At 49.4% G+C, this 70,649-nt stretch overlaps 3 protein-coding genes and 1 long non-coding RNA gene across 4 annotated transcripts in view; 2 read left to right on the top strand and 2 right to left on the bottom strand.

The window, feature by feature from the left end:
* The window catches only part of ARL13A (ADP ribosylation factor like GTPase 13A), an 18,288-nt gene extending 3,988 nt beyond the window's left edge, over positions 1-14,300 (bottom strand). The window contains exons 1-6 of the mRNA XM_054039723.1: positions 14,138-14,300; positions 9,127-9,376; positions 7,336-7,441; positions 4,275-4,480; positions 3,109-3,202; positions 2,784-2,994 (exon numbers count right to left, since the gene is read on the bottom strand). Coding sequence (XP_053895698.1) covers positions 2,784-2,994; positions 3,109-3,202; positions 4,275-4,480; positions 7,336-7,441; positions 9,127-9,376; positions 14,138-14,300 — 1,030 coding nt within the window. The remainder of the gene's footprint in view (positions 1-2,783; positions 2,995-3,108; positions 3,203-4,274; positions 4,481-7,335; positions 7,442-9,126; positions 9,377-14,137) is intronic.
* A 1,024-nt stretch (positions 14,301-15,324) lies between these two features.
* Positions 15,325-17,299, top strand: LOC128843532 (uncharacterized). The gene is made up of 2 exons (XM_054040422.1): positions 15,325-15,823; positions 16,814-17,299. The coding sequence occupies exons 1-2, from the start codon at positions 15,421-15,423 to the stop codon at positions 17,287-17,289; spliced, it is 879 nt and encodes a 292-aa protein (XP_053896397.1). The 5' UTR covers positions 15,325-15,420; the 3' UTR covers positions 17,290-17,299.
* A 29,370-nt stretch (positions 17,300-46,669) lies between these two features.
* XKRX (XK related X-linked) lies at positions 46,670-70,265 on the top strand. The gene is made up of 4 exons (XM_054040047.1): positions 46,670-46,822; positions 59,305-60,412; positions 63,670-63,929; positions 68,631-70,265. The coding sequence occupies exons 2-4, from the start codon at positions 60,078-60,080 to the stop codon at positions 69,374-69,376; spliced, it is 1,341 nt and encodes a 446-aa protein (XP_053896022.1). The 5' UTR covers positions 46,670-46,822; positions 59,305-60,077; the 3' UTR covers positions 69,377-70,265.
* LOC128843300 (uncharacterized) lies at positions 49,247-66,737 on the bottom strand. Its single transcript, XR_008446218.1, has 3 exons — positions 66,674-66,737; positions 54,705-54,775; positions 49,247-49,382 (listed from the first exon to the last, which is right to left on the bottom strand). It is a non-coding gene; the product is annotated as an uncharacterized LOC128843300 (long non-coding RNA).
* Positions 70,266-70,649: the final 384 nt, after the last annotated feature.

The following is a 70,649-nucleotide window of genomic DNA, read 5'->3' as shown; positions in this document are numbered from 1 at the left end:
ATTTTTAAAAACAGATCAAGTTTTCTATGACCTTCCAGAGAAGTGGCACTCACATGACCCTGTAGCAGCATGTCTAACCATGCTGTGAAATGTCCTGTGGCGCAGGAAATCTGCTAACCCCTGATCATGCTTGGACTTGGACTTTCAGAAAGCCTTTGATAAGGTCCCTCACCAATGGCAAAGCTAGGGTTACCATACGTCTGGTTTTTCCCGGACATGTCCGGCTTTTTGACAATCAAACCCCCGTCTGGGGGGAATTGCCAAAAAGCCGAACATGTCCGGGAAAAATAGCGGCCGGGCACTTCCCCTCCCGCGGCTGCTCTGCTCCTCCCCTGACTCAGACTTCGGATCTGTTTAAGAGCCAAGCTGTCCGAGCCAGCGCTACTGGCTATGGGCAGCCCCCTTGCCTCTGGACCCTGCGCCGCCGGAGCAGAGCAGCTGGAGCCCGGGAGAGGAAGTGCCCGGCTGGGGGCGCAGGGTCCGGAGGCAAGGGGGCTGCCCGAAGCCCGAGCGCTACCGGCTTCATGGTTTGCCGGGCAGCCTCCAGACCCTGCGCCCCCGGCTGGGCGCTTCTCCTCCCGGGATCCAGCTGCACTGGGGAAGTGCCGGCTGGGGGCACAGGGTCTGGAGGCTGCCCGGCAAACCGTGAAGCCGGTAGCGCTCGGGCAGCCCTTTTCGCGTGGCTGCGAGGGAGGAGGGGGAGTTAAGGCGGGGACTGGGCTGAGTTGGGGCGGGGCGGGGGTGGGAAAGAGGCGGGGCCAGGGCCCGTGGAGTGTCCTCTTTTTTTATTTTTTAAATATGGTAACCCTAGCAAAGCAAAGGAGCAAAGTAAGCAGTCATGGGATAAGTGGAAACGCCCTCTCATAGCTCAGTAACTGGTTAAAAATAGGAAACAAAGGGTAGGAATAAGCCATCGGTTTTCACAGTGGAGAGGTAAATAGCAGGATCACCTAGGGATCTGTATGAGAACCAGTGCTGTACAACGTATTCATAAATGACCTGGAAAAAGGGATAAATAGTGACGTGGAAAAGTTTGCAGATGATACAAAATTACTATAGATAGTTAAGTCCAAAGGAGACTGCAAAGAATTACAAAAAGGGATCTTACAAAACTGTGTGACTTCAAAAGAAAATGGCAGATGACACTCAATGTTGATAAATGCAAAGTAATGCACCTTGAAAAATGTAATACCGATGATACATACAAAATGATGGGGTCTAAATTAGCTGTTACCATTCAAGAAAGAGATCATGGAGTCATCGTGGATAGTTCTCTGAAACAATCTGCTCAAATGTGAAGAGGCAGTCAAAAAAGGTAACAATGTTAGGAGCCATTAGGAAAGGGATAGATACTAAGATAGAAAATATCATAATGTCACTATATAACTCCATGGTACGCCCACACCTTGAATATTGCATGTAGTTCTGGTTGTCCCATCTCAAAAAAGATATATTAGAATTGGAAAAGGTACAGAGAAGGGCCACAAAAATGATTAGGGATATGGAACAGCTTCCATATGAGGAGCAGTTTAAAAAAATTGGGACTGTTAAGCTTGGAAAAGAGACAACTAAGGGGGGGATGTTATAGAGGTCTATAAAATCATGACGGGTGGAGAAAGTGCATAAGGAAGTGTTATTTACCCTTTCACATAACACAAGCACTAGGAGTCACCCAATGAAATTAACAGGCAACAGGTTTAAAACAAACAAAAGGAAGTCTTTCTTCACATAATGCACAGTCAACCTGTGGCTCTCATTGCTAGGGGATGCCGTGAAGGCCAAAAGTATAACTGGATTCAAAAAATGAATTAGATAAGTTCATGGAGGATAGGTCCATCAATGGCTATTAATCAAGATGGTCAGGGACACAACCCCATGCTCTGGGTGTCCCTAAACCCCAAACTGCTAGAAATGGACTGGATGGCAGTGGATGGATCACTCAATAAATTGCCCTGTTATGTTTACTCCCTCTAAAGTATCTGGCATTGGCTGCAGTTAGATGACAGGATACTGGGATAGATGGACCATTGATCTGACCCAGTATGGCCGTTCCTATGTTTTTATGCTTAGCATGTGGCATTCAGGGGGTAACTACATACTCACTAGAGAAGAATAAGTTCTGCAGATATTTATGTCACATGGACCAGACAGTGATAGGTTCATTGGCAGGTGGCCTACACCACGGCACCCAAAGCAGGTTGAATCAGAGGTTCAAATTCCACAAAAATCCACAAAAAAAGTTCCTTAGCTATGGCAGTAAAGCCTTATAGGGATCTGCTACCACCTGTTTAGTATATTAGTGACTGCAGCACAAGGATTTCCAATTCCATGGTGTGGGAATGGGGAACAGGTACATGTACTTCTTGATACCACTGCAGGATTTGGGGGACAGGCTTAGTAGAGAAGGTCACAAACCCCAGGAGAGGGCAGGAATCAGGCCACCATCAAAACCCACCATCTAAAAATAACATGCTAGGTGAAATTCAGAGGACCCATATGATGGGAACACCCTGGATGGACCTGCTCTGATTGTTTGCAGGTTTGGTTATAAACTGGACCCACCCTGACTTGAGGTGGGTGCTGGGTTCCAGCTAAACTTTTCACACAGCCTTAGTGTTTACATGTGTGAGATGTGCTGTTCGGATTCCCCTGGCTTGAAGTGGTTTCCATCATATACAGGGTTTACAGTTTGGTTCAATGGCTCTCAGCACTCCCACTATACAAATTGTTCCAGCACCCCTGCTAGAACCTTCTTTCAGTCTGACGCCTACTAATACTGTTACCTGCTGGGAGAGGAGTTGTCCCCTGGGGGAGTGGTTTCTCCTGGCCAACTCTGTTGCTGTGGAGGAGCCCAACTGCAGCACTTGCTCTGTTCTCTCCTCCCCAAGCTTTCCCTTCCTCTTCATCAGCCATGCTCCCACACTGCACCAACCCTTTCTTCTTCACCTTCCCTTTCTTTCTCCTTCTCTTGGGTACCTTTGGGCCTTCCTCCTTCTGTGCGGAGAAGAGGTGGGGGAAGTCCATTACCAGAGGTCAGTCACTGTTTGGCAGAATAGTAACAGGAACAGCTATATTAAGGGGTGAGGAATGAGCGGAGGGGCTGGTTACCTGTGAGAGTGTGTTCTGGATGGGCTGTAATGGTTTGTACTCCCCTATCTTGGCGCTTCCTTCTTGGGAACTCTCCCTTCTGGCCAGCAACGGCCTAGGGACAGGAAAGCACAGACAAATTAATAAATTGACACACCCCTCCCCCCCGCTGCAATATTTTTCCTCCCACAGCCCTTAGCTGCAGTGTCCCCTGCTGCCTGGCTGTGGCAAGGAAGGGCACACCACCAGACAGCAGAAATTCAGAGACCAGAGCGTGGATGCCTATGAACTACAGGCCCAAATGAAATCCTGTCCCCACGCTCTTGCCCCGTTGAGGAGCTCAGAGGCGCAGGTCCTCGGATGCTGACGGAGGCCCTTAACATTCTGTAGCATCTCTCCAGCCAGCCATTCCATGGAGCCAGTCCCAGGCCTCTGCTGAGCATGTGACCAAGAGCCCCCTGTATGCCTGAAGGTGCTTCTGTTGGCTCCCAGCAGGCATCCATTACTTTCCCGCTCACAAACCTACAGCAGCCACACCTCATGCACCAGCTCTTGTTCCCTGAGGGCTTTACCAGAGGCCCCATGTACATGCCCTGCCCAAAGTTCTCTCTCCCAGTCTAGTCCGAGGGAAGCGCCTCCCCACACCCCATTGTCACCATGCCAGCTAAAATGGCCACCTCTTTCATGCTCCCAGTTTTGAATATAGCCACCCCTCCCCCCACTGGTTTGCACACACGGGCTCAGCTCTCGAGGCACCAGGGGAGATGCTGGCACAGCCCCTGCTGGGAGATGAAAGTGTGTGAGGAAGTTCGCAGCTACTCCAATATCACTAGGAATGGATTAGTTACTGCGTATCGTGAAGACCCTCTTGAGTCCTATAATTACAGAGCTCTGCGCATCACTTTTCGTTGTGGTGCAGTGTCATTCTGGAGCCGGATTCTGCTCCCATTTTCACTGGGGTAACTTCTTGGGCTTCACTGGAGTTATTCCTGACTTACACCGGTGTAAGGTAGAGGAGAAGAGTAAGAAATGTGCTAGCTCTGGGGAGGGAGGGAAGCCTTTGGCTTTGAAGAATGAATCCCCCTCTTCTAGGCTTGCTGTCTGCACCCAGATCCACAGTTGAAATACACTGATGTCAGACCAAGGGCAGGGCATGGCCCAGAATATTAACTCTCCATAGAGCAAACCTCTCCCCCCGTGTCTGGCTGTGGGCCCGCGCTGCTCTCCTGGGAGCCTCTTGCTCTCGGGGGGCTGGCTGGTCAGGGCTGTCTTGTTGTACCCGGGCACTCAGGACACTGTAGTTGATGGCAATGGTGTGCAGGAGCCAGCGGAGTCCCTGCAGGATGGTCCGGGACTGGCTTTTATGCAGACTTTTGGTTGCTGAAGATGGCTCCTGTGGGCAGAGAAAGCCCGAGTCAGCATCTGCAGCAGCATGACAGCAAAGCAGCGAGGAGGAAAGGTACCTGAACAACTGCTGAGAGCAGCTCACCACAAGGAGAAGGCCAGCTGCCTGGTTTCTACTACTGCAACCAGGGGGAAGTCCCTGTATGGCTCACTGGCACAGCGACTGCTACAGATCACAAGAGTCCCAGATCAAGGTTAGCAATAACATGCAGGACACACATCTGATTGCCCAATTAGGCTAAGGATTAAGTCAGCTCTAGTATCTGGCCATCAGGTTGCAGACCTGGGGCCGTGCCATAGATTTCTGTATCTGAGACAGAATCACCTGATCAGCAAGTTGGAGGAAACCCGCTGAGTCCTTTGACATGAGATGGCCTGGATAGGAGAGGGCTAACAGGAAATGGCTCCCTGGTTGCAAAGCATATGGAGAAGTTTCCTCTCTCCCACATAAGATCTAGAAGTGCAGAGAGACTGACAGCATTCCAGCATGCTAAACCACTCCCAGGCTGCATGGGGAATCCTGCTCCAAAACCCCCACAGGCCGCCACCAAGGACAATCTCAGCTGAAGCAGTGTTTATATCCTCTGAAGACCTCCACATAACATGGTCACACACTTGAACAGGTTCAATAGAGGGCACTGGTGACAAACACCTGCCTGTATATGATATTCCCCTTCCACCCAGTGGAATCCTAATCTCAACCTCACACTTAGCGGTCTGCTAGCTGCAAGACAGCCTGAGTGGTGTGGATTACGGTTTGGGCCTTATTTTTATTAGGCTATCATGGGTCCAATGGCCCTTCAGGAGAATTAGGGCCTACTTGGCTCACAACGACCCTGTGGGCTACACCTGAGAGCAGGCAGTGCTGCCGCTTTAGCTAATAGCAATGGAACAGCTGAGCTAGAATAGTGTAAAGCAATGGTTCTCAAAGCCGGTCCGCCGCTTGTTCAGGGAAAGCCCCTGGCGGGCTGGCTGGTTTGTTTACCTGCTGCATCTGCAGGTTCGGCCGATCACAGCAGGGCCGCCCAGAGGATTCAGGGGGCCTGGGGCAAAGCAATTTCAGGGGCCCCTTCCATTAAAAAAAGTTACAATATTATAGAATACTATATTCTCGTGGGGGCCCCTGTGGGGCCTGGGGCAAATTGCCCCACTTGTCGTCCCCCCTCCCCCCCAGCGGCCCTGTATCACGGCTCCCACTGGCTGAGGTTCACTGCTCCAGGCCAATGGGGGCTACGGGAAGGCTGGCCAGCATATCCCTCGGCCCCACGCCACTTCCCGCAGCCCCCATTGGCCTGGAGCGGTGAACCGTGGCCAGTGGGAGCCGCGATTGGCCGAACCTGTGGACGCGGCAGGTAAACAAACCGGCCCGACCCGCTAGGGGCTTTCCCTAAACAAGCGGCGGACCAGCTTTGAGAACCACTGGTGTAAAGGAAAAGTTCCTTAAACGGAAAGGTGAGAGAAGGAAGCACTTGCAAGCAAGGTGCTGCAGCTGCTGCAGGCTGGGAGGAGCCCACAGGAGGTAGAGCAGCCCTGGGTGGGGACAAGCCCTGAACAAGGGCTCAGTGTTGACAGTGACAGCCACAAGAGAACCATCAGGACCCCTGGAGAAGGGAGAAAGTGGTGGCGCTCCTGTCATTAGGCTCTGAGAAGAGAGCTGGCCTAGGCCTCCCAACCAGAGAGTCTACATGTAAACACTGGCTCCTGGGAAGGGAATAAGGAGAGAGAAGAAACCCCCAGGGAGCAGAGTAGACTCTCTTGGGCAAAGTCCCAAGTTAGGACTTAGAATGGATAGAAGAAACCCTTGGGAAGCAGGTTGGTTTGGCCCCTGTGAGAGGAGTCCTGGGACAGGGCTTGTAACTGGGAGACACCAGAGGTAACCTGCCAGAATCCCTGGGGGAGGGAGGCCACGTGGGGAATCCTGCTGGAGAAGAGGTAGATGTTAGTTTGGCCTGAGAGGGGCTGAAGAATTATGACTTTGGATTTGTTTGGACTTTTTTGTTGCCCCTGGAGGGTTTGGATTTTGACTTGGCTGGAGGGCTGAGTCACGCAAGACCTGGCGAGAGGCAGGCATCCAGTAGGAGGCACCGGGGATGAGGACCCCTTACAGCATTGTGCCTTGACACAAGGGGATGCTACAGATGGTGAGTACACCCCCCTTCATAGGCCAAATGCTTCTCAGCTGCTCCCTGTTAAATACTGGTGATGGGACACTAGATACCGAATAAATAATGTCCTTTAATGTTCTCACCAATGCTGAGGTGGTGGCATAAAATGAGGAGAAATGTTTATAATTCCCAGGGAACCTTTGCTTGTGTATCTGCCAGATTCACATCCCAGTGCCTTACTGCAGGGGTTAATGCAGAGATGCTCATGGGGCCATGCATCTTCCTCCCCTGGCACTCCCAGATGTCCTGGGAGCTGGTCCCATCACTCCCCCTACTCAACATGAGGCTCTGTATGAAGGGTCTCTCCAAAAATACTATGGCCAAATTTTTCAAAAATGGTCACTGATTTTGTGTGCCAGGAGCCCAGCTTAAGCCCCCTTAGTATGGGGGTGCAAGACTGTGGGAGCTGCAGGTGCTCAGGCCCAAGGTATCTCAAATTGGGCTCCAAGAAAATGAGCCACTCCAAAAAATCACTGGGCACTTTTGACAGTGCTGGTCTGCATGTTCCACATGCTCATGTTACCTCCCCTCTACATAATTCCCTTTGATGCTGATGGCAAAAGGCCCACAGAATAACGCGTTCTCTGGAGCCACAATTCCTGTATAAGTATGAAGATGAATGAGATCGGTGGGAATGGTGCCAACTACATCAAGCTGGTCAAGCCCTTCTCACACTTACGATGCGGCACAGTGACTTGTTTTCATTCACAAGCTTCTCCAGGGACAGGCATTCGATCAGCTCACATGGGAGGAGGGCATCAACCTTGTCCTGTTTATTGGCCAGCCTGGGAGCAATGAGAAGGGAGGAAGGAGAGAGAAGGATAAGATCTCACTGGCCAGCAGAGCCCCTACAGTAGCTCAACGTTGTCTTTCTTCAGCCTCACTCCTGATGGGGGTAGAGCCAGGTTAGTGTTGTGGGGAGCTTGTCCAGGGTGGTTGGCATGATTTGGTAACCCTGCAGTTTGAGGTTTATTCAAAGGCAACATGGCAAATTCCAAAGACAGCCAGTGAGGTTCATGTATGAGCTTGTGGGAGCTTGCAAGGGCCTGGTTCAGCCCAGACCACCACTCTGTGACCATCTGTCCCAAGCTCTGGAATGGGATCAAATAAACCCACCAAACTCAGCTGCAGAAACTCAGACAAATCTGAGGCAGCAAGAAGCTTCACTTTGGGTTTGGCAGAGTCTGGCAAAAGCCCCCAAAAGTTTCCCTAGACGCCTGGCAGGGACAGGTTTTAGTTACACAAGCTTCTTATCTCTAGAGTGGAGGGGACCATGAAAGTTTGGGATTGCTGAAGCAGAGGGATGGAATCCACAGTCTCTGTCACATGGACAGGAGAACCCCCAACTGGCTCATGGTTCCAAATGCACAATCGTGAGATTTGGGGTAGGCTTTGTTCATCCCTAACATTCACTTCACCCCAGGCCTGCTCCTGTTTGAGTCAATGGCAAAAATTACATTCACCTCAGTGGGATCAGGACTGGCCCCTCCACCTAGCCCTGAGCCTGGACCCCCACCCTTTCCTTATAACCCACTGTCATGCTCTGCCGCAGCCCCCCGCTTCACAGACTAACTGCTTTGTCCCATCCATCCCGGCAGTGCAGACACCATGCCAGTGGAACGCAAGGGACTGGTGGAGACACTATGAGATAGGACTGAGGGGCTCAGTGACAAGGGCCTATTTATTCACATGTTGCCACCAACATTTCCAGAGCAGTTCAGGATGTGCTAAGCTGAGGGAACACAAAGCCATGGTTCCAAACTGATGTGAACAGAACCGTGTGGCTGGGCTTTTCTTTCTGCATTGTGTCAGCCAGGCCCAGTTAACACTAAGCACAGAGTCCTATGGGGAGCGTACCATCACCCCAATGCTTGGCAGAGTCTCCCAGATAAGCTGCACCTGTCTCATTCCCTAAAATAACCCACCATACTACAGTAACTGCTGAATCATGTTAAAACTCAGACACCTTAAGGAGACCCAATGGCAACCAACAAGACTAAGCAGATGTACTATCTGCTCTGTGTGGGAACCCATGAACCCCTCTACTCTACTGTCTCTTCACCCAGTTTAGACTGACAGCTCCATGGAGCAGGGACCTTTTTTATGCACCTGCAACATGCCAGGCACATCTCTGTGCAATATAACTAATGATCATCACAGAGGCACCTGCGGCTCTACTCTGCAGAGAACACAAGAGAAGTGGGGTCTGCAGAACTATCCTACTTTCACTCCGTGCTGGTCTCACCTGCACTGTGCTTCTTTCTAATCACCCCACCAGCCCTAATCCAAAGGGACAATCCTCTCTTAATTCAGCTTCCTCATTCGTTCCGATCCTGGGTGCCCCTCACACATGCTGTTTCAGCACTGGTATCCCTGAATATTGCCTTTGAGGTTCCTGCCTGGATGTGCAGCAACCCCGTTTACTGGAATGGCCAAGGAGCATTTCAATGCAAGGGAGAGGTAGCCTTACAGTAACAGGGGCTTCCCTGAAATCCTAGGGTGAGCCAGAAGACGGCCCAAGGTTCTCTTGGCCTCTTCCATCCGCAGCACATCGCTGGAGTCCAGAACAAAGATAATCCCGTGAGTGTCACCGTAGTGATTACGCCATGTGCCCCGCAACCTCTGCCCCCCAGATAGGTCGATAAGGGAGACTTCAAACCGGTCCACTCTGAGTTCTGTCTGGTTAGGCTTTGTTGTGGGGAGCACCTCACACGAGAGCACTGCAGAGAGAACAGCACACACAGTAACACACATGCAGCCCCCAGACAAACACTGAACATTATTATCCCTTATAAACCCAGATATGGTTTATAGCAAGGATCCCCTGTATTAGCATTAACCCCCTTCAGCTACATTCCTGTTCTCATTTAAAGGGGATACATTGGCAATTCTGGGAAACGCCAGGACTACCTTCTCTATGGACACTCCAGGGAGTTATCTCAGGCCCTTAGCCCCTGGATTTGAAGTAGGGTGGTCCAGTGGTTAGGGCACTAGCCTGGGCCTTAGGAGACCCAGGTTCAGTTCCTTACTCTGCCACAGATGGCTAGTGTGACTCAGGTGAGTCATTTAGTTCCTCTCTGCCTCCATTCCCCATCAGTAAAATGGGGATAATGGGATGGCCCTGAAAGGATAACTGCATTACAGATTGGAAGGTAGTACAGATAGCCCAGTGATAGGGGCCAGAAAAATACTGTAGGTAGGTTAATCCTAGGACTGTGTTTGCTGTAGGCTATGGCTGTTTCAGATCCATTTCCTGTCTTAAAGTAGGTGATTCAAGCAGGGATTAAGTCAGTCTTGGTCAGCATCATGACTTTAGGTCACTGCAGCACAAACTCCTTGCTCTGTAAAAACCAACAAGGAGTCCTTGTGGCACCTTAGAGATTAACAAATTTATTTGGGCATAAGCTTTCATGGGCTAGAGCCCACTTCATCAGATGCATGAAGTGAAAAATACAGGAACAGCTATAAATACTTTGTCCTCACCCACAACTATTTCAGATTTGGGGACAATTTATACCTTCAAGTCAGCCTGACTACTATGGGTACCCGCATGGCCCCTCAGTATGCCAACATTTTTATGGACGACTTAGAACAAGCTTCCTCGGATCTCGTCCCCTTACACCCCTACTATACTTGTGCTACATTGATGACATCTTCATCATCTGGACCCATGGGAAGGAGGCCCTTGAGGAATTCCACCAAGATTTCAACAATTTCCACCCCACCATCAACCTCAGCCTGGACCAGTCCATACAAGAGGTCCACTTCCTAGACACTATAGTGCTAATAAGCGATGGGCACATAAACACCGCCCTATACCGGAAACCTACTAACCGCTATACTTACCTACATGCTTCCAGCTTTCATCCAGACCATACCACGTGATCCATTGTCTACAGCCAAGCGCTAAGATACAACTGCATTTACTCCGATCCCTCAGACAGAGACAAACACCTACAGAATCTTTATCAAGCGTTCTTAAAACTGCAATACCCACCTGGTGAAGTGAAGAAACAGATTGACAGAGCCAGAAGGGTACTGAGAAGTCACCTACTACAAGACAGGCCCAACAAAGAAAGTAACAGAACGCCACTAGCCGTCACCTATAGCCCCCAACTAAAACCTCTCCAGCGCATCATCAAGGATCTACAACCTAGCCTGAAGGACGATCCCTCACTCTCACAGACCTTTGGAGACAGGCCAGTCCTCGCCTACAGACAGCCCCCCCAACCCAAAACAAATTCTCACCAGCAACTGCACACCACACAACAAAAACACCAACCCAGGAACCAAACCCTGCTACACACCCCGGTGCCAACTCTGTCCACATATCTATTCAAGGGACACCATCATAGGACCTAACCACATCAGCCACACCATCAGGGGCTCATTCACCTCCACATCTACCAATGTGATATATGCCATCATGTGCCAGCAACGTCCCTCTGCCATGTAGCAACATCCCTCTGCCATGTACATTGGCCAAACCGGACAGTCTCTATGCAAAAGAATAAATGGACACAAATCTGACATCAGGAATCATAACATTCAAAAACCAGTAGGAGAACACTTCAATCTCACTGGTCACTCAATAACAGATCTAAAAGTGGCAATTCTTCAACAAAAAAACTTCAAAAACAGACTCCAACATGAAACTGCAGAACTGGAATTAATTTGCAAACTGGAAACCATCAGATTAGGCCTGAATAAAGACTGGGAGTAGTTGGGTCATTACAAAACCTAAACTTAAACTTAATTTCCCCATTACTAATTTCTCCCTACTGTTACTCACCCCTTCTTCAAAAAGAACAGGAGTACTTGTGGCACCTTAGAGACTAACAAATTTATTTGAGCATAAGCTTTCATGGGCTACATCCCACTTCTTCGGATGCATAAAATGGAACATATATTGAGGAGATATATATACACACATACAGAGAGCATGAACAGGTGGGAGTTGTCTTACCAACTCTGAGAGGCCAATTAAGTAAGAGAAAAAAAAACTTTTGAAGTGATAATCAAGATAGCCCAGTACAGACAGGTTGATAAGAGGTGTGAGAGTACTTACATGGGGAGATAGATTCAATGTTTGTAATGGCTCAGCCATTTATTCAAACCTAAATTGATTGTGTCTAATTTGCATATCAATTCGAGTTCAGCAGTTTCTCATTGGAGTCTGTTTTTGAAGCTTTTCTGTTGTAAAATAGCCACCCGCAGGTCTGTCATTGAATGACCAGACAGGTTAAAGTGTTCTCCCACTGGTTTTTGAGTATTATGATTCCTGATGTCAGATTTGTGTCCATTAATTCTTTTGCGTAGAGACTGTCCGGTTTGGCCAATGTACATGGCAGAGGGGCATTACTGGCACATTTGGGGGAGGGATAGCTCAGTGGTTTGAGCATTGGCCTGCTAAACCCAGGGTTGTGAGTTCAATCCTTGAGGGGGCCACTTAGGGAACTGGGGTAAAAATCTGTCTGGGGATTGGTCCTGCTTTGAGCAGGGGGTTGGACTAGATGACCTCCTGAGGTCCCTTCCAACCCTGATATTCTTCTATTCTGATGGCATATATCACATTGGTAGATGTGCAGGTGAACAAGCCCCTGATGTTATGTCTGATGTGATTAGGTCCTATGATAATAGATATGTGGACAGAGACAAGCACCTACAAGATCTCTATCAAGCATTCTTAAAACTACAATACCCACCTGCTGAAGTGAAAAAACAGATTGACAGAGCCAGATGAGTACCCAGAAGTCACCTCCTACAAGACAGGCCCAACAAAGAAAATAACAGAATACCACTAGCTGTCACCTTCAGCCCCCAACTAAAACCTCTCCAGCGCATCATCAAAGATCTACAACCTATCCTGACAGATGATCCCTCACTCTCACAGATCTTGGGAGACAGACCTGTCCTCGCTTACAGACAACCCCCCAACCTAAAGCAAATACTCACTAGCAACCACACATCACTGAACAAAAACACTAACCCAGGAACCTATCCTTGCAACAAAGCCCGATGCCAACTCTGTCCACATATCTATTCAAGTGGGATGTAGCCCAGGAAAGCTTATGCTCAAATAAATTTGTTAGTCTCTAAGGTGCCACAAGTACTCCTATTCTTTTTGCAGATACACACTAACACGGTTGCTACTCTGAAACCTGTCACACCTGCTTGTCAACTGTCTATAATGGGCCACTCTCTTACCACTTCAAAAGTTATTTTCCTCCCTTGGTATCTTGCTGTTAATTGATTTATCTCATTAGACTGACCTCACACTTGGTAAAGCAACCCCCATCCTTTCATGTATTTATACCTGCTCCTGTATTTTTCACTTCATGCATCTGATGAAGTGGGCTCTAACCCACGAAAGCTTATGCCCAAATAAATTTGTTAGTCTCTAAGGTGCCACAAGGACTCCTCGTTGCTTTTGCTGATACAGACTAACATGGCTACCACTCTGAAACCTGTCTCCTTGCTCTGTGACACCCCTGTTCAGAGACCTATCCTAAATCCTGGCAGATTTGGCCTCGGCACATGGCCTGGGGGAAGGGGGGAATAGCCCCATCCTGTCACCCTCTTTCCTACTGTGCAATGGCAGGTTAGGTTAATCCTAGCAGTATATCATGACTCTGTTGATTGTTTTAGAGTGGCCAAGTGGCTTGGCAGGAATCCCAGGGACTGAGGCCTGTCGATCTTATCCCCTAGGTTTAACCTGAGTGGATACCCCAGTACTACATTTCTGTTGCATCTGGCTGTCTAAATCCCAGTTCTGCGGAAGGGGCTGTTGTATTCCAGACACTCTGCAAGTCTAGATGCATCACGCTGTACGCCTGCATCCTGTGTAACAGCCTGATGCAGTGAATTCAGATCTCTGATGCTCAGCAGTGGCTTGGTCCTCAAGCCCCACAGAGAGTGAGTGATACAGACTGTCTGAGTCCACATTCCCTAGGCTGGACTTGGACAAACAATGTCAGCTACATAAAGTTACGTAATAGACATGAGAAAGTCAAACTCTGCTACCAGAGCATAAAGATACAATTAGGATCCAATTTTGACCTCACAGGATTATTACAATGCTGCCTCCTGCAGAGGATGGAGGGGAATAATTGGAAGCACAGAAAGATTTAGCCCCTCAGTGATGGGGAGATTTGAAGTTATTTGCAAAGAACAATAAACTCTTTGCCTCTGGCGTCATGTCAGCTCATCTGAGACTCAGGGTATGTCTACACTGCAATCAGAGGTGTGACTGAAGCACAGGTAGACACAGCAACAAAGCTGAGGTACTGCAGGTAGCAGCCTGGGCTGTGCAGCCCTGCCCAAGACCCTGCTGCTGGTGGTGGCTTCAGTCCTGCTGTTATTGGAGCTAGCTGGATCAAACCTAGCTCGGATATGTCAACACATGCTGCGCTCTCACCTCTGACAGCAGCATAGACATATCCCCAGATTCCAGCAGTAACCGGAGACAGTTAGCTCCTCACCTCTCTGTATCTCCATTATGAGGGAGGTTTTCCCTGTATTGTCCAGGCCCACGACAAGGAGGGTCACTTTCCTGATGAGGAAGAAAAACAAAGTTAGCCTGCACTGAGGAGATATTCTCCCCTCCAAGCTATGGGACTGTGGTCTCCAACTTGAAATGGTCATCACAGCTAACAGGGATTTCCCTAACCACCCCCCATGGGGGTGTTTACCCCCCACCCCCAATTTCCCCAACACCTTCCCCCCCCCCAGTTTTGTGAACTAGTTACATGCAATGTTGCCAGTTTAGTGATTGTTTGGAAATTTGAATTGAAATTAAAACATTAATACACACTTTAAAAGCATATAAAGTGTATCATAAAATTAGTGTATCTGAAAAAGTATAATAGATTTGAAAAGTATGAACATAGACTAGTTTCCTTATACAGCTGTTGTTTTTTATGACAATGTCAGTGCATTCATTTTGGTGATGTTGGCCAACCTAATAATTTCAGATTATGATTTGCAAGCAAAGTCTAAATGAGCTCTCCCTGACAGCTAGTGGTGAGCTGGGGCTGTGGGGGAAGGCTTAGGACCAGACTGTATTTACATTCACACCTAAATCTATCTAGGTATCCAGCAAACAGAGCCACGTTGCCCAAGTGATAGATTTTGGCTGGGGTTGGGTTACAAATCACTTGAAGGCAGGGTGAGGGGTAATGAAATGTTATTCTTAGGCCTGGTCTACACTAGGCGTTTATGTCGAAGTTAGCGCCGTTACATCGAATTAACCCTGCACCCGTCCACACCGCGAAGGTATTTAGTTCGACATAGAGGTCTCTTTAATTCGACTTCTGTACTCCTCCCCGACGAGGGGAGTAGCGCTAAATTCGACATGGCCATGTCGAATTAGGCTAGGTGTGGATGGAAATCGACGCTAATAGCTCCGGGAGCTATCCCACAGTGCACCACTCTGTTGACGCTCTGGACAGCAGTACGAGCTCGGATGCTCTGAACTGCCACACAGGAAAAGCCCCGGGAAAATTTGAATTTGAATTCCTTTTCCTGTCTGGCCAGTTTGAATCTCATTTCCTGTCTGGACATCGTGGCGAGCTCAGCAGCACTGGCAACAATGCAGAGCTCTCCAGCAGTGATGGCCGTGCAATCTCAGAATAGAAAGAGGGCCCCAGCATGGACTGATCGGGAAGTCTTGGATCTCATCGCTGTGTGGGGCGATGAGTCCGTGCTTTCCGAGCTGCGATCCAAAAGACGGAATGCAAAGATCTACGAGAAGATCTCTAAAGACATGGCAGAGAGAGGATACAGCCGGGATGTAACGCAGTGCCGCGTGAAAATCAAGGAGCTGAGACAAGGCTACCAGAAGACCAAAGAGGCAAACGGACGCTCCGGATCCCATCCCCAGACATCCCGTTTCTACGAGGCACTGCATTCCATCCTCGGTGCGGCCGCCACCACTACCCCACCAGTGACCGTGGACTCTGAGGATGGGATAGTGTCCACGGCTGGATCCTCGGACATGTTAGCGGACGGGGAAGATGAGGAAGGAGATGAGGAGGACGAGGCAGTCGACAGCGCTCACAACGCTGATTTCCCCGACAGCCAGGATCTCTTCATCACCCTTACAGAGATCCCCTACCAACCCTCCCCAGCCGTTACCCCGGACACAGAATCTGGGGAAGGATCAGCCAGTAAGTGTTGTAAAAATCTAAACATTTATTTGTAACAGAACAGGAATATTAACAATTTAAAAAATGGGTTTCTCATGATTAGTTTGATTAGCTTAACGGTTCAGTCATGGGCAGTGCAACTATTGAAAAAAAATCTAGCAATGTCCGGTTTTGCATGATTGTCCTGCCCAAGCTGCTCTACTGGTTAGTCACTGCTACAGCAGCTACAGTAAAATGCGGTCTATATGTCCGGGGATGGAGCAGAAATCCTCCTGTGACATCTCGAGGAAGCTCTCCTGGAGGTAATTGGAAATCCGCTGCATTAGGTTCTTGGGGAGAGCGGCCTTATTGGGTCCTCCGTAGTAGGACACGTTGCCACGCCACGAGACTATCAAGTACTCTGGAATCATTGCTCTGCACAGCATGGCGGCATACGGCCCTGGTCTTTGCAGGCTTTCCCGGAGCATTCTCTCTTTCTCGCTGTCAGAGATCCTCATGAGGGTGATGTCGCTCATGATGACCTGCTTTGAATGAGGTAGGGGAATGTTAGTGTTGGGACTGCTTTGCCGTTCCTTTACAGAACTGTAACCGCTGGTTTGCAGCCACGCGGTGGAGGCGGGAGAGGGGCAGCCGAAAGGGATCGTTCCCGGGGACAGCCGCGAGGGTGTGGGACAGGAGCAGACTTCCTGCTTGCCGAATTGCTGGCAGCAGGGACCGACATTGATTTCAATGTGAAATGAGGCCATTGCTAATATTAAAGTTTTAAGCTGCCACAAGTCTACGGCTTACCATGTCTGCCTGCAACAGAAATTCCGTTCTCCTGAGAGGCTTCTCAAATGTGCTGTAGAAGACCCCAGGCACTGAATGCGAAGGCCGAGAATTCGACCTTGTGCTGAGTGCGCATGTGATAGGTGCTGTGCATGGTCTTGTTCACAGAGAAAGACTATGTTCTTTGTTCACAACTACATTTATCTTTCTGAGGAATTCACTCCCTTTTTCCCAGTCCCACAGCCCCATCTGCGACTGTCTCACAACCTAGCCTGTCATCACACTCCCAGAGGCTAGCGCGGATTAGGCATAAGAAGAAGAGGACACGGGAGGACATGTTCTCGGAGCTTATAGCCTGCTCCAGAGCCCAGGCAGCACAGCAGACCCAGTGGCGGGAGAACTTGACCCGAATGCACCAAGCCAACATGGATCGGGAGGAGAGGTGGCATCAGGAAGACCAGCAGGCGACTCAAACCCTGCTTGGACTAATGAGGGAGCAAACGGACACGCTCCGGCGCCTTGTGGATGTTCTGCAGGAACGGAGGCAGGAGGACAGAGCCCCGCTGCAGTCCATCTCTAACCGCCCTCCCCCGCCACCAAGTCCCATACTCCCCTCACCCAAAGTGCACAGAAGGAGAGGCGGCAGAGTCCCTGCTAACTCTCACTCCACCCCTGCAGAGAGCTCGAGCAGCAGAAGGCTCTCATTCCCCAAAATTTGACAAGTTCTTTCCTTCCCGCCTGACACAAGCCCCCGTCCAAGTTTCACTTTCCCAGTTCCATGTTTGGTTGATAATAAAAAATACGTTTCTGTTAACTACTGTTTCCATCATGTTCTTTTGGAGGAGGGGGGGATAGGGGGTTGGTAATTCGACAGGACAGTCACCTTTGGCAGGGTATATAGTCGGGGGCAGGCACAGCAGCAGGGCACATACATAGTGCAGTGATGCAGTGACTAGTTACCCTGGTTAGTCTGGGAGGTTGTTTTCATGTTATGTGGTGGGGGGTGGGTTGCTCTGTGACTTTGTGGCAGGGGAGGGCAGTTACAGATCTTAAGCGGCGGTCCTTAGGCAGGATCACAGAGCCACACAGCAGGGGATCTGTAACCGTCCTCCCCCTGCCACAAAGTCACATAGACCCCCCCATACACACAGTCCCTATCAGGAGGGGTGACAGGCTCCGTTGAAACAACCATCCCACCGCAGCGGAGCCTGTCAATCCTTGAGTTTAGAAGCTGCATTCGCGCCACTACAGTACACCCGCTCCGCACCACAGTCTGCGTCCCAGTTTTAAAAAATTCCCGCGAATACAGTATTAAAGAAAACGGTGTGCTTTAACAAAGTAGAACTATTTTTATTTTGAAACGTGTGTTGGAAGTGGGGTGAAGGGGGTATGTAACTGGATAGGATAGTCAACATTAACTGGGCAAAGAAACGGGGGCAGGTTTAGCTTCTCAATACACAAACTTTAAAGTCACAGGTTACCCTGCTCACTCAGGAACTTTGCTTTCAAAGCCTTCCGGATGCACAGCGCTTCCCGCTGGTCTCTTCTAATCGCACGGCTGTCTGGCTGTGAGTAATCAGCAGCCAGGCTATTTTCCTCAACCTCCCACCCCGCCATAAAGGTCTCCCCCTTGCTCTCACAGAGATTGTGGAGCACACAGCAAGCTGCAATAACAATGGGGATATTGGTTTCGCTGAGATCACAGCGAGTCAGTAAGCTTCTCCATCTCCCCTTGAGACGGCCAAAAGCACACTCCACCACCATTCTGCACTTGCTCAGCCGGTAGTTGAAGAGTTCTTTTTCAGTGTCCAGGGCGCCAGTATAGGGCTTCATGAGCCAGGGCATTAGCGGGTAGGCTGGGTCCCCGAGGATGACTATAGGCATCTCCACATCCCCAAGAGTTATTTTGTGGTCCGGGAAGTAAATACCTTGCTGCAGCCGTCTAAACAGACCAGAGTTCCTGAAAACACGAGCGTCATGAACCTTGCCCGGCCATCCCACGTAGATGTTGGTAAAACGTCCCCTGTGGTCCACCAGTGCTTGCAGCACCATGGAAAAGTAGCCCTTTCTGTTAATGTACTGGCTGGCCTGGTGTTCCGGTGCCAGGATAGGGATGTGAGTTCCATCTATGGCCCCACCGCAGTTTGGGAATCCCATCGCTGCGAAGCCATCTATGATCGCCTCCACGTTTCCCAGGGTGACTACCTTTGGCAGCAGTACATCAACGATTGCCTTGGCTACTTGCATCACAACAACCCCCACGGTAGATTTGCCCACCCCAAACTGGTTCGCGACTGACCGGTAGCTGTCTGGCGTTGCAAGCTTCCACAGGGCTATGGCCACTCGCTTCTGGACAGTCAGGGCTGCTCGCATCCGGGTGTCATTGTGCTTCAGGGCAGGGGACAGCAACTCAAAGTTCCAGGAAAGTTCCCTTCCGCATGCGAAAGTTTCGCAGCCACTGGGATTCATCCCAGACCTGCAGCACTATGCGGTCCCACCACTCAGTGCTTGTTTCCCGTGCCCAGAATCTCCTTTCGACGGCATCAACATGACCCATTGCCACCGTGATGTTCTCGGCGCTGGGTCCCCTGCTTTCTGAGAGGTCTGTGCTACTCTCAGACTTCGGGCCATCACCGCGTTGACGTAGCCTCCTCGCCTGACTTTTCTGCATCTGCCTCAGGGAAAGGTGTATGATAAGTTGCGAGGCGTTGAGAGCGGCCACAACTGCAGTGATGGTTGCAGCAGGCTCCATGCTCGCAGTGCTGTGGCGTCCGCGCTGTCACTGACTAGAAAAGTGCGCGAACTGATTTCCCGCCGGCGCTTTCAGGGAGGGAGGGCGGGAGTGATGGACGGATGACGACAGTTACCCAAAAGCACCCTGGACACATTTTTTTTACCCAGAAGGCATTTGCGGCTCCACCCAGAATTCCAATGGGCAGCGGGGACTCCGGGAACTGTGGGATAGCTGACCACAGTGCACCACTTCCAATGTCGACGCTTTCCCCGTTAGTGTGGACTCACAAAGTCGAATTACTGTCCTTAGTGTGGACACACACGTTCGACTTTGCAATATCGATTCCAAAAATTCGATTTAAGTAAAATCGAACTACTCTCGTAGTGTAGACAAGGCCTTATTGTATAAGTAAAGGGCAGTAGAACTATACTTACCCTGCGCTGATTGAGGGCATCAAGAGAGAGGGTGGGGACAGGTGTTTTGCTTGATGGTCTGCCTGAGTCACAAGTACTATTTGACCTGCCCCTCTCCACTGTTTAAAGACAGAGCTGATTAGGCTCCATAGATAGTCTTTTGTTTTGTTAAGTGACCACTACAGCTGAAATTAGGTCTAAGTGCTTAGACCTGCTGTGGGACAGTGTTTCTGTGGAAGAGACGGCCCAGCCTGTACTAGCAGCGAGGTTCCCCCCACTGAGAGCTCAGCTGAAATCACTGAGAGCTGGGTGGAACCTCAAGAGACCAGCTCACAGAGGTCACAGTGGCAGGTGGCAGCAGAAGATGATGGCTCAGGGCCATTGGAATCAGATTGATGGAGTGAATGGTAGCACAATGATCCACAGTGGCCAGAACGAACAGTGAGCAGTTGGAGGAACGAACAAGGTACCTTCTTGTCCCCCACCTGGGAGGTGAACTCATGTGAAAGCACCTCTGAACTCTGAATCTCCACTGACCAAGGACAACACTGAGGAGTCTTAATGAGGCTGTTAAGAATGCTGGAGACACAACACAGTTCATGCGAACAAACATGGCTGTGGCATCATACTTTCTATTTAACCGAGATACCACACACTACAAACTGGAGGCCAATGTTAAGTGCATTGTCACTTGTTCATCCTGAAGTTGAACACTGGTTCCGAACAAGATCAGCAAATGCACACTATCTTTCTGCAAGAAACTCAACTGACAGGCTAAAAGCAACAGAGGGTCCTGTGGCACCTTTGAGACTAACAGAAGTATTGGGAGCATAAGCTTTCATGGGTAAGAACCTCACTTCTTCAGATGCAAGTAATGGAAATCTCCAGAGGCAGGTATAAATCAGTATGGAGATAACGAGGTTAGTTCAATCAGGGAGGGTAAGGTGCTCTGCTAGCAGTTGAGGTGTGAACACCAAGGGAAGAGAAACTGCTTCTGTAGTTGGATAGCCATTCACTGTCTTTGTTTAATCCTGACAGGCTAGACGCATGTGGTGCAACAGGGAAAGACTCAACAGTTGAAAAAGTGAAGAACTCTCTCACCACATTCAAAAAATGTACATACATGGCTGATGAATGCACCACTGCAAATGGGCATCAAGTATTAAGTTATTGTGTACTTTATCTTGATGTCAGTGGTAGGCCAGTAGATGCATTTCTAGATGTTCAAGTTATAGAAGACAGATTGGCTGCATCTGTGACAAGGCACATCTTAGAAGAGTTAAATGCTTGTCAATTGGACCCCAAGCAGATGGCTGCTTGTGCATTTGGTGGAGCTGCAAATGTCTCTGGAAGACATGGTGGAGCACAAGCTTTGCTCAGAGAAAAGTGTAACCCTAATCTCTCCTATACACACTGCAGAGGTCATCTACTCCAACTAGCGCTAGTATGAGTTGCAGACTCTTCAAAAGACATTTAAAAAGCTATAAATTTAATGTCTTCATTATATTCTTTTTTCAGCAAGAGTCCAAAAAGACTGAATATCTTGGAAAATGTAGAAGATACACTGGGATTGAAGTTCAAATTAGTCCAACCTGGGAAAACCCTCTGGCTTTCTCATGAGCGATCCTTGGCTGTTGTCTTAAAATTACTCCAGCCATTATTACTGACTTTGGAAAGTATCTACCAAGATGGGATGGATCTAAGTAGTGAGGCTGGTGGATTACTTTTGCTACTATGTTCAGAGAAGACTATTGCCATTCTCTCTCTTGTAAGTCTACTGTTGAAACCACTTGGGTCATTAAACAATGCCATCCAGGCGTCTGCTACAACAGGAGTAGATCTTTGTCCAGCAATAGAAGCTACATTTGGATCAACTAGAGAGCTATCCATTGAAAAAGTACTGGAAGAAACAAAGACTTCAGTCCAGAAGTTGACTAATGAAGGCATTTATATTGAATCCTTAAGTGAAGAGGACAAGAAGTGTTTGTTAAGACAACTGAAAAAGTACACACACTTGATTCTTAAAAATCTACAACAGCGACTTCTAGATTCTACCCAACCTCTACATAGCTTTTACTGTCTTATAAAATATCAACAGTTGAGTGGAGTGAGGCACTACCAGCAATGGGGCTGCCATGTGCTCAGGACAGAATAGAGAATTTGAACACAGAGTGGAATATCATACGACCAATGAATGAAGATTTGACTTCAACTTCTTTTTTATCATCACTAGTGGCTCAACCTGATCTTTATGCTATGTTTCTGGGGCTGAAAGAAGTAGGAATTCATCTCTTGCTACTCCCAGTCACAATAGCTACAGCTGAGCATTCTTTTTCATCATTGAATAGAATTTTGCATTTTGAAAGAAGTCGCCTTCTGCCTGATCATGTGAATGAACTAATGAGGATATCAATTGAAGGAATGGAAGTACCGGACATATGAGAAGCCACCAAAGATGAATGCATTGCATTCAAGAAGTTCATTAGCAGAGTTGTGCAAAATTATAACAAGAAACCAAGAAGGATGTAGATGTAGTGCTTCATAGAAGGTTTGAGTAGCCAACTTTAATTTGTGTGATGACTTTAAAATCTAATAAAATGGTCATGAAACATTTTTCAGTTTTTACTATGGTGCCATGCAGCCCAGCTTCACCCTCACGGTCTCACCTCCCATCGGCCCTGCCCACCCCCTGTAAATTTGAACACACCCCTCATTTCAATTCCTGGGGAGAACACTTACAGCCACCATCTTGTGAGGAATTATCCTAAGGGCTCATTGGGTCTAGTTCTCCCTGGTATAACTCCCCTGAATTCATGGGATTAGAGCAGGGAGGAAGTTGGCCCTTTGTGGACATAGAGTGGATCACTGAGGATGAGGGCAGGGTAAAAGAGTAACACAGAAAAAACACCCTTAGTCTGTTCCGTAGGGGCCAGCCCAGGATTGTCCCCTCCAGCAGGGTTCTCATGGCTTGGGTTCCTTCCCTGGAGCAAGGCCTCTTGCCACTACCTGGACAGAATTCTTCCCAGAGCCAGGGGCCTGCCTCCTGCATCTCTCCTCTAGGGACTCATGACAGCCTAAGGCTTCCTGCCACTGCCTGGGAATTCCTTGCCCCTTGGCGCACACCTGCCAGGCCTGCTCCCACTCCGCTGCAAGTTCCTGTCTCTAGGAACCACCTCAGCTGAGCCCTGGTAACCCTTTATCAGACTTATTAGCTAATCAGCTGCCAACCAGCCACCTAGGGATTTAATTATTGCTAAGGGGCCTGGGTTGGCTCGTTCTCCCTTACAGGCCTGTCACAGGTAGCTGGTCCCTGACTCCCTTGAAAGGGCTGGTCCCTGTAACAGAGCCCCTCTCTCCTGGACCCTCCCCTTACATTGGTGTTTACATCAATGCAGAGTCCCCATCTATCCTGAGAGAGTCAAAACAATGGCATTTACAGGAATGGGGGTAAGGAGCACCAGGGCTATGCCCTGACAAAGTTCTGCCCACAGACATACATCACACACAGCACTCTGGGCACAGGAGTGCCTGTCAGACCCACTTCTTCTCTTGTGCTGTAACCCCAAGATGCATCAATGCCACTTTGCCCCGTGATGCTGAGACCTGGGCCAACAGCCACCTAAGGTGGGGACCTTCCCCCTCCTATTTTATTCTTCTTTACTCATTGTCCCAACAGACAAGAAAATTCCCAAGACCTGAGCACAGCGATGAGCTAGAGGGGAACTCCTTGTTTTAGTTCTGCCACTAATTTTGAAGGAGGTTTGGGCGATTCCTCTGCCTCTGCTGAAGCTCACCCCTTCACTGGACATGGCTAATCCCCCCTGAAAGAGATTACTTATCCTTGGGGCTCAAACATCCTGCTGAGGAGCTCAGTGTTTCCTTACTGACCCATGAGATAGTGCCAAATGACAGATATTTTCAAAAACATTCCTAGGGGAAGGAGTCCCCAACCCACCCCATTCAATTATTGCATTAGGGACAAAGGCCTGATTCTCCTAACCCTGCACCTCTGCAAGGCTGCCTACAAACCGTTCCTGCTGACGTGTGGGAGTGAAACATTCTGATTTGGGAGCATTTTACATCCACTTTGCACAGGTGTAAATAACTAGATAAGGTACAAGGCAAAGGAGAATCTGGCCCAAAGAATTGTCCCTCTGCTGAGCAGTAGCATATCTGGGGCCTTGCACGTAAGCTTCCCCATGGAGGAGGGGCTCATAAACAGCATGCAGGCAATCCCTTCTTTCAGGGATCTCTGCCCACTAACCAATGCCTAGTTCCCAGGGAGCAACTCTGCCTGAACAATTGCCTAGTTACATGAAGCTAGGGTTACCATACGTCCGGATTTTCCCGGACATGTCCGGCTTTTGGGGGTTCAAATCCCCGTCCGGGGGGAAATCCCCAAAAGCCGGGCATGTCCGGGAAAATCGGGAGGGAGGGATGGAGGGCTCGGGCGGGGCCTCTTTGGCCGGGCCGGTGCGGGGCCGGGCCGGGGTCGCGGGGCCGGGGGCATGGTGCCGGGCCAGGCGCGGGGCCGGGCGGGGAGCCGGGGGCGCGGTGCCGGGCCGGGAGCCGGGCGGTGCGCCGGGCCGCGGGCCGGGGTAGCGGGGGGGGGTGCGCGGGGCCGCGAGCCGGGCCGGGGTAGCGGGGGGGGTGCGCGGGGCCGCGAGCCGGGGTAGCGGGGGGGTGCGCCGGGCCGCGGGGCCGGGCGGGGAGCCGGTCCGGGGTAGCGGGGGGGGTGCGCGGGGCCGCGAGCCGGTCCGGGGTAGCGGGGGGGGTGCGCCGGGCCGCGGGGCCGGGCGGGGAGCCGGTCCGGGGTAGCGGGGGGTGCGCCTGGCCGCGGGGCCGGGCGGGGAGCCGGTCCGGGGTAGCGGGGGGGTGCGCCGGGCCGCGGGGCCGGGCGGGGAGCCGGTCCGGGGTAGCGGGGGGGTGCGCCTGGCCGCGGGGCCGGGCGGGGAGCTGGTCCGGGGTAGCGGGGGGTGCGCCGGGCCGCGGGGCCGGGCGGGGAGCTGGTCCGGGGTAGCGGGGGGGTGCGCCGGGCCGCGGGGCTGGGCGGGGAGCCGGGGGTGCGCGGGGCCGCGGGCCGGTCCGGGGTCGCGGGGCCGGGCCGCTGGGGGGTGCGCGGGGCTGGGAGCCGGTCCGGGATAGCGGGGGGGGTGCGCTGGGCCGCCGGGGGCCGGCAGTGCTGGGCGGGCTGGGGGTGGTCGGCCGGGGCTGGCACCCCAGGGCCCGAGCCGACCCAGGCTGGCGCCGCCGGGGGGCCAGCCTGGGCCGCGCCTGCTCCCCCCACACCCCCCCTTACCAGCTTCAGGCTTCCCGCGAATTTAATATTCGCGGGAAGCAGGGGAGGGGGCGGAGACTTTGGGGAGGGGGCGGAGTTGGGGAGGGGGCATGGGCGGGGCTGGGGGCGGGGCCGAGGCCCCGTGGAGTGTCCTCCATTTGGAGGCACAAAATATGGTAACCCTACATGAAGCCAGAGGGCAAAGTCTCCTGCTACCTCCACAGCTCCCCTAAAGAATCTGCAACAACAAAACTAACAATGACATCTCTTCAGAGACGGAACATTAACTCACATGCTAAGAAAAAGAAGGCGTAAGACTATGTGTAACAGTGCTACCCGGTGACCCCTGCTGTAGCAGTCTAGACATCTCTAGCAAAGTGCAGCTGTCTCCTTCCATGGCTAGGAGACAGTGATTTTGTTTACATGGGAAAACCAATTAATTGTAAAACTGAGGTGTATGTGCTGGGGATACATGGCTCATTGCAGGCTAAGGGGACACTTTTGTGGGACCCCTGCATTAAAATACTGGTAGCGCATCACTGCATGAATTTTTTTTTTAAAGCAAGAATTCCTAATACTATCACAAAATGCAGAATTCAGCTCTCACTAAAAGTAATGGGATGAAACTGAGCGAAGGCTAAATAGCAAAGAACATTTGCTAGCACAGAGGTCTATTTCTTTAGGGGTACTATTCCCCAATGTAAATGGTGAAAACTTTATTGCGTGGTCATTTTAGCCTAAAACTAAACAAAACACTGGACAATAGAGCTAGTCAGAAAAAACTTCAATAGAACCATTTTCCATCAGAAGATTCAATTCCATCTAAATCAAAATGCTTCACGAAATCATGTCCTCTCCACCAAAAATTTCATTTCAGAGAAAAAGTAAAAAATGTTCCAACAAAGACAAAACATCCCTTTCCCTCATTTTCCAAACTAAACATTTTGATTTTACATTTTTAAATGAGTGTTTAGAAATTTTTTATTTTGTATTATAAAATAAAGTCAAAATTAAAACATTTTGGATTTGGTTGAAAGGAAACATGTCAATCAACCTGGAGTGAAAATTCTTCAGAATTTTCCTCTGTGGAGAATTTTTAAATTTTCAGGTATGTTTCAAATTGAAACAACGCCAGATTTTGAAATCTTTCGTGAAATGGAATTTATGTCCTCTGCATGCATAGGGAACATACCAGTCTAGCGCAGGAGTGAGATATGACCTTTAAATCTTTTCCCATCTGGTTTTCAATTTAATAACATTTTCTTCATTGTTTCTAACATATTTTAACATTAACACTATTTTGATGGGTAAAGCAAAGAGCTTGGAAACATCACAATGCAACACGCTCCCTCTCTGACAACATGGACAGTCCTATGGGCTGGAGAAATGGGGCTCTCTCTTTGTCCCAGACAAAGCAAAGGGTCAGACATCCCATCAGTCACTGATTCATTTCTAACACAAAGCTGTGGGCAGTTAACATACAAAATGTCATGAGGCAACTGGGTCCTGGGGGATTACCTGATTGGTTCCTGTATGGCCTGCAGCCTAGACCAGCAGTGGGAGAGGAGCTGGAACATACTCTGCAGAGAGGGGAGAGCCTCTCACCTCTGTACCTAGGAATACCAGAGAAAGTGAACATCAAGCCTTCCTTACTGCTGTGCCAGCCAGAAGGTGACCAAGAGAAGAGTTGTCACTGATACAAGGACAGAACCACCAGAGACTCCAGTTCTACTGTGCTGTGCTTCATCCTCCCAGCTATAACAATGCTCATCTGTCCAGAACGACCACCCATTGGGCTGTAGATAATGCTTTATTGGGGTTTCTCAGGATCCCTAGGACTTTCCCTCTCCTGCACACAAATAGGCCTGGGCTCCCCCGTCTCTTCTGGGAAGGGTTGTGCTGGCCTGAAATTCCTCTTTTTGTGTGTGGGGTAGCGGAGTCATGTTAGCCTCACTCTCCCTAAAATCTCCTGTTTTTAGCCATGTGTAGAAGGGTCAAAATGTCGCGAGAAAGTCTGTAAGCTCTTTCAGGCAGGGACCATCTTTGTGTTGTGTGGCTGTACAGGTCCTGGTCCTTGAGTGGACCCCCTAGGTACTACTGCAGTGTACAAGTAATAAATAACTGGCCTGGTTTTGCAGGCCCAAGTGGTTCAGAGCAGCCTCCAAACTTTGGGATGTTTCTCTGAACTGAACCACCAGCAGTTTGTCTATGGCCAGCCACCGCACACTGGGTGTCCACCTGAGAAGACAGGATAGTCAATATTCTAAGCCAGATCTTCAGTTAGTAGGAATCTGTGACTGGGTTTAACTGTGTTTTTCTTAGATGCTATCCTCTTCTTCTGCCCTTGCCCATTCTGCCCTCTAAGCATAGGGCCAGATTCTCAGCTGATGTTAATCAGCATAACCACACTGAAGTCAACCACTGATTTGCACCAGTTTAAGAGTTGACCTGACCTGATGCTGGGAGGAGTAGGGAGGCCTGGGGAATGGGGAGAGGTAAGGACAAGAGGGAAGGGTAATATCTAAGAAAGTCAAAATTAAACTCCTGCTCCATTGCAGAATTTTAAATAAGATGTCCTGTGAGCACAGAATAACCAGATAACCAGAACTAACTGCAAGTCTATTTGTACAATGCCTAGCACAATGGGGTCCTGCCCAAAGATGGGGGTTTCCAGGTACTTCCACAATACAAATAATACAGACATTTCTTAATAATAATAACTATAATTTCTATTATATTAAATAGTTACTATAATAGTGACAGTAACTCCACTGTGGCTTTCTTTTTTTTTTTTTTTTATCATCATCAGGGTTGGAAGGGATGTCAGGAGATCATCTAATCTAACCCCCTGCTCAAAGCAGGGCCAATCCCTAGACAGATTTTTACCCCAGTTCCCTAAATGGCCCCCTCAAGGATTGAACTCACAACCCCAGGTTTAGAAGGCCAATGCACAAACCACTGAGCTATTCCTCCCCCAATTGTGTATCACTATTTTTCTTTCCTAACGAACAGCAGCTGATCAGACATTCCTCACTGGAGATAGCCCGTTGTTCACTGCAAGCAGCACAAGTGAAGCAAAGCCATTCACCCGCTCACTCACTGTGACTCAGAGTAACTCCCATCACCGCCAAACGGAGTTCTCAGTGACATGGTGATAATAAGCCTCAGCCACCAGATTCTGGCACCCTCAGACACGCTGAGTACCCCTCACTCCACCGAGATCAATAGGTTTATTCAGGGAGAACGGTACTACTTGATGTAAGGACATTGAAATCTGCTCCTGGGTCCCTATGAGGATGCAGAAAAAGACCAAGGCACCCTGTTTTGGGGTGGAGAAATAATAGCTGACTTTCCCCCCTCCTCTCACGTGATGGATCTAGGGATTTTTAAGGACTGACAGGTGTAACCATTCCCCAGCAACCCCTCAGTTGCAATACTTCTACCTCTAACACAATGCTTCCCTAAACAACTGCCTGTTCTTATATGGTAGAACCATCCCTGGCTTCTGCCTCAGCCAGACTTCTGAAGTCAAATGCTACGATCTTTCCCTGAACTTTCTTTTAATGCCCAAAGAATGACTACAAACTCCCAGTCCAGCCACCCAGGCCTGAAGAGAAAAACCACCCCTCCCAGCAGCACCCTGAAAATCCATGTAATATTCCTGCGCTAAGAATCCCTCAGAACTGAGCCCCAATTCCAGCCAGGAGACAAGATCATCTCATGTTAAAGGAGTGGACGTCAGAGTCTCTCACCAGTTAGCCTCTGCTGTCCGGCTGCTGGTCACACTCTCCTCCTTCCTGCAGCATTCAACTAAATCTAATCTGGATTTAAACTAGTCACTATCTGTAGCCTTCTTAATCCCAGGATGGGTTCAGACCAGGAGATCTGTGCCTTATGGGAAATGTAGTTCTGACGGCTCTGCCTCTCCTGCTGCATTTTACAAGGCTGGAGGGTGAGTTGCTTTATCCACAATGCCATGTGCATGACCACTGAATAAAGCAACAATCAGGTCCATCTCTGTTTTTAAATGGCTTGGAGAAATGGAGCACTCGGATTGGCCACTATGGTTTTCCAACAAAGACAGTATCTGCTGTAACAGATCACCCCACAGATCACTCATTGGCCTAATCTCCCAATTACTATTCATCCCCTGTAGCACCTGCAAAGAGCAACAGCCATTCACCGCTCATGTGGCATCCTTTCTTGGGGAGTATCAGAGGGGTAGCCGTGTTAGTCTGAATCTGTAAAAAGCAACAGAGGATCCTGTGGCACCTTTAAGACTAACAGAAGTATTGGAGCATATGGTGAATGCCCACGCAAGGCATTGCGTCTGATGAAGTGGGCATTCACTCACGAAAGCTTATGCTCCAATACTTCTGTTAGTCTTAAAGGTGCCACAGGACCCTCTGTTGCTTTCTTGGGGAGAGTTGCCTTTGTTGCTCTCCTCCCACCCCCTTTTTAAACATAAGATATAACCGGCTCTTGTGAATTCACTAGTGTTTGTTTTTATTTAGTATCTTTATAAGGCAGCTACTGGGTAACATCTGAACACTCTATGATAAAGTCAGACATATTATTCAAATCAGATCTACCAGCTTGAATAGATCACCAGCCAGAAGCAAAGGATCCAGGAGAGGGGAACCCAGGGTCCCACAGGCAAATGCAAAGAAACAGTTCCCAAGTGATAGCAAAAAATTAAGGAAGATGGGTTATATATTAATCAGTGCAGAGAGCCCAAAATACAGCTTCCAAAACACATGGCCTTACAGCGTGTTCTGAAAGCAGCCAGCAGAAAGTATGTCACCCAGAGAATAGGGTGAGCCTGATCACATGATTGGAACTTGCAGGTCAGTAAGTGAAACCCTGGGAGAGACACTGTTCAAACTCACTGCAGCAAAGAAGAAATGGCTACTTAGATGGAATCAGACTGGGGAAGGCTGGATGGGTGACTGATAACTAGGTCATATGTAGCCCAAGCTTGAAATGCCCAAAGTTTTTACCATCTGGCTGCTGCTGGTCAGTGGCCTGTGTAAAATGAACCTGGCAGGTATGAGTGCAGTTCCTACTGGGTGGGTGTAGAGGTCACAAAACCACCATCATAGGTGGCATGAGTTGGCAACCTCGTCTGGTGCCCAACCAGAGACCAGCTATTGAATGGTCATGGAGCCTGAACTATGCCTGAGACCCTTTGGCTGTGCAGTGTGGGGAAGCTTATGTTGTCATTACTCTTGCTGCATGTGTTCTGTGGATAAATAGACTATCTGACACTTTCTACTGGATGCTTTTTGAAATGATTAAAGCAATTTACTACCCAGCTAGGTGCAGCAGAGTCAGCAAGAGAAGATGATGTTCCCTTATTTCAGAAGGAAACCAGGGAGCACCAATGGGAATCCAGATCTGCAAACCTGACACAGGAAGTGGGAAGAAAGTGCTGAGAAGCACTACTAGGGAAAGGGCTGTTTAGGGGCAATTAGCCCATTGAATTGGCTACAATCCTTGGACTACATTACTAACCGCATAGATGGAGAGGAACCAGATCTCCAGGCTCCATGGGATACTGCACACCTATGCACCAGACTTGTTCACAATGCAAATAAAGCACAGGAGGATGTGGGTTGAAAGCTGTTTTCTAGGAATAGGAAGCACTGTGCGATGGGGCTGGCAGGTGTGATAAACAGGGAGGGGCTGCTTGTTCTGCAACCCCCAGCCTCTTATCTCTCCCCTACAGGCTTCTGTTTGCCACACCCCTGGTTTCCTGCCCCTGAAACTATCATTCCCCCTACAGACAAAGGACTTGAGAAGGCTCCAAGCTGCAATTTTCCCAGTAGCTCAATTTTGACAGGAGGGAGGGCATCAGGGATGAAGATGCAGCAAAGGGAGAGGACATCATGAGCAAACTGAAAGGGATTTGGACAGATTAATCTGTGGGCTGGATACATGGCTCCTACAGCGCAGTGTATGGAAGCGGACAAATAGAATCCAGCAGAACACAGAGCAGAAGACATGAAGGGGCACTGGGGAGAGAGGGGCAATATTAATTAGAAATCATGTGAAGGGCATTCAGCCCAAGAAGCGATGGACCATGCTATACACAAGGCTAAGAGAGTCTGGAGGCAACGGGGAAGTACCAAAGACCCCACTGTCATTTGGAATATCGTGGGTATTCCTGGTGTCCGTTTTCTGCTAGAGAGGATATTGCTGGGACTGAAGATGGGCCACTGAATGTGTAGGGTTAGGGGGATGTAAATGATAGAGATCTGCCAAAAACCAGACAGATAGAAGAAGGGTCATCTTGCAGAGAGAGAGAGGAAGGGATCAGAATGATATACATAAGTGGTTTAAAGACAGCAATGCTATTTTGAACTGCTGAGTTCAGCAGAGGTGGAGGGCATGGATGGTGAGGAACGTGCATGGCGTACCCCATGGCATGCAAATTTTGATTTCCAGGGGGCAACCCATCCTGTGGCACCTGCCAGTTCTTTTATCTTCTGGCCTCTTATGAATACCTTGACAGTTTTCTATCTGCTCTGATATTAGTAAATGAACAGCAATGGGCCAGATCTGTAAGTGGTGTAATCAGCATAGCCCCAGTGAAATCCATGGAGCAACACTGATTTACTCCAGCTGAGGATGTAGCCCAATAATTCTTAGCACTTAGTGGTTTTGCTTTTCATCCAAAGATCTCATCACAGTGCATGATGCTAACCAGGCAAGGTCCCTGCCTTAAGGGGGTTACTTACTAAACCAGATGGTTAAAATGAGAAACAGGGCAAAAGAACCAGAGGAAAGGGGAAATACATCACAGTTCAGGGCAACTACACCAGTATTTCCCCCTGTGCTCTAGCAATGACACCCTCTGTCAGGCACCCCGCTCTCCAGCCATCACCTCTTTTGGGTGGAGACTCGCATCTCTCTCCTTTCTGACCTTGGTATTTCCAGGCTGCGCAGTTCCCTGCCTTCACTGTGTTAGCCCAGCAAAAGACAATCTGAGCAGACGTGATCTCTTTGTCTTCCAAGACAGGTAACAGTGTGGCTGCCCAGTTACAGCTACGGAGCACACAGCACTTCCTGTGCAGGCCTCTTTTATTCTCTGAAGGTAAAAAGCACTACAGAGAAAACATACCCAAAACAGGAAAAGAATCTGCACACCAGCTAATAAGCTTACCAGAGATCACCCCAACCCTAACAGGAGCTCTGGCTGGAGCACCCCACTGAAGGAGTATCCTTGTGGTTTCAAGTTCCGCTTCAGCTCAGAACAATCACACAGTCTTATGGGGCCTCAGTAGGCCCAGTCTTTCCATCACTTCCCGCAGGGGCCCCCACGAGAATGTCAGAGGCTCCCCCCCGCCTTCACCTCACCTTCCCCCATCCCCCGGCGCCTCAGCACGCTGCGTCCAGGAGCGGCCCTGGACAGCACTGCAGCGGCGTGGCTTGGGTGGGGCCTGAGGTCCTCCCACTCAGAGCCGCGTGGTAAGGGGGTGGGGCTGCGAGCTCCGGAGGGCCGAGCGGCAGGAGCTCCTGGATGCGGCTCGCTGAGGCTCTGGGAGGGGGGGAGGCAGCATGGTAAGCCCCTCTGAGCCGGGCACCCCCTGACCCCATCCCCCCCCAGCCCTGACCCCCAGCTCTGAGCCCAGCCCCTCTGAGCCAGGCACCCCCCGACCCCATCCCCCCCCAGCCCTGACCCCCAGCTCCAAGCCCAGCCCCTCTGAGCCGGGCACCCCCCGACCCCAGCCAGCCCTGACCCCCAGCTCCGAGCCCAGCCCCTCTGAGCTGGGCACCCCCCGACCCTCCCCCCAGCCCTGACCCCCAGCTCCGAGCCCTGCCCCTCTGAGCCGGGCACCCCCCGACCCAGAGCCCAGCTCCCCACTCAGCCCTGGGCAACAGTAGTGCCACCCCCAGGCAGCGACAGCCCATTGGCACCAACCATCACCATCACCCAGCAACAGCCCATTATGTAATTGCAAATGTATACATACCATTAAAGCATTTAATGTTTTTAAATAATAGTATTACAACTTTTTTTTAGGGAAGGGGCCCCCGAAATTGCTTTGCCCCAGGCCCCCTGAATCCTCTGGGCGGCCCTGTCACTTCCCTAAATATTGAGGCCCTCTGTGGACCAGGGGTCCTGTCTATTTGCTGGATCAGGAAAAACCAGTTTAAAACCAGGCTATTTATCCAAAAATGCTTTGTTTGTTAGTCCCTGGACTCCCTCTGAACCAGTATACATGCATCTCTCCACGGGTGGCTTCAAAGGGCTGATAACCGGAGGAATTACATTAGCATCCCTCTCCTCCTCCTACAGAAGTTACATATAATTCTACAACAACACATACACTAATTGCATTTTTAATAAAAACGGACCCTAAAGGTATTAACCTTAATTCAATAAGGTTTAACTTAATTCTGTAAAATTCATTCAGGATATGACAGGAAATGATCAGTCTGTCACAGCTGCCCTGGGAGATTATCAGTATTTGTGATCATGTGGGCTGATCCACTTGAGTCCTCACTCCATTGATTCCTTAGGGCTGATCTTGGGGAGGAATTTGCATAATGGCTTTGGAGCTAATGAGCAGATTGCAAGCAAGGAGCAGGAGAGTCTGAGAACAGATTTCAGACTGCTAATAGTGATCCAGGTAGAATTGAATGACATCAGTGAGGCAAGCAGAGCAAGCACAGAAAAAGTTATTGTTAATTAATGTTTAATGCCAACATTGTATTCAGCACAGAAAACATGGACATAAAGAACCTAGACACAGCTAACAGAGCACAGTGGAAATCCAGAGCTGAAGAGAGTTTAGAGATTTGTTGTTTCCATATGTCTAACAAACTCCCTTCTCTTAAGCACTGCAGGAATTGGGACAAACTTCCAGAGATATGAGGCAGTGACGCACACTCACCAGCTCAAGAGGGAGAAGAGCAGATTTTGGGGAGGAAAAGACAACACTTGGGACCCAGAACAGGGACTCTAGGAGATTGTGTGGGAGGGCCACCAGGCACGTAGGTGATAATGGGGCTACATAGGGACTAGTGGTGAAGGCTTGGGCCTATCTTCATTCTCTTTTCAGCAAGCTGGCTCTGGCTGTAGCACAAAGAAATGCATTTCAGCTTGTCCCTTATTAATCGAAGCTCAGAACAGGCATCGTTCCTTCATAAACAACGCCCCTGCCCAACACATACATGTTTCTTGCTTGCTACATATGATCAGCTCCTGCAATTGCTTTATCCCTTGACCACTAATCTGCAAATTGTATGTAACTCATTATACATTGGGCGTGTTGCAGGCTCCCCAGCATCCTTCCTCTAACACACCTTGCTGTGCACTGCTGTTTAATGGGTTAGGAGTGTAGGTCATGTACATGTACAGTCAGTGGGCAGATGGTTAATGAGTAACACAGGAAGTTTCCAACAGGATGTTGCTGCTAAATAGCGCACATGTACACACACCCTTTGGTTGAGTAAACATCCATTAGAAACTCCTGCTGCTTCTTTCATGCACCTCCTGGAGAAGGGACAGTGTACTCACCAACCAGGGGAAACGTGACGCCCTCCCGCACTTGCTGGCTCTGCTCCAGCCCAGAAAGGGGGGGAATAAGGCTGTGGCTGAAAGCCTGCTGCACTGCAGTTTATGGGCTAGGTGGTGTCAGCACTTCCACTGTAAGAACTCGCCTTCTGAGAGGACGATAAGATAACCCATCACTTAGGGCTAAGACTTGGCTGCAAGGAGATATAACAGATGTGCTGGATATTGTCACTCACTTGTGTCCTCCAGGCCCCTCTTACAGCCCTCAGGACCTTCCTCACACATCCCCACTTCACAGTGCTCGTCTCTGGCAGAGAGAGGTTTGAACCCCTCACTGTTGCTCCTTGGGTCTGCCAGGAGGGTGGTGAATGAGCAGTGCTAGGGAGAACCTCCCACTTTCCTGGAGCAGTTCATTGGACTCCCCTCAATTAACACTAAGGATTAGGCAAGTCCATAAAAGTCAGTTTCCAAATGGAATTCAAAGTTCAGCTGCCATTACTTTACTTCTCCCAGCAGTGGTCCTCTCACTCTCACAGGCGGCTTGTTTTGGACTGCCTGGACCTGCCACAGGTGCGCCAGCACAGCAGGGTGAGAGGATTGAACTGAATCAAAGCCCTGATCTCATTTTAAAATAGTTTATCTGAATAAAAACCCTAATCAAAATAAAAATAATGAACAGTTTCCCCTTCTCTAGTCCCTTCTCTCCAAGGACGGCAAAGCGCTTTACAGACGTTTGTCTATTTAGCCTCACCTCACACCAGCTTGGCGAGAGGGAGGAGTATAACCTCATTGGGAAAGGGGGCTATAAAACTTGGTGCCCTGATTTTCAGAAGTTACCACTGAGTTCAGGTGCCTCGTTCTGAGACAGCTTGGGTCTGACTGTCAAAGGGGCTGAGATCGCCCGCCGCTCCCACTGATATTAAGTGGTGTGCATGGTTCCCAGCAAGTCAGGCAGAAGGTGTCAAGTTGGGCCCCATCAAACCAAAGCACCTCGTTAGTGGCCTCTTTTAAAAGTGTGGCTGCAGGCGACTTGCCTAAGGCCTTGGCTACACTTGCAGCTGTACAGCGCTGTGAGGTAAACCTGTCTTCGTGCAGCTGAGTAGGGAAAAGCGCTGCAGTCTGTCCACACTGGCAGCTGCCAGCGCAGTGGTGTGGCCACACTTGTGACATTTGCAGCTGTGTTGGGAGCGGTGCATTATGGGCAGCTATCCCAGCATTCATGTGGCTGCAACGTGCTTTTCAAAACGGGGGGAGGGGGGTGGATTGTGACAGGGAGTGTGGGGGGAGAAAGAGTGCTTTTTGGAGCATGTCAGCTCTCTATTTTGCAAGTTATGAACTCCCGGCCCCCTGCTCATTCATTCACTCACTCAAAGCAAGCTGCAATCTGTTTGCTTTTCTCTGTGGTATGAGCTTTGAAACCTGCACTTCTGCATTCGAGGATTGGCCACTTAACAAGGTGATTAGTACAGCCCTGCAAGTGAGTCGTAGCCACTCCCCTGCAGCTGTTATTCCTCTCGGGGAGGTGGAGTACCTGCAGCGGTGTACCCAGGGAGATACAGCGCTGTAAGTGCCCTGCCAGTGTGGACGGGGAATGAGTTACAGCGCTGGGGGAGGCTTTACAGCGCTGTAACTTGCAAGTGTAGCCAAGGCCTAAGGCACCCTAAGAGTATGTCTACACTACAAGAGTAGTTCGATTGTACTTAAATCGAATATGTGGAATCGATATTACAAAGTCGAACGTGTATATCCACACTAAGGACAGTAATTTGACTTTGTGAGCCCACACTAATGGGGCAAGCATCGACATTGGAAGCGGTGCACTGTGGGCAGCTATCCCACAGTTCCCGCAGTCCCCGCTGCCCACTGGAATTCTGGGTCGAGTCCCCAATGCCTGCTGGGGAAAAAAATGTGTTGAGGGTGGTTTTGGGTAACTGTCATCATCCAACCGTCACTCCCGCCCTCCCTCCCTGAAAGCGCCAGCGGGCAATCAGTTCGCACACTTTTCTGGAGAGTGACAGTGCGGACGCCACAGCACTGCGAGCATGGAGCCTGCTGCGAGCATGGAGCCCACTGCGACCATCACTGCAGTTATGGCCGTTGTCAACACCTCGCACCTTATCATCCACCTTTTCCAGAGGCAGATGCTGAGAAATCGGGCAAGGAGGCTACGGCAGCGCGGTGAGGACATGAAGTCTGAGAGTGGCACAGACCTCTCACAAAGCACGGGACCCCGCGCCGTGAACATCATGGTGGCAATGGGTCATGTTGATGCTGTGGAACGGCGATTCTCGGCCCGGGAAACAAGCACGGACTGGTGGGCCGCATAGTGCTGCAGGTCTGGGATGAATCACAGTGGCTGCGAAACTTTTGTATGCGGAAGGGAACTTTCCTGGAACTTTGTGATTTGCTGTCCCCTGCCCTGACGCGCAAGGACACCTGGATGCGAGCAGCCCTGACTGTCCAGAAGCGAGTGGCCATAGCCCTCTGGAAGCTTGCAACACCAGACAGCTACCGGTCAGTCGCGAATCACTTTGGCGTGGGCAAATCTACCGTGGGGGTTGCTGTGATGCAAGTAGCCAATGCAATCGTTGAGCTACTGCTGTCAAAGGTAGTGACCCTTGGAAACGTCCAGGTCATTATAGATGGCTTCGCCGTGATGGGATTCCCAAACTGCGGTGGGGCTATAGATGGAACTAACATTCCTATCCTGGGACCGGAACACCAGGCCAGCCAGTACATTAACCGAAAGGGCTACTTTTCAATGGTGCTGCAAACACTGGTGGACCATAGGGGACGTTTTACAAACATCAACGTAGGATGGCTGGGCAAGGTTCATGACGCTCGTGTTTTCAGGAACTCTGGTCTGTTTAGACGGCTGCAGGAAGGTATTTACTTCCCGGACCGGAAAATAACTCTTGGGGATGTGGAGATGCCTATAGTGATCCTCGGGGACCCAGCCTACCCGCTAATGCCCTGGCTCATGAAGCCCTATACAGGCGCCCTGGACACTGAAAAAGAACTCTTCAACTACCGTCTGAGCAAGTGCAGAATGGTGGTGTAGTGTGCTTTTGGACGTCTCAAGGGGAGATGGAGAAGCTTACTGACTCGCTCTGATCTCAGCGAAACCAATATCCCCATTGTTATTGCAGCTTGCTGTGTGCTCCACAATCTCTGTGAGAGCAAGGGGGAGACCTTTATGGCGGGGTGGGAGGTTGAGGCGAATAGCCTGGCTGCTGATTACGCCCAGCCAGACAGACGTGTGATTAGAAGAGCCCAGCGGGATGCGCTGTGCATCCGGGAGGCTTTGAAAGGTAGGTTCCTCAGTGAGCAGGGTAACCTGTGACTATTAAGTTTGTTTAAAGAGAAGCTGAACCTGCCCCCATTTCTTTTCCCCCTTAATGTTGACTATCCTCTCCAGCTACATACCCCGTTCACCCCATCCCCACCCTTCCAACGCACGTTTAAAAATAAAATAAATGGAACTTTGTTAATGAACACCGTTTTCTTTATTACGGATTTCGTGGTAAAGTGTTGAAACTGGGATGCAGACTGTGGTGGGGAGCGGGTGTAGTGATGGAAAGAATGCTTCTAAACTCAAGGAATGACAGGCTCCTGCTCCTAGAGAGATCCACAGTGGTGGACTGGTTGTTTCAACGGAGCCTGCCACCCCTCCTTTTCGGGACTCTGTGTGTGGGGGCTATGTGACTTTGTGGCGGGGGAGGATGGTTACAGATCCCCTGCTGAGTGGCTCTGTGATCCAGGATAAGGACCGCAGCATAAGATCTCTATCCACCCTCCCCTGCCACAAAGTCACATGCCCCCCCCCCCCCATACAGAACATGAAAACCACCTCCCAGACTGACCAGGGTGCCTAGTGACTGCAATGTGTGTGTGACCTTCTGCTGAACCTGCCCCCGTGTCTGTACCCTGGTAAAGGTGACTGTCCTCCCCAATTACCAACCTCCTTACCCCCCTTCAAACACACTCTCCTCTAAAAGAACATGATGGAAACAGTAATTAACAGAAACGTATCTTTTATTAGCAGCTACACAGTTAGGGTATGAAACTGGGATGGGGGCTTGGGTGAGGCGGGAAGGAAAGGACTTCAAATTTTTGGGAATGAGAGCCTTCTGGTACTTGAGCAGTCTGCAGGGGTGGAGTGACAGTTTTCACGGCCCCTGCCGCCCCTCCTTCTTGGGACTTTGGGTGAGGGGGGTATGGGACTTTGTGGCGGGGGAGGGCGGTTAGAGATAGACTGCAGCGGGGCTCTGTCCTCCTGCCTCCGGTCCTGCAGAACATCCACAAGGCGCCGGAGCGTGTCCGTTTGCTCCCTCATTAGTCCAAGCAGCGTTTGAGTCGCCTGCTGGTCTTCCTGCCGCCACCTCTCCTCCCGTTCGCTGTGTGCTCGGTGGTATTGCGACATGTTCTCCCTCCACTGGGTCTGCTGGGCCGCATCGGCTCGGGAGCAGCCCATAAGTTCTGAGAACATGTCGTCCCGTGTCCTTTTCTTTCTCCGCCTAATCTGCGCCAGCCTCTGCGAGGGGGATGCTAGGGTAGGTAGGGAGACAGTCGCAGCTGTGGGATGGGAAAAAGGGAGTGAATTCCTCACAAAGATAATTTTTTGTGAACAATGAACATAGTCTTTCTCTGTGAACAAGACCATGCACAGCACCTATCACATGCGCACTCAGGACAAGGTTGAATTTTCGGCCTTCGCATTCAGTGCCTGGGGTCTTGCAGTGGAGATCAGACAAGCGGGGCAGGACAGCAGAATTCGGGAAGCAGGCTGGGTATATCTATAACCGCATTTGCTCCAATCCCTCGGATAGAGACAAGCACCTACAAGATCTCTATCAAGCATTCTTAAAACTACAATACCCACCTGCTGAAGTGAAAAAACAGATTGACAGAGCCAGACGAGTACCCAGAAGTCACCTCCTACAAGACAGGCCCAACAAAGAAAATAACAGAACACCACTAGCTGTCACCTTCAGCCCCCAACTAAAACCTCTCCAGCGCATCATCAGAGATCTACAACCTATCCTGAAAGATGATCCTTTACTCTCACAGATCTTGGGAGACAGACCTGTCCTCGCTTACAGACAACCCCCCAACCTAAAGCAAATACTCACCAGCAACCACACATCACTGAACAAAACCACTAACCCAGGAACCTATCCTTGTAACAAACCCCGATGCCAACTCTGTCCACATATCTATTCAAGTGACATCATCATAGGACCTAATCACATCAGCCATACCATCAGGGGCTCGTTCACCTGCACATCTACCAATGTGATATATGCCATCATGTGCCAGCAATGTCCCTCTGCCATGTACATTGGCCAAACCGGACAGTCTCTACGCAAAAGAATTAATGGACACAAATCTGACATCAGGAATCAAAATACTCAAAAACCAGTGGGAGAACACTTTAACCTGTCTGGTCATTCAGTGACAGACCTGCGGGTGGCTATATTACAACAGAAAAACTTCAAAAACAGACTCCAAAGAGAGACTGCTGAGCTAGAATTGATATGCAAACTAGACACAATCAACTCCGGTTTGAATAAGGACTGGGAATGGCTGAGCCATTACAAACATTGACTCTATCTCCCCTTGTAAGTATTCTCACACTTATTATCAAACTGTCTGTACTGGGCTAGCTTGATTATCACTTCAAAAGTTTTTTTTCTCTTACTTAATTGGCCTCTCAGAGTTGGTAAGACAACTCCCACCTGTTTATGCTCTCTGTATGTGTGTATATATATCTCCTCAATATATGTTCCATTCTATATGCATCCGAAGAAGTGGGCTGTAGTCCACGAAAGCTTATGCTCTAATAAATTTGTTAGTCTCTAAGGTGCCACAAGTACTCCTGTTCTTCTTTTTGCGGATACAGACTAACACGGCTGTTACTCTGAAACCGGACATTGTTAGATTCTTTTGCAGTAGTTGCACTGCCAAGGACTAAAATGTTAAGCGCCTAGGGCAAACAAATCATGAAAAACTCATTGTTAATATTCCTGTTCTGTTCAAAATAAATGTTTACATGTTTAAAACACTTACCGACTGATCCTTCCCCTGATTCAGGGTCTGGGTTAACACCTGGGGACGGTTGGTAGGGGATCTCTGTGAGGGTGATGAAGAGATCCTGGCTGTCTGGGAAATCAGTATTGTAAGTGCTGTCGACTGCCTTGTCCTCCTCCTCACCTTCCTCATCTTCCCCATCCGCTAACTTCTCCGAGGAAGTGGCCGTCGACAATATCCCATCCTCCGAGTCCACGGTCAGTGGTGGGGTAGTGGTGGTGGCCGCACCTAGAATGGAATGCAGTGCTTCGTAGAAACGGCATGTCTGGGGCTGGGATCCGGAGCGTCCGTTTGACTCTTTGGTCTTCTGGTACGCTTGTCTCAGCTCCTTGATTTTCACGCGGCACTGCGTTGCATCCCGGCTGTATCCTCTCTCTGTCATGGCTTTTGAGATCTTCTCGTAGATCTTTGCATTCCGTCTTTTCGATCGCAGCTCCAAAAGCACGGACTCATCGCCCCACACAGTGATCAGATCCAAGACTTCCCGATCAGTCCATGCTGGGGCCCTCTTTCTATTCTGAGATTGCATGGTCACCTCTGCTGGAGAACTCTGCATCGTTGCCAGTGCTGCTGAGCTCGCCATGATGTCCAAACAGGAAATGAGATTCAAACTGGCCAGACAGGAAAAGGAATTAAAATTTTCCCGGGGTTTTTCCTGTGTGGCTGGTCACAGCATCCGAGCTCGGACTGCTCTCCAGAGCGTCAACAGAGTGGTGCACTGTAGGATAGCTCCCGGAGCTATTAGCGTCGATTTCCATCCACACCTACCCTAATTCGACATGGCCATGTCGAATTTAGTGCTACTCCCCTCGTTGGGGGGAGTACAGAAATCGAATTTAAGAGACCTCTATGTCGAACTAAATAGCCTCGTTGTGTGGACGGGTGCAGGGTTAATTCGATTTAATGCTGCTAAATTTGACATAACCTCCTAGTGTAGACCAGGCCTAAGCTTTTGTAGGAGTGTGCACATAATGATGGCCTGCAGTGGGGAATTCATGGCAAAATACACCACTTCTGTCTCAAGATAATGTGAGGAGAACCACTCCAGGCTCTCCCTTCTGGCTCAGTTGGTGGAGAAGCTTCCTACACACCACAAAGGGCCAGCATGTCTTGCCTGCAACGTGCATTGACTTGAGCACAAGTCACACAGTGGGGTTCAACAGTAATAGGCTAAGTTTGCTCTAGTGTCTTACCACCAGCAACCAAATAGAGCAGAGCAATTACGGCAAAGCCGATGTTAAAAAAACTCAAACCACTTACTGAACAAGGTAACACTCCCCCTTCCTGTATTGTCCACGGAGCAGTCGAGATTTCAGCCAGGGAAGCACCAGATAGCCAGGGCCATCCTTAGGATTTATGGGGCTCTATGCAGTATTATTAAACTGCTGCCCCTATGCCCAATGGCAGCCCAGACTCGCATGTGTATTTTAGATAAGGATGGTCTTTTGAAGGATTTATTAAAAAAACTACACCTCTACCCTGATATAACGCGGCCCAATATAACATGAATTCGGATAGAACGTGGTAAAGCAGAGCTCCGGGGGGGCGGGGCTGCGCACTCCGGCGGATCAAAGCAAGTTCAATATAACACGGTTTCACCTATAACGCGGTAAGATTTTTTGGCTCCCGAGGACAGCGTTATATCGGGGTAGAGGTGTATATGTCTGAAGATCCTAGAATTTAAACCTAAAGATGAATAGTCAGATTGTGCATCTAAAAATCTAGGCAAGGATTTTTTAGAGATGTGATTTTATAATCTTCAGCAACACATTAATGAAATATTTTTAAAGCAAATTTTAAACTAAGGTCCTGTAGACCAGTGGTTCCCAAACTGGGGTTCGTGAACCCCTGGGGGTTCATGAAATGTTACAGGGGGTTCTCAGGAAAAAATTCCCCAATGGTGGACAGAGCTGTCCCTAGGGACCCCGGGCAGCACGGGGCCAGCAGCACGGAGCCCCTATCACACTTCAAGACTCCTTATAAGAAATGGAAAGGGAGGTGGATATTTTTTGCTGTTTTTAAAAAATGAAATAGGCAGCTAGTATTGTTTTTAAAATTATGAAGAAGAAGTTTAAGCTTTGTTGTAATGTGTGTTGTTTGCCTGGGCTGCTCAAGACCTGAATGCTTGTGTACAAGGAACTCTGAGTTGGCTTCTTAAATCCCTTCCTGCTGTTTCACATGTGATACTCCTTGATGAAACATAGGGGCCTTGTCTTATAACAGGCTTATTCAAAGTGATACAAGCTATGAAAGTGAGATCTTGGAAGAGTGTTGCCGTTTTCATAATGTAATAAAAATACTGTAATGATAAATAATAATAGTGTGTAATAAGCATGTCAAAAACAAATTTTATATTTCCAAGATCACTGCTTTTATAATTTATACTCAGGTAAAGGAGAAAATCCCTAGAAATATTCATTTTTAGGAGGGGGTTCGTGAGACTTGACATTTTAGTGAAAGGGGTTCACAGGTTGTTAAAGTTGGGAACCACTGCTGTAGACTAACATGTTCTGAGTAAATATTACGGTAATGCACAATTGTTTTTGGCAGTAAATTCAGAAACTGACAGTATATACCTGGGGGTTGGCAAATGCCTGTTAAATGGCTTCATTACCACTTGAAGGGCTCTTTAACAGTTTCAGTGTTGTGCTAATAGATCTGGCAGGCAGGAGGCTTTTTCACTTTTAAGTACTAGATCCCCTCTGGAGGAAGACTCACCAGGCTGCAGCAGCCAGTTGTGGTGGGAGCCTGCAGGAAGGGTCAAAACAGGGAGAGGAAGAGGTGGTGGTGGTGGTGGGGGGGTTGGAAACTAAAACGCAGGAGTGGTCCAAATTTTGGGTGCCCTACACAGCCGTGTATGCTGTGTATGCCTAAGGACGGCCCTGCAAATAGCCCCACTTGCAAACTCCCAGGGTAAGTGTTAAGCGCTGCTGGGTCAGGCAGACTTTTGTAGCGTTAACAATTTTACTTAACCTAGACTTACAAATATTGGTACAGACTGTCGTATGCCAAGAGATAGCGCTCTTTACAGTGTAACAGCAGAGGCGTGCAAAGGAAAGAAGCCAGACCACATTATCTAAAACTCCAACAAAACTTTACCATGACTGGAGACCTCCCACAGCAGCAGCAGCCTCCCCTAGAGCTGGTGACAGGTGGTGTGACCCACTACAAGAACATTTTATTTCAATTTCCTTAGCCTCTCTCTCTCAAACCACAGCCACCTGTAACCCAGCTAGTGGGGAAGGTGAAGCCAGTCACAATAGGAACTAACTACAGACACAAGCCATGTGCCTGAGTTTTCAGAGGAGCTAAGCATCCATATCTCCTATTGACTACAACATAGGTATGAGTGTCCAGCACCTCTGAAATATCAGGCCCAGCCAGAGCTGAGGGCCAGGGACCCTGCCCAGAAGCCCAAGGCTAGGCAAGTCGGGATTCTACCCACAGTCCCCCAAAAGGCAGTATTTTGGGGACAGGGATTCAGTACCGCAGAAGTGTAACCAACCCCAAGCACTGAAATCATCAATCAGACCCCCAAAATAACGACAGGTTTCAGAGTGGTAGCAGTGTTAGTCTGTATCAGCAAAAATAATGAGGATTCCTTATGGTACCTTAGAGACTAACAAATTTATTTGGGCATAAACTTTCATGGGCTAAAACCCACTTCATCAGATGCATTGAGTGAAAAATACAGTAAGTAGTATATACAGGGCCGGCTCAGGCGTTTTTGCCACCCCAAGCGGCGAAGGAAAAAAAAAAAAGCCGCAATTGGCGGCACTGCGGTGGCAGCTCAACCGCACCTCTGCATTCCTCAGTGGCAATTCGGTGGCGGGTCCTCACTCCAAGAGAGACTGAGGGACCCACCGCTGAATTGCCGCCAAAGACCTGGACGTGCCGCCCCTTCTCATTGGCCACCCCAAGCACCTGCTTTGTTCACTGGTGCCTGGAGCCAGCCCTGAGTATATATATCACAGCACATGAAAAGATGGGAGTTGCCTTACCAAGAGAGAAGTCAGTATAAACGAGGCCAATTCAATTAAGATGGAAGTGGCCTATTCTCAACAGTTGACAAGAAGGTGCAGGTGATATATGCCATCATGTGCCAGCAATGCCCCTCTGCCATGTACATTGGCCAAACTGGACAGTACCTACACAAAAAAATAAATGGACACAAATCAGATCTCAAGAATGGTAACATTCAAAAACCAGTAGGAGAGCACTTCAATCTCCCTGGACACTCAATAATAGACTTAAAAGTGGCCATTCTTCAACAAAAAAGCTATGAGAAACTGCAGAACTGGAATTAATTTGCAAATTGGACACCATCAAATTAGGCCTGAATAAAGACTGGGAGTGGATGGGTCACTACAAAAAATAATTTTCCCTCTGCTGATACTCACATCTTCTTGTCAACTGTTTGAAATGTGGGACGTCCACCTTGATTGCATTGGCCTCATTAGTACTACAAAAGTAATTTTCCCTCTCTTGATATTCACCCCTTCTTGTCAGCTGTTGAGAATAGGCCACTTCCACCTTAACTGAATTGGCCTCGTTAGCACTGACCCCTCACTTGGTAAGGCAACTCCCATCTTTTCATGTCCTGTGATATATATACTGCTTACTGTATTTTTCACTCCATGCATCTGATGAAGTGGGTTTTAGCCCACGAAAGCTTATGCCCAAATACATTTGTTAGTCTCTAAGGTGCCACAAGGACTCCTCAAAGATAATGAGACAGCCTTCTAAAAATCTCATGATTTTTAAAGCCAAATAAAGCCCACTGTTTTGTACCAATCTCTTGATTTTTTTCCAACTCTGGGGAAGCTGCTCCCTATCCCCAGTTTGCATGGGATCATCTCAGGGTCAAAATGCAACCTTAAATACATTCCTGTGCTCACTGAAACACATACACAGGCCTCCCTGTCCACTGCTTGGAGGGAACTCCACTTACTCACTCATATCCCATGGGCATAGGGAGCTGCCATGTTATCCCTCTCTAGCTCCTTTCCAAGGAGACAAGACAGGCAGCTGCTGCACCCATTCTCCCTGCAGGCCCCCACTACATGCCCCCCACATTCATGTCCCCCCCACAGTCTCCTGCCCATCACAATCTCCTCCTGCTCCCCTCTGTCTGCTACCTGCATCCCCCCCACCCACTTGTCCCCTCATAGTTTACTGTCCTGTTTCTCAGCACTCTTACCCCACCTGCTGTGCCCAGAGCCCCATTTCCAGCACCTCTATGTTCTCCTGTTCCCTGCCTAGCCCACACATGGTGACAAAAGGGCCACCCATTTTCCCTGAAAGTGGCCTGTGGCTTCAGTCGAGTAATGGAAGATGGTGACCATTTTCGATAAGGACAAGCCTTCCCAAGATTGAAGGCAGATACCAGCAAGTCACAGGAACCCTTAACCCTCCCGCCGCAATTTTCCAAGACTCACAATAAAAACCAGAGAGTTGGCAAAACTGCATCAGTGACCCTAAAATTCCAGGGCCAAATCCTAATCCATTGAAGTCAATGGGCATTTTGCTATGGGCCTGAATTCAGCCCATTGCTTCAGTCTATGTCAGGGTACACAGTCAAACGTCCTGGCCTTGAGATAAACACCTCATCCCAGCTTTGGTTTCAACGGGGCGTAGCTATTCATGGCCAGATTCTGCTCTCAGCTACCCCAGCATAAGCCAGGAGTAACTGGAGGGAAGCCAGTGAAGTTATTCCCGATTTACTTCGGAGTGGGCGAGAGCTGAATCTCTCCCTCAGCCTCCAGGGAGAGGCCTCTGGGCTTCAACTCTCTTCTATTGCAGGAGCAGTTCCAGGTTTCCTTGGTAACCGTTGCCAGGTGAGACTGGGAGGTAGAATTTACTCCCCAGGTTGATAACAGAAGACGTTCTCCATTAGGGCTGCTAAAAAGCTACACAGTGACCAAGAATCTAGTGTGGCTGCCAGTGGGTGTCTCCCCCTTGTCACCGCCCACTGTGCGATAGATTCAGAGGCACGTGAAGGAGCATGCTGGCACCAGAAACTTCAGGGGCTGTTTAAACTCCCAGCCCACAAGTCCCTTAAGAGTCAGCACATATTTTAAAAATCTCGGTGTACATTGCTGCATTCCCTGAGGTCCAGTGAACAAGGACGGCTGTGACATCCTTAGAACTGAGAAGGAGCTGTGAGGATGGGGAGGCACTGGCGATTCACTCTGACAGGGATTGCTTAAGAACCGTGAGTATGAGTTAGGATGGGCTAGATTTGCTGTTATTTGGGACCCACGAAAACTGGCTAGGAATAGCCCAACTTGGTGAGAATTTGCTAGAACAAGATGGGATTGACTAGAGTTGGGAAGGAGGGTTAATGAGGTTAGCAGTTAAAACAGTGAGGCTAGGGATTACCTGGCACCAATTAGTGATGATTACAGTCAGCACTGGGTAAGGATTTCTTAAGATTCAGATAGGTCAGTGAAGACAACAAAAAGGAAAGGGTAATTGTGTCCTGATTTGCTCAGTGGAAAAGGGAGATCTGTTCTCAAGTGATCCATCTGATGCTTTCATAGGATCTGTAGAGAGTAGTGGGATCTGCTCTCTATGAGCTCTGCTTGCTGTGTGGTGGGCATCATTTCCTCCTATGGTTCCAATACTGGCAAGGTAGATGGTAGCTGTAACATTCAGAGGGAGAGAGTGTTATTTTCTTGAAATGCCTCTTGTAATAAATGCCAACAAGTCAAAGCAAAATTGTGTGGCAAATATGTATGGTTAAATATCACACTGTCCCTTTAAATTCCAGTACAGCTCTGGCGGCTAATGATAAGTCGGATAATGGGGGCTTTAGACTCTGAGAACTAATTACACACAAACACCACATGGTCTGACTGGAATCACAAGATAACTGCTTCCTTTCCTGAGGAAAATTAGATGCTGATGAATTAAGGGCCTTCAACAGCCTGATGCTAGCTGACATGGAATAGCCTGATGGAGGGCTGCTGTAATAGGAGGAATGTTGTCACTAAACCCCCCATTAGCTAGCAGTACATGTACCTCGCGTGTGGAACTAGCTAAAGTTCAGCTTGCTGTTGGATATCAGCACCCTGCCCTGGTGTCTTCCCCAGCTTGGCACTGGCACGCTGTCAAACAGGGCTAACAGAGCTATCTTTTCCAGTCAATAGCTTTTTTGAGACATTTTGGGAGGGCGGAGTTAAATTTTCCTTTTGAGCTCACACACTACAGTGCTCTTAACCCCATGGAATGAAGGAAATGAGGGACCTGAAATCAAGTGTAGAGAGATAAGCAGCATCCCAGAGTATATTCAAATTCAGCATCTGAAAAACACTGCACAAACACCTGTTCATTCCTTATGAAACAAAGACATTTAAGCACATAGTGATGAGATGGGTAAGAAAACAGACGGGCTTGAAAGAGGTAAGGCAAACTGTTCCCAGAATGGGGAAACAGACCACGGGAAGAGCCAGATTGTTTCCCTTTGAATCCATTGGGATTTCTTGGGGGGCAGGTCAGGGTGATGTACCCATCTGGATTAGGGCTTCACACCCTGAGGATGCAGGAATGACTATTATGTGATTGACATACACAGATACTTGTTTGGGCTAGATTCAGTTGCAATAGGAGAATTAATTCCAACCTTTGCTCCGGGGAGAGGAGAGAATGTCCATAAAGGGCAGCCTTCTGTAAAGCTTGCAACCCCTCCCATTGGGCAACTGGACTAGTTTGCATAGCAGTTTGCTGCTAGGGGACAGGGGCTTTCAGTTTTCCCATGCCATTCCCATTCCAGGAGTTTTGTAGTGTATTTTACAGGAAAGGTGACCTTGGATGCAGCACCTGATTTTCTGGCAGACCTTTGCTTTTTACCCAGTTTTTGTGCTGGGTTTCACTGGGGCACTTGGCCTCAATTAAGACAGCAAGCCCATGACAGAGACAGGCCTAGACGCTTTCCTCTAGCTTGTCTGTTACCCTTTCTTTCCCATTTCCCACACAGAGAGAAGTTAGCATGTAATTTCTCTGCACTAGACACCACTCCACAGTGCCTCTCCATTTGGGCATGGGGCATATCCCTCTCTTAACCTTTGATCACAGATTCTGAACAGCAATGCTGGACCTGAAGGATTCCTGGGCATGAGAGGGTTAACTTCCACTCTGGCCTGGGCTCCATTCCTGGTGGCCTCCTCATGCTGCTTGCAGCAATGACAATGGTAGGCATGATGTTGTGGCCCTGACCCTGCCTGGTACAGCCAGGTCACTCACAGACACGCTCTGGCTGGCTCAGAGCATTAACGGGGCCACATAAGGTTAAACCTCCAGGGACCAGGTGAATCTGTTAATTAAAGAGACAAACTCTTACTACCTGGTTTATTGTAACAGTGTCACCTGCTGTGTGTATGGGAATTGCCACAAATCTGACAGAATTTGAGAGAATTACATTAAATAAATCCACCAAAATAATAGACATGTCTTGATTTCTTTTAAAAGGCAATTCAGCAAACAAGCAGCAGTAACATTTCCCATGCCTGAGATTTATCACAAGAGAAGCAATGAAATTCCCATCAACACTACCAACTCTCAAGATGGTCATATAATATTACCCAAGTGTGTACCAAGTTATTATCTGCTCAGTATCTAATCAGACACTGACCAGTCACACTCGGCACAAAAGGTTGCTTTTATATAAGTCCGGCCCCAAGGCTGCTGCAGTTAGATCCATTGAATCTCTGACCCCAGGACTCCATGCAGGTGCAGGATTCTGCCCAACTCAGATCTGATGACAGGATTGAGGCCTAATGTTGTACAAGACAAAAAAGAGCAATACAAAAGTCTCCAGGATGTCAGAAAGAAAAATCCTATCAAAGCACTTTTCTAAAGCCACCCCCCTGAAGTGTTTGCAATCCAAAGATTACAGCATTATTTAGTGCAGGGAAACCTTGTGCTGAAAGCGAATGGAAGCAAAAGTAAAACTGACACCTCTATGCTGAAATGCAAAAGCAGCAAAAATCCAGTCTGGGTTTTAAAAAAGAATTGTTCAGTTTTAGTTATCTACACTATGTTGCTTTGCAAAATGGGTGAGTTTCTGACTTGCAAATGATTTTGAACCTACATTATCCCTTTAGCCAGCAGTTTAGCTGGTCTAATCTCTGTAATTGTTCTGAACCCAGAGTTTCAATGTTGGTTTCCTTTATTTGTTGAATGTTTAATTTGTTAATATTTGGTGATTCCCATTTAATCCAGCTCCCTCATTCTGAGCTGCATTTTGCTTCTTTTCAGGGAGTGGAAAGAGGGCTTCAAAACACCCCTCCATCAGATCCCACAGCCACAGCTAAATATTTAGTCATTCCTCAATGCAAATTCTATTTGCAGAGAGATTTCTGATCCAAAATGGGGGATGGGGAACCATAGCTGCCTGTCTCTCCACTGAGACCCAGCTGCTTCTACCCCCGTTCATGACTATATTTGGGAAGCAGACAGTTTGTTTCTTGGCATGACCCAATGATTTCCTCCAGTAGTAATGCCTTCTTCAGGGTCCTAATGCAACAGTGTTTCCAGGCAGACACCAAAGAACAGGAGAGAGGCTTGTTTTCAAGCAGCATGTGCTCAGCTCTCTGGTCTTTTAGCTCTTTAAAAGCAGCTTCTGTTCTCCATTTACAGAAGCTAAACTGCTGGGCAGGGAATATTTTGAACCGGAGAAGCCCATGAAGCTTGGAGCTTCTTCTCCCTCTCCCCTCCTCCCCCCACCGCATATAAAATTATCTCATCAAACTTTATACAGGCCTTGGCTACACTTGCAGATGTACAGCGCTGTGAGTTAAACCTGACTTCGTGCAGCTGAGTAGGGAAAGCGCTGCAGTCTGTCCACACTGACAGCTGCCCAGCGCACTGTCGTGGCCACATTTGCGGCAATTGCAGCGCTATTGGGAGCGGTGCATTATGGGCAGCTATCCCACAGAGCACCTTTTCCCATTCTGGCGCCGTGGGTTGTGGGAAGGGGGCGTGGGTGTGAGGGATTCTGGGTCCTGTCCCAATGCCCCATGATGCATCGCTTTGCATCCCAGAAATCCCTTTGTTTCCGTCCACCTTTGGCGCCATCTTTCAACGGTTTCTGTGCAGCGCGATCTGTCTGCGGGAAATGGAGTCCGAACTGCTGAGGTGTATGCTGACGCATCTCGCCAGCACGTCACGTTTGGCTGTCGAACTATTCCTTCAGATCCAAAGTGACAGTGAGAGTGAGAGTGAGGAGTCCGACGATGCTATCGAGCCGCGTAACGCGTACGACACGAAATTGCTTGTGGCATTCACGGACATGCTCAGCACCGCGGAACGCCGCTTTTGGGCTCGGGAAACAAGCACCGAGTGGTGGGATCACATCGTCATGGAAGTCTGGGATGATGAGCAGTGGCTGCAGAACTTTCGGATGAGAAAAGCCACTTTCATGGAACTGTGTGAGGAGCTCGCCCACACCCCGCGGTGCAAGGACACGAGATTGCGAGCTGCCCTGCCAGTGGAGAAGCGGGTGGCTATTGCAATCTGGAAGCTGGCAACTCCAGACAGCTACCGGTCGGTCGCAAACCAGTTTGGAGTGGGAAAGTCGACCGTTGAAATCGTGTTGATGCAAGTTTGCAAGGCCATTAATCGCATCCTACTCAGAAGAACTGTGACTCTGGTAACGTGCAGGAAATAGTGGATGGCTTTGCACAAATGGGATTCCCTAACTGTGGAGGGGCGATAGATGGGACGCACATTCCTATTCTGGCACCACCCCACCTAGGATCCGAGTACGTTAATCGGAAGGGGTATTTCTCTATGGTTCTCCAGGTGCTTGTGGATCACCGTGGGCATTTCATTGACATTAACACAGGCTGGCCCGGAAAGGTGCATGATGCACGCATCTTTCGGAACACTTGGCTGTTCAGGAAAATGCAGGCCAGGACTTTTTTCCCAGAGCATAAGATCACAGTAGGGGAAGTTGAAATGCCCATTGTGATTCTTGGAGATCCCGCTTACCTGTTAATGCCGTGGCTCATGAAACCCTACACAGGGAGCCTTGACAGCAGCAAGGAACGGTTCAACTACAGGCTGAGCCGGTGCCAAATGACTGTGGAGCGTGCCTTTGGCCGTTTAAAGGGCCGCTGGCGATCTCTGTATGGGAAGCTGGACTTGGCTGAAAACAGCATCCCCGCGGTTATATCTGCGTGCTGTGCCCTCCATAATATTTGTGAAGGGAAGGGTGAAAGCTTCACTCAGGCATGGACCTCCGAGGTTCGACACCTGGAGGCTGAATTTGCACAGCCAGAGAGCAGGGCTATTACAGGGTCCCAGCACGGGGCTGCAAAGATTAGGGATGCCTTGAGGGAGCAATTTGAGGCTGAAAACCAGCAGTGATATCTGGTGCCCTGCACGGGAGTGAAGTGCAGTAGTTCCAATCTTTAGGAATCAGTGTCTGCTTAGCAGACAAGCAGACTTGCAGTGCCTGTTTATTTCCTGGGCTAAGGAGTCTTTTACTTTATGCAATAATAAAGAATGTTTTCAAAGCCAAAGAATCCATTTATTGAAAAGAAAAAAAATGTATTTATTGAAAAGGAACAAGGGGGTGGAGTGGGGAACAGTGCAATCACAGATTTGCGTGTGTCCTGTCTGGTGTGCTGTGCAGTGAGTGCTGCACTTCAGGATAGCTATACTGCATGGTGATGAGGACTGAGTGCAGAGGCTAAGGGTCGTGGTTTTCAGGGCTGGATGGTGAAGATACTGGTGTTGGAGGCAGTGGGTGGCGTGAAGAACACGGAATTTGGGGAAAGTGGGTTGGAGGTGACAGTGGGGCACAACGGAAAGAGTTTTGGAACAAGGGCTGTAAGGGGGGGTGGTGGCGTTTGCGGTACTGTTCCTTTTTCTGCATGGCTACGAGCTCCTGGATAGCATCTGCTTGGCGCTCCAGGATGCTTATGAGCCTATCAGTGCTTTGCCGCCGGTGCGCGGTGCTTTGCCGCCGGTGCGCTGCGTTTTCCTGGCGGATCCTGCTTTCTCTCTCCCTCCAGTTCTGTGCTTTCTCATTCTCTTTAATAGATTGCCGCATCACTTCTTGCAGCATGTCTTCTTTGCTTTTTCGCGGTCTCTTCCTGAGTCTTTGCAGTCTCTGAGCAGGCGATAAGAGGGACGGCTGAGGTCTCAAGGTTGGTGCAGCTGTATAGGCAAAATGCAACATTTAACAGAGGCAGCATTGTTTATACCAGACAGAGTAATGATTCCCCCCACACTTAAGGAGTAGAAAACACACAGGGTCTACACAATAGCATAATTTTCCCGTCCGAAACAGAGCACACATATCCCACGGGAGCCTCAAAATGGTGAGTAAGGGGGACAGATTGTTTCAGGGCTGCACTGTCCTCTGGGTTTCTGTGCCTTGGGGAGAGCCAACAGCTTCAGGGGGCACCTACACTGAACACTGTCCCAACATTTTCCACAGGAGTTCGTCCTGGATGATATCTCGCTGCTAAGGGTGACCTGGGAGGCAAGGGAGGGTCTTCTACTGCAATGCGGCTTCCGCCCTGGCCCATATGCAGCTTGCCTGTGTGCAGCAATGGTCCCCCCGCCCCTCGCGGCACAGTGGCGCGGACACGTTAGCCTGGCTGGAACAAGGACCATGGTGGCTATCCCGGTAAACCTGCGCAAGCGCATTGCACACGTTCTGGATGAGACATTCGAGAAGATTACCGAGGCCGATTACCGCGATGTGATAAACCACATCAATGCACTATTCCACATCTAGGCATGCATGCCTAACCCTCCTCTCCCAAAGATCCCGCACCGAAAAAATTCCTTCCCGAAAAAAAAACCGCTTACCGGGAACCTGCTCTTCTGTTTGTCCTCCACCAAGTTCCGGCCGCTGCGACTGGCTACCTTCCTCCTGGCTCGAGAAGAGCTCCTGGCTGCATGGCTCCAGGGATTCCGGGATGTCTCCATCCGGCCCACCACCATCACTCCCGTTTTCCTCCTCCTCTTCCTCCCCCCTGCACACCACCTCTGAAGTTTCCATGGTGGTGCTCGGAGTGGAGGTGGGGTTAACCCCAAGTATCGCATCCAGCTCTTTGTAGAATCGGCAGGTCGCAGGGGGAGCACCAGAGCAGCCATTTGCATGCGGGCTTTGCGGTAGGCACTCCGCAGCTCCTTGACTTTAATCCTGCACTGCAGGGCGTCCCGGTCATGGCCCCTTTCCATCATGTCCTTTGATACCTTCCCAAAGGTATCGTAATTCCTACGGCTGGAGCGCAGCTGGGACTGGACAGCTTCCTCCCCCAAAACATTGATGAGGTCCAGCAACTCGCCATTGCTCCATGCTGGGGCTCGCTTGGCGCATGGAGGCATGGTCACCTGGAAAGATTCGCTGATAGCACTCCACGCCATGCCGGGCTGAGCAAACAGGAAGGGGATTTTTAAAATTCCCGGGGAATGTAAAGGGTCGGTCACATGGTTGGTTACCTGAGGCCAGGGCAGTAGAGTTTGAACTGATGACCAGAGTGGCTAGAACAGGCATTGTGGGATACTGCCGAATAATTCTGGAGGCCATTCACAGCACATTGGGCGGCCACACTGGCACCGCAGCGCTGCAGCGCAATACTCACTATTCCTCTCGGAGAGGTGGAGTACATGCAGCGCTGCAACCACGGAGATACAGTGCTGCACATGCCTTGCCAGTGTGGACGGGGAGTGAGTTACAGCGCTGGGGGAGCCTTTACAGCACTGTAACTCGCAAGTGTAGCCAAGGCCACAGAGAGAAAATAAAGCTCATACAGTGAATTCTGTATTTGGGTTTTATATTTAGGATGAGCAATATTGCAACCCCAAAATGTTCTGAGATCATGAGTCAGGGCCCAAAGATCATGAGGAAAAAACAGAACACATATATGTTGGGTAACCACAAGGGCTAGAAACTCCCCCCCCCCCTCTTTCCCAGTAATTAAAAGCCAAGATTCTCCCATGATCACAGGACTCAGAAAGCTGGGGCTTTAAGAAAAGTGCCAAATATTGTGAGATTTGTGAAAACCAAGAAGACTTGGCAACACTGGCTGAGAAGAAGGATGGTCTTGTAGTTCAGGCCCAAGACTGGGACTCACCAGGTCTAGAATCAATTTCCTGCTCTGCAGCCATCTCCAGTGTTTGATCTTGGACAAGCCACTTCATTTATCTGTAAAATAGAACTAATGCTGTCTGTTTTGTCTATTTAGATGGTAACCTCTTCAAGGCAAGGCCTGTGTTTCACTATGGGCCTGCAGTGCCTAGCATAATAGGGCTCTAAGTCCTACTGTGATACAAATAAGTAATAATTAGTGTATTTGGAAAAGACTATGGGAAGCGTTCCGAGAAACCATCCACAAATAACTCTCTCCTAGCTGCTTTAGAGCAATGCTACATTATTCCTTGTTTTTAGCCCTAACTTTCTTTATCATCATTTTGTAATTTCTATTGGGAAACTTTGGTCACCTCTTATCCAGGGAAATAAGAAACTCCCTCATCTGTTCCATTTCTTATATACCTGATGCCACCTGGCACTATGCTCATCTTAGAGGCAGCAACCGCTTCTACAGCATGGCAACTAAAATGGCACACAACTCTCCAGATGGGAACTAACTCTTGCTTCACATGGAATGATTTATTTCTGTTCCCTCCCTCTGCTTGCAGTCACTCCTTGTTTACCTCTGTCCTATTTTGTACTGCTGCTCTGCAATAAACTGAGAGTTCAAGGCCTTCTCCATAGTAACCTCAGGCCCAGTTCAGCACAGATATATGCATGCCCATCCCATTGATTATAATTGGAATGCTAAGTGGATTTGGGAGCAGAATTTAGCTTGAGATCTTATGCTTACAATCTTGTTTTATGATCTGTCTGTTAAAGCACAAGATTGAGTCTGATGTAGGTTCTGATCCTGGCTCTACCAGTGACTTGCTGTGTGAATTAGGGCAATTCCCTTAACCTCTCTCTGTGCCTCATCTATAAAATGGGGATCATCATACCAACCTCACAGTAGGAGATATGCAGCTTAATTGGTTAATTCCTGTGAAGTACTTTGAGATTCTTGTACAGAAGGCAGCATTAGTGTGCTTATGTGCTAAGTAATTATATTTAATTCATTTATCAGTAAATATGGAAAGACACAATTAAGAATCTATGACTATGTTGAGTTAGGAGAGCTCAGGCATTGCTCAATTGAAGGCAGGCTGCACTGGCAGCTTGCCAGAATCCTGAGGGTTGCATTTAATTTGCATAAATGGAGCAGATTACAAGTTGCTCTTATGGCTAATGAAAAGGTGTGGTCATGATTGGCCCCAGCATGCAATGTTTCTTTAATGCTCAGATGAAGGTGGTGCATTGCATGCTGGGACCAGTCATGTCCACGGGCTGCACCTGTGTGTTGAAGAGGATGCCAGCTGTGCTTTGTGCTAGGGGATGAATGTGTTATGTCACAATGTGGCATGAATGCCATTGTACTGTGATGCTGCATCAGCCCTGAAGATATTTCAGCTCTGTTTGGAGAATAGATCTATCACTACTGACTGTCCCACAAAAATGAAGGCAGGTGGCAGCCATCCTGTTTCCTACAGAGACCATTGGAAAGCAGAGTCACCCAGTAAGGTCTAGAGGTAGATACAGAGATGCTACAGCAGTTTCCCATACTATTACTCTTATAGGTCATTGCAGCTGCAAGCTGGTACACTAACGGTCCTATCCAGCCTTCCCTTTCCTCTTCTCTCAGATGGAACATAGTTCCTTCTGGGGCTTCTGACATCCTCATGCTTGTAGCACCCCATATTAGCAGTCTGGTATAGTGCTGCCTAGGAGCGGAGGAGAAAACATTGACCACTTGCTGAAAGCATAATCACTTGTTTACTACACAACCCTGCTGAACACCCAATTGAGAAAGGAGCACAATAATGAAATACTCTGTTTTCTGTGCGTTTCAGAGGGAAAGCGTCTGATGGTAGAGAAAGCCCCCCAACATCTAACCAAATTCTATTCCCAGCTCTGCTACTGATATGCTAAGTGACCCTTGGCAGCCTTCCTATGCCTTAGTTTCCCCTCGGTATACCAAGGATAACACTTACTTAACCACACCTCACAAGGGTTGTAAGGGTTCATGTTTGCAAAGCACAGGGAGGCCGTTGGATGAAGGCTGCTACAGAAGGAGGTGAGGTAGTATTAGCAGTGGATAGTATCACAGCTTACTATTTTCCTATAAATTTGGATCAATGCCTTTCAAGGCAGCCTAGTTGCAAAGGGACTGTCTGGCAAGCAGCTTTTAAAGCTACCTATAGCTTCTGGGTCTCCCTAAAATAGGAAAAATTGGCCAATCACAACCATTCCATGGCTGAGTCACATCTAATAGGTGCTGTCAGTATATATGATCATAGACCACCTATTGAATTCTGGCAGACAAGGAGAGTGCATATAGGCTCTGAGGACCTGTTGACAGTTATTGACTAGCCCATGGCAGTATAGTGCTCATGCATTCAGAAAGAGGTCAGACATTTGGGAATGTAAGGAATGATCCCTGCCTGAGGCCAGGGACGGGGTGCTGGTAAAAACAATGAGGACTCCGGTGGCACCTTAAAGACTAACAGATTTATTTGGGCATAAGCTTTCGTGGGTGAAAAACCACTTCTTCAGATGCTTCAGGAGTGCTGGTGCTGCTTTGGGGTTGATGTTATTGGGGAAGTGGTCAGGGATGCTGACTGGGATATGGTGCTGGTCGCCAGGTCCTTCCCACATCCACAGTTGTGAAGTTTCCATAGCTCCAAGCCCTGACTGCAAGAGTATGGGGTCCCTGACCTGCAGGATGGAGGGAAAGGTCTATTCTGTTTCCTTGGTTCAAATCTTCATCCCCCTATGTTAGACAAGGAGCCATCCCACTTGTCTCCAGCTCACAGGCATATGGAGACCCTGGAGACACAAGGGAAAACACCCTAATCAATAGGCTAGGGGAGAGGGTTCAGGTGGGGCTCATAGGAATAGCTAGGAGAGGGTGCAGGTCAAAAGTGTTTTAAGATCTCATCAGTTTCCCATTAGATTATAGAATAAAAGAAAATACCTTCTTTGTTTACTACAGGAATTCACATGCCATTGCAGAGGCCAGCTGCTCCAGCCCACCTCATCTTACCCAAATGCTGGCTGCAGCCATAACTTCTCAGTAACATCTATTCCCACACAGCCTCCCCTTACATAGAGAACCCACTGAGACCAGACACACCTAACACAGAACCTGGTTACATCCATGACTCCTCAGCCACCGTTCCCTTCACCAAGAAACTAACTCTGGAAATAGGTCTGATCTCATTGTGCATTAGAAGGATCCCCACTTTTCTGCCTCACAATTTATGCTTCTTAGGTAGCAAACAAACTCCACACCCATAGGCTGGTCCTAGGTGGGTGAGAACAAAGATCTGAGAGCGATCTGCTGAGTTCCGCTCACATGTTAGCTTCTGTGGGCAGATCACTGTTATCTTCCTTCCTCCTTTGCAAAGCAGAGGAAAGGGTGCAGAGAATGGTAGAGAGCAGGAGGAATCTAACTTCAAGGGCCTAGCTAGGGTCTTCAGGGCAGCATTGGGCCAGTTAGCTAAGGAAAGCAGCAAGTACTTGGAGAGAGTCACTCAGTCAGCAGCCATAATCACAGCCAGATTTTCAAAGGAGCTTTGTGCACCCAACATGCTAAACTTTATTGAAAATCTAGTCCATAATGTCTAGGACGATAGTGCCAAACATCTGGCTACTTGATGCATTTATATGGTCTGCACAGTTTATGGTGATTCTGCAGAATTTCAGTTTTCATTTTAAAAAGTTTCGAGCCCTCACAGTTGCAAAGAAAACCTTCCAAACACAAAGGGCGCGTAACCAATGCCGTCTGTAGAGAGTCTGACAAAATGACCGAGAGGTGAAATGACTGAAGGATGGGGGAGTTCCCACTAGGGGTTGACACTAAAGCCTAGAGAGGCTTACACTTTACAGATCGGCATTAACTATTTCATTGCTGATCATTTTAGTTGGGGAATTGAAACCCATGGGGGTGGGAACGCGGATCTGGTGCAGCGAAACAAATGCAGAGGGAAGAAAGCAGAGGGAAAAGGCAGGGAGGGAGGGAAAGAAACAGAGAAGGGTGAGGAAGGAAGAGCAGGACTAGCACTGGTCCCAGGGCGAGTGTAGGTCCCCTCTGCCTGGTGGGGGAGGGGGACATGCAACAAGGCACTGAAAGAATAGCGATGAGGCTGATGGTGGGGGATACTTTGTGCCTGCCCCCCATTAACGCCACTGGGAGATCCTCTCGGGACTCGCTGCGGGGCTCCGCAGTCCGTTCCCAGCCCTGAGTCCGAACGGCAGCCGGCTCCAGTCGCTGAGCCAGGCGCCGCACCGGGACGGGCGCTAGGACCCGGGAAGCCGGCGCACGGAAGCGTTCACACCTGCTGGGCCACATCAGCCGGGGCGAGCCCCGTAGCTGGGGGTGGGGAAGAGGGAATTGGACTGTCGGCTACTGCCCTGCCCGCGGAGCGCGCCCAGTCCGGCGCCGCGGCTGAGCCCGCTAGGGGGAGTAGGTCGGGTAGCCTCGCCCGAGGTGCCCGCGAGCTGGTCCCCGCCCCGTGCCCACGCGGTGCCTGGGGAGGGTGAGCCATCGGCGGGCGGCTCCTGCCGTGCGTGCCCGCGCTCAGCCCCTCTCTCCTCCTCCGCAGAGCCCCGCGCAGCCAGTCTCCGGTGAGGACGCCGCGGCCAGCTGCCCGCCGGGGCACACGGAGCTCCTGGCTGCGGACAGGTCGTGCGGCGCGCTATGGACCCGGAGAGCCCGCCCGGCGCTGCTGCGAGCGGGGCGCAGCCTGCCAGCCGGGCCCGCTGTGTGCCGAGACCTCCAGCGTCGGGACAGGGGCATCTGCACGGCGCCGTCTAGGACGGGCACCTCTCCCTGCCCTGGATCCAGAGCAGCAGCAACTTCCCCGCGTGGATCTTCTTCGCCAACTTCTCGGCGCCGGCGGGAGCCCGTGTGACATTCCCCTGCACTGCAGCTCCCCACTCAGGCGGTGGCTCCTACGCTCCTTTGGAAGAGACACCAGTTCAGTTGCCTGAATTTGATACACTTTTTTTTTTTTTAACAGAAGCCAAGACAGCGCTCCCCAGGCCATCGGATCACCATTAGCTAGCAGCCATTGCTGTTGTCCGTATCTAGGGTACAGTTGCCCCGTGACCGGTAGACGCAGCCTGGCTCTGGGTTGAAAGTGAGGAAGTTGTATAGTCAATGCTCTTTTGTAGACTGATTCAACACACACTGCACATTGCCCCTCGTAGCAGGCTGCATCCCAGACAGAGGGAGCACACCCACTGAAAAAGGATGGTTCTTAAAGGCTCCTGGGCTGAACAGGGTTAATTCATCACTGCATTAAACACTTCTGGGGCTCAAGGAAGGGGAGAATAGCTCAGAGCTGATAAGACTGGAGAGGCTGGGGTTCCAAGGATGGACAACATGTGCGAGGTTCCCATTGGGGAATGTTCAGACCAACCCCCACTTGAAGAAAAAATAGGGGAGCTCCCTATAGCCCCCAAGACAAAGCCACCATTCAGTATCATCTTCTCCACACTTCTCTTCTGTGGCGAGTGTGTGGCTGCTGGGTTCCTGTGTTCCTCCTACAGTCACTCTGATGATCACTTCTGGCTTGCGCTGACCATTCTCTTCATGCTGTATCCATCCATCATGGTCCAGCTGACCCTCATTTTTGTCCACAGGGATTTGACCAGTGACAAGCCACTGGTGTTACTGATGCACATTCTACAGTTGGGGCCTGTCATCAGGTGAGCAGCATGAATACCTCCCCATCCCCATTGTAATACATACACGTTCCCCTCCCCCTGCCCCAATGAACTAGGGATGAGATGATCTGTTCCCTGAGTCAACCAGCTGCACATTGAGTCAGTCCCAGGGACACTGTGTTGACTAGGGAAGCTTCTTGTACAGAGTTCTAGTAGGGGATGATGCAGGAGCACTGGCTGTGATACAGCTCTCAGCTATTACAGTTCTACCCTGCCAAGAGTTACTGTTTGTACAGTGCTTTGTCAGTGGAAAGCATTATGAAGGCTAATATACTGTTACTAAAGAGGCTCTCTGGGGAGTGGCGTAGTAGCAGCTCTGGCTGTGGGTAAGTTCTTAGCTGCCCCAGTCCCTGTGGGGAGAGGTGTAGGAGCTGTGTGGTAGTTCCTAGATCCTTCCCTGTGGTACATGCTAGCTATATGGGGGGAGAGGGATAGCTCAGTGGTTTGAGCATTGGCCTGCTTAAACCCAGGGTTGTGAGTTCAATCCTTGAGGGGGCCATTTAGGGATTTGGGGCAAAAATCTGTCTGGGGATTGGCCCTGCTTTGAGCAGGGGGTTGGACTAAATGACCTCCTGAGGTCCCTTCCAACCCTGATAACCTGATTCTATAGGTGCCAGGAGCTCCAAGCTACTGCATTTGGTTCTCTTTAGCATTATACAGGAGATTGCAATCTGTTTCCTCCTGCCCACAGCAAGGAAAGAGTAGTTATGAAAGGTTAAGTAAGCAAACTGGTTTTAGGCTTGGATTCAGCTGCCTTACAAAAAATAGAATCTGTAAATTAGCAAAACCTCATGAGGCTGAGACCATTCATCATCTCAAAATAGTGCCTGTTTTCTCTCTTCCTCCTCTACCCAAGGACAGGCTCAGAGGAATAAAGCCCTGGAGATTTTCTCTTCTCCTCCTAACCCCAATGGAAATAAACCACAGGGGATTCCTACCCAGCCATCTCCCCCAAAGACAGTGGCCACTGGAACCTACCCAGGCAGCTTCCTGCCTCACCCCGTCCAGACTAAATGCTTACTGCCTCTCTGTAAGGGGAGGTCTGCAGTGAACTGTTCTCTAACAAAGGCTCCTTTTTCATGATTGCTTTTTGCACTTCTTGTCCCCTCTGAGTTAGCTGTCCACACTGAGAGACAGGGTATTGGCTTATGAAGTCTGTGTAGTTGCCGCTGTATGGCACGGGGAGGGCGGGGTGAATTATCTTGCTGGGGCTGTTTCAGAGCTGAGATGAGAATAAGGTGTGGCTGGGAGTCCTGTCTCTGACTGAGGGAAGGCAGCTGTCACCTTGGGTTTGATGACGTGGGAAGGATGAGATGGGGAGACATGGGACAATGAAGGGAAGAGCATTGGTGCAAATGGGTGAGTTTTGGAACAGAAAAATCCTAGGAGCAGGGAGACACCCAAGGTGCTGTAGCCATAGGCCCAAGGGAGGGAGGAGGAGCTGGGTGCAGTAAACCAGAAGGGAAGAAGCCTAGGTCTCATTCCTAGAGAATGACAGTGATGCCTCCTTCCAGACAGGAATCTGCCCCTCCCAGTGTTAGCTCTGCCTGCTCCAGCAAGACAGCCTGTTTATACATACCCTATGTTGTGGGAAAGCCATGCTGGCTGCATCAGAGCTCACTAAAAAAATAATAAAGCTTTTAAAACCAGTTTCTGTTTCCAGCTGGGCTGGGAAACAGGCTAGGTGTCTCTCTTCTGGCCTGCCCCCTGTGAGAGTGTCAGTCGCCCTGGGATGCACCCAGGTGGTGTTCAGGCATCTCCATGGAGAATTCTTGGGAAGGAGATAAGCAGGACAATATGGTATATCTAGCCGGCATCTAAACAACTAACTCAGAGCCCTCCACTTCATGCGGAGCCCACAAACCCCCAGAGATTCAGAGCTGCTACATCCTCTGACAGGAAGCAAAGAATGGAGGAGTATCAGGATGTCCCTCAGCACGCGATGCTTCAGCTCTAATGGGATAGTGCTGTCCTTGACTGAATATCCAAGTTTTTGAGGACTTCCATCAGATCATTTGATCAGGATGAGACAGTTATTTTAGGGCTAAGTTTCCATTGCCAGTTTTAACGGTAGCATAAATTGTACCAGTGAGTAGAGGCCATCTGCAGGCCCTCTCTAATCCCACATCTTGCACCAAATGCCTGACTCGTCTTGCTGTGCAGACTAGCTGTGTGAAAGTACACAGCCAGATCTCTCTACAATGGGATGCTGCTGTAGTGAGAGGAGCCTCGGAACGTTCTAGAGAGACTTCTCTACAAACCCTTTCAAGTGCAGCCCTGGAGTCCAAACTGCTGAGTCTCACCTGGTTTCACTGAGTCATACACTGGCTCTGGGCTCACTGGAAACTGGTTCTTTCGGATTAATGTGGCTTCAGTTCAGAGTTTGCAACACAACATGTAACCAGGCGAGGCTCGGGTCCCATAAGAGAAGTGGTACGGAGATCTAATTCCAATTGATCTGAAAAATGGCGATTTCTCTTGTACCATTGATTGTCCTAATAAAGTTTTCCACTATTGGTCCTAGAACACATTGGTCCTAGAAGCTAAACATATTTAGGTGTTAGCTCTCTTCAGCAAACCATTTCTCTTTCTCTCAAACTTACTCTGCCCTCAGTGATTTTGATAGATATTGAATTGACCCTTCCAAGTGCTCAGAGTAACATAATGGGGATTTCCAAAGAAAACCAAGTGCCAGAATATTTCAGAGATGCACGGTGTAAGAAGTGTCTCCAGGCAGGCAAAACCAACCATAAACTACCACATACAGCATAAGTAGAAGGACTCTCCACTCCCCCAACCCTTCACTTACTCTAAGGAGGCCAGTGAGGATCTGGCTGAGGCAAAGACTCCAGGGTACCTGTTCCCTGGGCTAAAGTAAATCAAACAAAAGCCATGGACAATGCTGCCCTTGGGGGAAAAGGCCATGCTACCAGAGCTGTCATGCCAACAGGTTAGGAAGGGGATCTCTCTCTCTTATACACACACCCACACACACACATCTGCTCCTTTCAAGCATTGCAGCAGAGCAAAGTGTGTTTTGGGGTGCATGTTTGGGAACGGGGGTGCTGTTTGCCTTGCCATGCTCTCCTTCACTAGTGGCCTCCTTGCTAAACTGCTTGAGTGGAATCAACAACCTCCTGCTGGGGAGCATGCCGACAAGGAGACTTGCAGAGGAGCATGACGGGGTCCCTGGTGAGGGTGCAGGCTGGCTGAGCTGATGGGCTGCTTTGTCTGTGCAGGTGCGTGGAGGCCCTGGTGGTTTACTGTTGCTCGGGGCGGCAGGAGGAGCCATACGTTACCATCACACGCAAGAAGAAGCTCAGGAAGGGCTCTGAGGTAGAGCTGGAGCAGGAGGTCGGCCACTCGATCCGCAAGCTGGTCACACACCGCAATGCCTTCAAGCGCATGGCAGTGATCCAGGCCTTCCTGGGCTCCACCCCGCAGCTCACGCTGCAGCTGTACATCAGCATCATTGAGATGTATGTCCCCACTGCCAGAGGTAAAGGAGGAATGGGGCAGCATGGGTAGTAACCAGTGAGGCTCACGGTGCAGGCCCAGAAATTTGAGTGCTTATCCAAGTCTATCAGGTCTGCAAATGCACAGTGGAAGTCTCATAAGAACAGGCTAGTCCTCTAGTTCAACCCACTCTGGAATGGAAGGCAACAGATGTTTAACAGCACATAGCAATGCTGCACCATGCTTTGGGAGAGCAGGTGAAGAGCAATGCAGTATCCAAATGACAGTAGAGGGGAATGTTTAGGTAGTAAGCTCAGACTTGTGAGTAACATCTTTGTGGAGCCTGTTTCATACCAGAGAAAAGATCCATGGCAGGTAGGGCAGCACACTGCTGAATAGGATGTCTTCGGCACTGGCTCGTACAGCTAAGATCTTCTAAACTTGATATATCACCCAAAAAGGGTGGAAAAGAAACATCTCTAGTTCAGTCCCTGGCTTATTTTTCCATGCAGCACTCTCTCTCTCTCTCTCTCTCTCGTAGAGTAAACCCCGGTAGGTGAGGGAAGGATGGCCTAGTGGCTAGGGCACTGGAGTGGGGCTCAGGACACCTGGGTTCAATTCCTGTCTCAGCCACTGACTGCCTGTGTGACCTTACAGAGTCACAGTCTATCCTGTGCCTCAGTCCCCCAACAGTTAATTGGGGATAATGCTTCCCTACCCCATAGGGGTGTTGGGAGGCTAAAATCCATGAACCAATGTGAGGTGATCTGGGACTGTGGTGCTGAAGGCCATAACAGTAGATCCCCATCTCCACTAGGGGCATAGTGAGGTAGAACTTTAACATCTCCCTTCATGTGATACTATTGCCTCTGTCTCCTTTGGAAGCTGTTTCCATTCCAGAGCTCGTCTTACTGTTACGTATATATTAAAAGAATTTTTCGTAGTCACGTTTAAATCATCCCATATGGTCTGGTCTTGCTGGTGCAGCCACAAATAAGTTCATATGACGTCCATGGAAAAAGTCACTAAAGCTCTTATGATCCAGGCAAGGAAACAGACTCCAAACCAAAATAAACCTTAATTTAAGCTAATAGTATAAACGATGAGGAGGAAATTGGGTTTTATCCAATCAGTTGCTATTCCTAATGTACAATGAGTGCTGTGTTTAGTGACTCTCTGCTTATAAAATCCTGAGAGCTCCCATCTCAGTCTCATTTAATAGAATTAGAGGGTGAGCGCCTCACTCATGCTTTGAGCCATTCATGCTGCGTAAAAGGGCAGGAGCAGTGTAAAGAGGCCCTAAACGCCCTGTTTCCAGCATGGAAGGATTCCCCTGGTAGGGGCACTGTGTAAGATAAGCAAGTGAGGCTACCTCCTAGGACCCCCTTGTAAGTTGGGGTGTAGGGGTTGTGCTGGTGCAGGAGGGGTGTGCTGGGGTGAGGCCACAGCTTGCATCACTGGGGAGATTTGGGGGAAGCTATGGTAACAAAGAGAAGCTCCCAGAGCTGTCTACTCCAAGGGCCTCTCCAGACCCTGGACTGGTCCAGGACGGGGAGGGACCAAAAGTGGCTTAAAACCACCAAAACCTCCTCTGAGAGTCACAGCACAGAATCTCAGCCAGAGGGAGTCCCATAGGTCCATATCCTTGGCTGGTGTGATTCATGGTAACCCTATTGACTTAGCAGCATTGTTGATTTCACTAGCCAGGGATGGGGGCTATAAATTTCAACTGGATTGCTCCCATGAGTAAAGTTAAGCATGGACCTGTCCCAGGACTGGTAAAGTAAATTGGATTTGGGTAGGGAAGATGATCTCATGGATAAGGTGCAGGCCAGGAAGGGAGGAAACCTAGATCCTTGTGTGGCTCTGCCACACATTTCCCGTGTGACCTAGAGCAAGCTCTAACTTGTGACTCAGTTTCCCCCATCTGTAAAATGAAGATAACAGCATGTACCTACCTCCTGCAGGTGTGGTGAGGCTATATTAATTAATGGTTGTGAAGCACTATGAGATCTGCAGATGGAAGAAGCTCTAGAAGCACAAAATAGTAGTATTGCATCTAATTTATTACAACTTGAGCCTACTATTGTTAAAGTCAAAGGGAGGTTTTCATTGACTGGGAGCAGGATTGGGCATATAATCAGTAAATGTTGTAAACCAAGCTTTCCAATTCCTCATGTATGTAAACAATGTAACCTCCTGATGCAGTGTCTCTCAACCTTTCCAGGCTACTGTACCCCTTTTAGGAATCTGATTTGTCTTGCATAGGCCAAGTTCCACCTTACTTAAAAACTACTTGCTTACAAAATCAGACATACAAAAGTGTCACAGCACACTTGCTGAAAAATTGCTCACTTTCTCATTTTTACCATAGCATTATAAAATAAATCAATTGGAATATAAATATTGTACTTAACATTTCAGGGTATAGTATATAGAGCAGTATAAACAAACCACTGTCTGTATGAAATTTTAGTTTGTACTGACTTGCTAGCACTTTTTATGTAGCCTATTGTAAAACTAGGCTAATATCTAGATGAGTTGATGTACACCCTGGAAGACCTTTGCATACCCCCCAGGGGTACATATACATCTGGTTGAGAACCACTGTCCTAATGTACCTGGGATATAAAACTGGTGTTTATCACTAGCTTACATAAAAGTTTACTAGTTCAGAAAGTGGAGATTTCCATTCCTGTGTATGTCACATATGCCTTAAGCTGCTAAACACTTACACACCCAAAGGAGTGTGAATTAATAGGAGAATGACACCCACTTTCCACTGACCTTCATGTCCACATGCAATTTAAGGTTTTGTGCAATGAGCAGTATTCCAGGTCACAAATAACGCACTGCTCCCTAGGAAAGAAGAGGAGATTATTCACAAAGCACAAAAAGAAACTCTCCTTTTCATTCCGCGAGGCTCTTCCAGGGTCTACCTGCACACTCTGTATCCTCTGTAACTGTAAAACACTCTGGGTCCCACATTGTGGTCCATGCATCACTGGGGACTTGCTGGTGGTTCATGGAGTGCTGACTAGCCAGACTGTGCTGCCTGCCTTCCTTGCAGGACAGCTAAAAGCACCTTTCCCCCCTAGTATTACTTTTGTACATAAGCCATAGTTGCCCAGGGATGCTGTGTGATCATGAATGTTAAGGAAAGCGTCCCCTAGAAAATCTCCATTAAGGTGTGAGCCACACTATGAACATTTTTGAGAAGCTCTGGAATAAAATCTCTGGCCATTCCAGCAACAGATGCAGGAAAGTAACCCTAGTTCAGGCATTTGCATAGGGGACTTGTCTGTACATCTTGAATCTACATGCCACAGTAGCAAATGCATCATTTACTCACTACACCCGAGATCAAAAGCAATTTCCCTTTATGGCTGCAGCACAGTTTCCCTGTCCAGGCTGAACTAGAGTGACCAGGCCAGCTACGTTTCCTGTATATAAAGGCTGACTTTGTAACACAGAGGACAAAAGCTCACTCCTCCCACACATACTACAGTACATTGATATCATAGTATCTGATCCTTTGCCTGGCTACTGCTGAAACATGAGACAAAGTATGTCCTGCATTGACTTGCTATGGCTCACAGGACATTAGGCACTAAATAAAAGTGGACAGAGACTTGCTTAAACATAACTCTCCTAGCAGAATCTGTCAGAGATTGCCCTGTGGCAAGTCTGCATCCACTTTCTTCCCTAGTTTATAGCTGTGTTAGGTGCGGATGCAAACTGTAATTGTGTCTGATGACAGATTCCAATGCAGTTACAAGCCTCAGTTTGGACAGGGCCTGAGTGGGTAACAGTTGTAGAGACAGAAAAGGGAATGGGGCCAAGCAGGATTCATGGCTGTCCTGCAGCCTGTCCTCCTTGCTACTGCACTAACTACCTAGGTGCTTATACCACACCGGTCCCCATTGTATTTGAGCACCTGGGCCACCAGATCTTGCCCAGTTACAGCCGCACAACCCCGCCAAGAGCAGAATTTTACCCTAACTCAGAGATCTTAAGCCAAATTCAGGCCTAGCTGATGCAGGGGCAGCCTTGGCTCTGGGCCTGCTGGTATCTGGGCTCAACTGAATCTCCTTTCTGGAGTGACATGGGGTTTGTTAGCTGTCTGAATTAGTGGGGTGGGGGAAGGAGTAGATGGTACTGAGCACCCACTCACCCAGCAGGTAAGAGGGAATGCAAATGTTCCTACTTACTCTGGGCAGAAGACGGTCTTGGATGGCTACACTTATAGATACAGGAACAAGAAAGAGGCTTGCTGGGGAGGATTTAGGGCACCAGGACATACTGTCTTCACCGGGCCATTCTCAGCTGGGACATTCCTTTCCCATTTGGGATCTAGCTAACCAGACTGTTTCTGTCCCTCACCTGCAGCTGCTGCAGGCCCCTGCTGCTGCCTGCCACAAGCTATTCCTCCCCTGCCCCTCGCCCATTCCCAGCCCCTTTTCATACCACTGGGACCATTCTGCCCCAGTGCCAGTTCCAAACCCCTCCTCGCACCCTCCATGAGTCATCCCTCCCCAGTGCCTGCTTGAATTGGGCATGAGTTGTCCCTCCCCAATACCCACTCCAAGCCCCTGTCCACGCCAAGACCTTTGTGCCTGACCCAGGGTCTGCTTGGACAGGGGGGCAGAGGGGAAGGCATGGTCTAGAGCAGCACGTGTGCATTGCCCTGTGTAACCACCACTCTAACCACCCCTGGTCACCACCTTTCTTCCCTCCCGTGCAGCAGTCCTGATGGGCATCTGCCTGGTATCGGTCACCTATGGGGCGCTGGTCTGCAACATCCTGGCCATCCAGATAAAATACGACGACTACAAGGTCCAGCTGCGGCCGCTGGCATTCATCTGTATCGTCCTGTGGCGCAGCCTGGAGATCTCCACCCGTGTGGCCGTCCTGGTGCTCTTCTGCAGCGTCTTCAAGCACTGGATCATCCCCATTATGCTCGCCAACCTGCTGATCCTCTTCTTCCTGCCATGGGTGCAATTCTGGCGTAGTGGCGCCCGGCTGCCTGACAATGTTGAAAAGAACTTTAGCCGGGTGGGCACTGTGGTGGTGCTGTGCTCCGTCACCCTCCTGTACGCTGGCATCAACCTATTCTGCTGGTCGGCTGTGCAGCTGAAGCTGGCTGACCGGGACCTGATAGACAAGGCACAGAACTGGGGCCGGTTGGCCATGTACTATGCTGTGCGGTTGGCGGAGAATGCTGTCCTGCTTGTCCTCTGGTACCTCTTCAAGACAGACGTGTTTAACTACATCTGCGCCCCACTGCTGGTGCTGCAGCTGCTGGTGGGCTACTGCCTGGCGATCTTCTTCATGCTCCTCTTCTTCCAGTACCTGCACCCATGCCGCCAGCTCTTCCAGCACAATGTCTCTGACTTTCTGCAGTGTGTCTGCTGCCAGCGGTGTGCACCAGTCAGGCCCACACAGCTCGATACACCCTGCGAGTCTGGCGTGAGGCACAGCATCGTCTGATGCACGCAGCAGAGGGAGGGAGCAGGTCCAAAAGATCCAACATGAGCAGCTGCCGATGTCAATGACCTATCGAAAGCACTTGCCTGGCTCTTGCCCGGTGTCTAGCTGTGACACGTGCCTGTTTATAGACTGAATGGGGCGCGGGGAGCAGCCAGGCAGCAAAGCTGTGATTTATGCAGAGGAGATCAGCCAGGCTGGGCCCAAGGGGCCTCCTCACCAGTCACTAGCACAAAGCAGGTTTAAGCTGAACAGGCACCAAGACCAGAATTCTCCTGTGCCACCCACACTGCAGCTCTCAGCACTCTGATGTCAAGGTGGGGTCTGGTGCCTGTGGACCCACTGCAGGCTGTGAATGGGAGAGGAGAATCCAACCTCTCCACACTCTGCTCCTGATGCACACTGAGGTGTCCAGCAGGAGGGGCAAGTTCAGTCTCCATTATGACACCCACACTGCATGAGTAAAGTGCACACTCGTCCCCACCCCCACCTACTAACCTGTCAGGAGAGCCCTGGTTTGGGGTAGGAGGGGAGTCCAGTCCCTGACTCTCTGCTTGTTCAGAGCTTCATTCCCCACCAATACACTGTGTCAATTGCACACCACAACCTGGAGTGCAGGGGCCACCCTCTGCTGTCATGAAAGGAGATTTCTGTCTCCAAGTAAATCCACGCATCCCTGGACACCCCTGCTGCCCTATGCCTTTGCTTAGCACTGCACGTCTCAGCTGTACTTCAGCAGAAGGGACATTGTTCATGATTGGGCCCTGTCTTCCCCATTCCTGGTGTTCTCTCTCTGGTTATTACTGTACATTTGTTGAACTCACAAAGGATGAATCTTGAAGTTGACATGGTGGGAAATGTTCTGTGTTTTAAAGGAACTGATGTCACCTTGGGTCTGGCTTTTGTCTCTTCTGGTTTTTCATGGGCAGCATCATGCAGTTGGGTTTGAAAAGGCTGAGAGCTCCAGCGACTCATGCTCAGTGGGTGGATATCAGGAGAATTTTCCTCCTCCCTGCTCCTGGGCTCTAACTGTTCAATAGTGCTCCAGTTAGGTGTGTGTTTATTCCTTTCTCTGTGGCTTGTGGTAGTGTTTGCTAGTTGAGTCCAAATTGAACACTGGATCCTGCCCCGTCATCCTCTGGGAAAGTCTGGATCCAGATCTGAACAGCTTGGCCCATCTCCAAGACGTCAAGCCTGAAAGGCCCCTGAATTCTGGGGAAGTCTAGTCTGGCTTTAAACTTCCCTCAGTCCCACATCCAATTGCAACACACTATTT

The sequence above is a fragment of the Malaclemys terrapin genome, chromosome 9 (genome assembly GCF_027887155.1).
Source record: "Malaclemys terrapin pileata isolate rMalTer1 chromosome 9, rMalTer1.hap1, whole genome shotgun sequence".
NCBI lineage: Eukaryota > Metazoa > Chordata > Testudines > Emydidae > Malaclemys > Malaclemys terrapin.
The sequence above is the reverse complement of the archived record's forward strand: the minus strand, read 5'-3'. Positions and strand labels throughout refer to the sequence as shown.

Excerpts from the sequence above, each read along its gene's own strand:
- LOC128843532 (XM_054040422.1), top strand. The coding sequence starts at position 15,421 with ATGGCAGAGAGAGGATACAGCCGGGATGTAACGCAGTGCCGCGTGAAA. Across the intron at positions 15,824-16,813 it reads ATCTGGGGAAGGATCAGCCA|CCCCATCTGCGACTGTCTCA; the intron begins GTAAGTGTTGTA and ends CCAGTCCCACAG.
- XKRX (XM_054040047.1), top strand. The coding sequence starts at position 60,078 with ATGGACAACATGTGCGAGGTTCCCATTGGGGAATGTTCAGACCAACCC. Across the intron at positions 60,413-63,669 it reads CAGTTGGGGCCTGTCATCAG|GTGCGTGGAGGCCCTGGTGG; the intron begins GTGAGCAGCATG and ends TTGTCTGTGCAG. Across the intron at positions 63,930-68,630 it reads GTATGTCCCCACTGCCAGAG|CAGTCCTGATGGGCATCTGC; the intron begins GTAAAGGAGGAA and ends CCTCCCGTGCAG.